Source organism: Xyrauchen texanus, chromosome 27, assembly GCF_025860055.1.
Source record: "Xyrauchen texanus isolate HMW12.3.18 chromosome 27, RBS_HiC_50CHRs, whole genome shotgun sequence".
Lineage (NCBI taxonomy): Eukaryota > Metazoa > Chordata > Actinopteri > Cypriniformes > Catostomidae > Xyrauchen > Xyrauchen texanus.
The window spans coordinates 19195478-19257707 of record NC_068302.1 but is presented as its reverse complement, the minus strand read 5'-3'; the positions used below and the strand labels follow the sequence as shown (position 1 = coordinate 19257707).

General features: G+C 39.9%; 2 protein-coding genes and 1 long non-coding RNA gene across 3 annotated transcripts; 1 reads left to right on the top strand and 2 right to left on the bottom strand.

The window, feature by feature from the left end:
- Positions 1-1531: 1531 nt before the first annotated feature.
- Positions 1532-15616, bottom strand: LOC127620605 (regulator of G-protein signaling 7-binding protein A). The gene is made up of 6 exons (XM_052093773.1): positions 14990-15616; positions 13975-14141; positions 10369-10499; positions 3676-3820; positions 3494-3564; positions 1532-2857 (listed from the first exon to the last, which is right to left on the bottom strand). Exons 1-6 carry the CDS (start codon positions 15131-15133, stop codon positions 2766-2768), a joined length of 750 nt encoding a protein of 249 aa, XP_051949733.1. The 5' UTR covers positions 15134-15616; the 3' UTR covers positions 1532-2765.
- A 4941-nt stretch (positions 15617-20557) lies between these two features.
- LOC127620606 (uncharacterized) lies at positions 20558-27141 on the bottom strand. The gene is made up of 4 exons (XR_007967766.1): positions 26402-27141; positions 23835-24066; positions 22507-22632; positions 20558-21614 (listed from the first exon to the last, which is right to left on the bottom strand). It is a non-coding gene; the product is annotated as an uncharacterized LOC127620606 (long non-coding RNA).
- Positions 27142-33214: 6073 nt separating this feature from the next.
- On the top strand, positions 33215-34426 carry LOC127620603 (5-hydroxytryptamine receptor 1A-alpha-like). The gene has a single exon (XM_052093770.1). It carries the CDS (start codon positions 33215-33217, stop codon positions 34424-34426), a length of 1212 nt encoding a protein of 403 aa, XP_051949730.1.
- The last annotated feature ends 27804 nt before the right edge of the window (positions 34427-62230 follow it).

The following is a 62230-nucleotide window of genomic DNA, read 5'->3' as shown; positions in this document are numbered from 1 at the left end:
ACCGAATATTTTTTTCTGTGTGCCTTTTGTGATCAAGCAGTAGATTTGTCAAACTATGCAAAATGTTGAAGAAACATCCAACTATTACTTATTCAAAAATGAAACCATACATACAGTTTATAAAGAATTTAGTCAAAACAGGCTTTAATTTTATTTTAAAAAGCTGGCCATCTTACCATGATTTGATGGTCATTATTAGTACTTTGTTTAATAGGTTTCAGACAAAAATCATGCCAAACTATGTGTCCTCTCTTTCCTTGACTCTGTGGTTAGCCTAGGAATCTACAAAAAAACAAAGCATTTCAAGGTAAACATGGCCACATTGCTGTGTATTCCTGTAAGCCTATTCTGGCCTTCTGTTGGGCTCTGAAAACTGTCATATTCAGCCAGCTCCATACTTCCTGCCAAACTCCTGTCAACCAGCCCAAATTCTGCCAACAGATTTTCCAACTTCAGCATTGCAGCCAAGTAATTACCTGAAAAGCATGTCCGTCCCTGTAAATGCATTTTTACATCCTCCATTACTGCTTCTCCATTGTTGTGAGAAAGTAAAAGGTAGTTGCCAGGTGTGAATTTCACAGCCGTCATATTAATGTGCAAACCATTCCAATTACCAATAAACAACTGAGATCCAAATGTGATACAGTATATTAATGGGAGATGCTGTTTTTGTCCTCTTGAAGGAGGAGGCAGTATTAATGACTTGCTAGATTGTTGTTTTGACAGTAATGTTGATAATAGATATCAGGTAGTTTATTTCTAAACAAAATAAACATCATGTCAGAATTTTCACTTTTAGATGAAGTAACATTTAACCTTTAAATGAATATTCCAGGTTTACTACAAGTTAAGCTCAATCAGCTACATTTGTGGCATAATATTGTTTACCACAAAAAGAATATTTCAACTTGTCCCTCCTTCAACTTGTAACCCACCCCCAAAGATCAAGGTTACAGTGATGCACTTACAATGGAAGTGAATGGGGGGGTTTACAGATTTCTCCAACTAAACAAACACACATTACTCTTGTCCTCAACTAACTAAATAAACATATCAGGATGAGAGTACATAGCAAAGATACAGTAGTTGGATCCAATCTTGTGCATGCAGACTAGGTATTTTTGATTGTGAAAGTAGTCTCATTCATAGGTTTATGTGGCTATATTTTTTTTCTATTTAACAATTTCTTTCAATCTTTTATCTTTCAATTGTACAGAAATTTAATTTGGACAGAGCTCAATTGCTGTTGTTGTTTTTTACAGATTAAGTGTTTACTCAAAGGCTTTTTATTCTGATTGTGCTGTAATTTGGATTATTAATGGATCATTAGGATGCATGTAAACATTGCTGGGGAAAGGAAAAGAAGAAGACTCCCTAGTGTGAATTTCTCTGATAAAGTAATATCTTAACTTTTCCAGTAACTTGATTTTCTATGACCCTTTGCTGATCTTAATATAATTTTTAATACAACAAAAAGACAAACCGCCAGTTCTGTTAAATCATTAAAAAAAGATTTATTACCAATGTGAATTGAAACTGTGCTTTTTCATAAATTACATTATATGCACCATGCCTGACACATTTAGATCCAGGGCCATAACCACAATAAACATTGAGGGGGACAAGTCCCCTCCAATCATCATAAACGTAAAAACATGTATGCATTTAAAGCCTTTATTCAGAAAATTATAAATTGTAATTAAATAATTACATTTGTGTCCTCAACACCCGTGAACCCCACCCCCAAAATGTTTTTGTCCTCACCAATGTTCAAGACATGTTTACAGCCTTGTTTATAACTGTTACTAATAAGCAAGACCCATGCTGAGCCCCTCCAATCTGGACATATATCACACCAGATGGATAGACATGCCACCCTTCACTGACAATCTCTTTCAAAGAATCAGTTTTGTAAAATAATTCAGTGCTAGGTTTACATTGTATATGTACATCTCTAAAATTTTATATTAATAGATATATTCTTTATATACAAAGGCTTCTTCAGGTATTGTATTCTAAAGGCTGAATCAAACAGAAAAAAGTTACAGGATTTTCGGTTTAATGGAAGACTAAATAATACTGTAATAAAAACATGGAAACAGTATCCACGCACGCACACACACACACACACACACACACACACACACACACACACACACACACACACACACACACACACACACACACACACACACACACACAAATCAGATCAAAGAAATCAACAGAAACCACATTCACTCATGTTGTGCTGTATTGCTTTGTGTTGATGATAAGTTAATGCAAATTAAGCATACCGGTACAAATGTTTAGCATCAAAATTGTTACATATGTCATAAAGTACCTATTGTAACCTCTGTTCTAATTTGCAGTCTTGTAATCCTCATTACAACCCCTGACAATAAAGCACAGCACATTAAATGTGTGATAATGCAATAGAAACTAGATGGTGTCATACTCCACAAAAGCAATGGAACAGGACAAACATAGTAGTTATTCATACTAGGAACCATTCTCTTTACAACGCATAATAAGAACAAACATACATTCACTTAAAAATGAAAAATCTCTTGTTTTGATCATATATATTTTTATTACTACTGATGTTACAAAGATATTACCATTTATTCTCATAGCAGTAAGAAATTGGACAGAACTCACCAAAAGAAAGCACTGATTTGGGAAATGGCAGTAGTACTGTTGATTGGTGAGTGTCACACATTGTGAGGAAATGCAGTTATTTGTGACTGGATTCTGGGAGAGAGCTTTTAGCTGGACACCAGACAACAAAGACCAAAGAAACGCCTCTTTCTCTGCCTGACCAAGGGGTATGGCGTCAAATTCAACAAACTGCTGTCATCTGTATTGATACAAAAAACATACACAGATAAGCCTGTAAACTGTATTATATAAATGTGCAGATATAAGCTAGCTATATGTAAACAAACATCAAATAACCGTTCATTGTTTTCATCTTTTATATACACTGGGGTTCAAAATGCTGAAACCACATGGAAATATTTAAGTTGTGTTCCATGGAAGAAAACAATTCCCTCTCTCTCTCTCTCTCTCTCTCTCTCTCTCTCTCTCTCTCTATATATATATATATAAACAACATATTGTGTGTTCCTCCAAATCATATATTAAAAAGAATTAAATCATCAGAGCAACAGCAAGTGTTTCACCACTCTAATACCAATAGTGATAAAGAAACCTCCATCTCTGTTTTATTATGTTTTCATCTATACATTTTTATTATTTCTTGCTGGATATAGAATACTCATTAGTTTACTGAAAGTGAGACAATCATGAATAAAAATGTTTCTCTGCAGCTAAGGGAAGCTTCTAAGAACTCTTCTTTTTTTTTTTTTTTTTGCAAGAAGAAAATGAAAGATGCTGTTCTGGGACATTCATTTGAGTTTAAAATGAATTCAACTCTAATATTAGCCAAAATGTATTAAGAGAGCAGAAACTGAAGATGCCGAGCTAATATTACCTTGGTTCTTTAGTGGTAAAGGCATCGTCTCCCTGAGTTTGCTAAGCAGATTTTTCATTTCTGTCATGTCCCTGGAAACATTGAGCAACCATTTCAGATTCAAACTGTTAGTTTGACAGGTAAATGGCAAAAACATATAGAAATGTTAGAAAGCTTCCACGTCAACAGCACAGACTATTCACCTCTCGATGTTCTCCATGTCTGTGGCCACCAGGAAGAAGGTCTGCGAACAGTCCGGTGGAGTGGAAGAAGTGTCTTCAAGGATGGGGATGTCAGAGCTGTCCTCTTTCTTACTGTCCCCCTTTGTTGGCCCTGAATATTGTTTTCCTGGAACAGACACAGTGAGCCAAATTAGACTGACAGACTCTAGACAGACTGACTTAAGGTTTGACCAATCAAGGGTATCAACCTGCTTCCAGAACATTCATATTTTCAGTTACCAGACAATTACCAGACAGATTTGACTAAATACCACGCATTTCTCTGAGAGCGACTTTATCACACTGGAAATCGACATGCTGCTTTCGAATGTCCTTGTACCCTGAAATCAACCCCATTCTGCCAAATTACAGACAAGTGTCATCCCCCATCAGACATTTTTGCATAAATTCAATCCTTTTACCTTTTCTTGTGGCACTACTAATGCCGTGTTTCACGAAACAGGTTCTAGTCCTGTGGAAAAAAGGAAGTAATTGTGTTCACATAAACAATGGTGTGTGCGATTTGGAGGTTGCATTTTATCTCTAAATCCACGGATAGGTTTAGGGTTATGGTTTGGGTTAGGAGATTAACAAAATATGCATTCCTGTTGACTGTATTACATCTTTTACAACTAAAATTCAAACTAGCTTTTGGCAGGCAGCCCACCACAATAACACTTTCAGCTTCGGGTTTGAATTTCGGTATGCACAGACAAATTAAGCAGCAGAAATTTGAAATGTGAAAATGTGAAAACAGGCCAATTCTTAGTTTTGCCACTAAGAAGACCTTGAGGTGCTTTCTGTCCATCAATCATTTTGCACATTCACAGGGCAGCCCTTATATGAAAACAAGAAATTTGAGAGCATGGTAGTTGAAGTGGATCATTCAACTTTAAAGAGGCCATATGTATGATGTATGATCCAAGTTGGCAGCGCGGTAGCATGCAGCGGCCACTCCGGATCCAAAATGGTGCTATTTTTGTTAAAAAAGCCCAACTTTTGCGACACATGGACATCGGAGCAACCGGCGTTCGTGTCTACCATCACCAGACACTACTGAAATATAAGACTCATGCAAAAACCAAGCTGCATGATGACCTTCAGGAGGCGCTATGCATACTCGGCTTGCTGCGGAGACCAGGCCTCCAGTCCTCGGTGTCGCCGGATGCCGGGGGCGAGGACATCGTGAGCGGTGTGTGAGGAAGCGGAAGCGCGGCAAGAGGACGGAGGTCCATGCTAGGCTAAAAACAAACCCTAGCCGGCCGGCTCTCCCGTCTATCCTGCTCTCAAATGTTTGCTCCCTGGACAATAAACTGGACTTTATCCGACTCCAGCAGGCTACGCAGCGTGAGTTTAGAGACTGCTGCATCTTTGTTTTCACGGAGACGTGGCTCAGCAACAGAGTTCCGGACGCTGCCATTTAGCTAGATGGGCTTGCCTCGTTTCATGCCGACAGAAATACAGCTCTCTGTGGTAAGACTCACGGTGGTGGCTTGTGTGTTTACATCAACACGGAATGGTGCAATAACTCTATGCTAGTCTCTAATTACTGTTCATCGCTGTTGGAGCTTGTGACTGTTAGATGCAGACCTTTTTATTTACCATGGGAATTCACCACTGTTTGCATAACCAGAGTTTACATTCCTCCCAGTGCTAACGCTAAGGAAGCGCTCTGTGAAATGTATGGGGCTATGAGCGAACTGCAGAATGCTCACACCGACGGTCTGTTTATTGTCGCCGGAGATTTCAACCATGCGAATCTCAAGACAGTGCTCCCTAAATTCCATCAGTATGTGGACTTTGCAATGAGAGGGGCAAACACGTTTGATCTTGTTTACACAAACATCCCAGGCCCCGGCCCCACCTTGGCTACTCAGACCACATCTCTGTTATGTTAATTCCAGCATACAGACCGCTCGTCAGACGCACAAAACCGCTTCAGAAGCAGGTTTAAAACCTGGCCAGCAGCAGCCATCTCTGCTCTTCAAGACTGTTTTGAGTGTACTGACTGGCACATGTTATGGGATGCTGCAACATATGGCGATTCTACCAACTTGGAGGAATACACAGCATCAGTGACCAGCTACATCAGCAAGTGCATTGATGATGTCACTTTCTCCAAGACCATCACCACACGCTCCAACCAGAAGACATGGATGACTGCGGAGGTGCGCACGCTGCTGAGGACACGAGACTCCACCTTCAGAGCAGGTGATAAGGCAGCCCTAAAAACAGCTAAGGCCAAACTGTCCCGGGCCATCAGAGAGGCAAAGCGCGCACACGCCCAGAGAATCCACAGTCACTTCCAGGACAGCGGTGACACGCAGTGCATGTGGCAGGGCATCCAGGCCATCACCAACTACAGGACAACATCAGTTGCCTGTGACAAAGATGCCTCCCTTCCAGATGCACTGAACGACTTCTATGCTCGGTTTGAAGTGCAGAACGACGTGGTGGTGAGGAAGACCACCCCTCCTCCCAACGACCAGGTGCTCTGTCTTACCACGGCGGATGTGAGGAAAACTCTACGTAGAGTCAACCCAAGGAAGACTGCTGGACCAGACAACATTCCTGGCAGAGTGCTCAGAGGATGTGCAGACCAGCTAGCAGATGTTCTTACCGACATCTTCAACATCTCTCTGAGCAGCACCGTCATTCCAACGTGCTTCAAGGCCACCACCATCATCCCCATGCCAAAGAAGTCTTCAGTGTCTTGCCTCAATGACTACTGTCCCATCGCACTCACACCAATCATCATGAAGTGCTTCGAGAGGCTCGTCATGAGACACATTAAGACCCAGCTGCCCCCTCACTAGACCCACTGCAGTTTGGGAGACCTCAGTCAGTCCGGATCGGGAACAGCATCTCCATCACCACCACACTGAGCACGGGGGCCCCCCAGGTCTGTGTGCTCAGTCCACTGCTGTTCACTCTGCTGAATCACGACTGTGCAGCAATGCACAGCTCGAACCACATCGTCAAGTTCGCAGATGACACGACCGTGGTGGGTCTCATTAGCAAGAGGAGGAGGTGCAGCGGCTAACGGACTGGTGTAGAGCCAACAACCTGTTCCTGAATGTGGACAAAACAAAAGAGATGGTTGTTGACTTTAGGAGAGCACAAGGTGAACACTCTCCACTGAACATCGACGGTTCGTCTGTGGAGATCGTCAAGAGCACCAAATTCCTTGGTGTTCACCTGGCGGAGAACCTCACCTGGTCCCTCAACACCAGCTCTATCACCAAGAAAGCCCAGCAGCGTCTCTACTTTCTTCGAAAGGCTGAGGAAAGCACATCTCCCACCCCCATCCTCACTACATTCTATACAGGGACTATTGAGAGCATCCTGAGCAGCTGCATCAGACCGCAAAGCCCTGCAGAGGATAGTGAGGACAGCTGAGAAGATCATCGGGGTCTCTCTTCCCTCCATCAAAGACATTTACAAAAAACACTGTATCTGCAAAGCAACCAGCAAGGTGGACGACCCCATACACCCCTCATACAAACTCTTTACCCTCCTGCCGTCTGGCAAGAGGTACCGAAGCATGCCACGGCCAGACTGTTTAACAGCTTCTTCCCCCAAGCCATCAGACTCCTCAATACTGGTTGACAGAGACTGGTTTGACAAACACACACGTGTCCTGAGTTGCACTGTAATTACTGTCACTTTATAACTGTCTGCTACCTCAATAACTGCTATGTGCATAGAACACTATCTCATAGTATGTTACTTTTACGTTTTTAGAAACTGTCATCTTTTTGCACTACTGTGTACTGGTCGGCGCTGCACTGTTTCTCACTGTGCCTATTGTCCTGTTCATTGTCAGAAATGTCTTGTACTGTCCCGTACTTTTTGCACATGTTCGCACGTGCACTTTATATAGGTATATATAGGTATTTTATATAGGTATTTAGTTGTGTAGTCTCATGCGGTCCTGTATTTGTCCTATGTTGTTTTTATGTAGCACCATGGTCCTGGAGGAACGTTGTCTCGTTTCGCTGTGTACTGTACTAACTGTATATGGTTGAAACAACAATGAAAACCACTTGACTTGACTTACGCTTTTAGGGATTTTACCTTTCCTTTAGTTCGTAATATTGTTCTTTCTGCATGTAAAAGGTCTGCAAGGTTACAAAGCACAAAGTCCATGCAAAATTGAATTATTCTTTCCAACAGACAACACTGCTCAACAACTACAAGAAACGGCTGGATTGTAGTGCAGCCGTTTCTTCCGTAAAGTATCAATGTCACTATGTAACACATTTGCATAATGCCTGTCTAAGGGCTACTTTGGCCTGCCCTCAAACAAATTATTTATAGCAGGGGCCGGGATGATTTGGGTTAGTGTTGTTGCCATGACGAGAAGACACGGCTTTCTTCACTGCAAAAGCAAACCTCTGTGTTTGGACTTCCAAAGGCAGACAAATTGTTGAAGTATTAGTGGTTAAAATGTATTTTACCACTATTCCTCAGCAGTACAACAACAACCAATGTCGTAATTTTCAAGACAATTACTCCTAAAAGATGGTACAGTTTGGTGCAGTCTTTGTTTGGCCTCCGCTAACCGGCTAGCAAATGTCATTGTGTTGAAATAGTTTTGATAATCAGCTACGGGCCCACTTTTACCTACAGCTCTGTAGAATTATGCAGATTGTTTGTAGTTCTTACTTTCATGAATAGTGATCAAGTGTGGAGATGGATTTCCATCCATCCATCGTCAACCGCTTATCCTGTGTACAGGGTCGCGGGGAGATGGATTTATTTTTACAAATTGTAATTTCACATCTGCAATCTACGGAAGTGCTCGGCTAACTTGCTATGTAACGTTATAGTTTTGGAAATGTTTACTATTCAGCTGTGGGCCGGCTTTTACCTAAAATGTCTAGGTTACTGTTGTAACCTCCGTTCCCTGATGGAGGGAACGAGATGTTGTGTCGAGTGAAGCGACACTAGGAAACTTTCTTGAAGGCCGCATCCAGGAACTACACAGGGGTGGAAGGGCATCTTTATATACGCATCCTGAAAAGGACGTTCAACGCCAGCTGTGTATTGCTCTTTTAGAGAAAATAAACTCTTTTAAGAAATATTCTCTTTTAGACGCACTGTCGAAGCACCCGGAGCAAAGGTACACTGCCGTGCAGAGAAGGAGAAAGCCGCTGATATGCACCATAGATCCAACAGCAGATGCTCTACAGAGGTGAGTGGAACAGTAGTGATCTCAGCTCACTGATCGCACAACCGCTCGGCTCTGAAAAAGAAATCTGAATGAACAGATGCACGATTCCCTCTCTTTATACCAATATGTCAGGGGGAGGGACATGCAAATTCTGTCTGCCAAGTTCTCATTGGCCTTTTCTCAAGTTCAGAGGTAACCGAGGCATTCAAGAAAGTCCTCTAGTGTCGCTTCACTTGGCAAACATCGATGTGAGCGACAGACGGGGAACTGTGTAACAAAATGGTCGCTCTCAAGAGTCTTATATAATTATATAATTACAAGCTGTAATTTAATGCTATCCACGGTAGTCCTAGTCTAACTTGCTCACCAACTCTCTAATACCCCTGGTAATGTCCAGCCGGGAGTAAGCCTCTGTTTTCTGTTCATATCTCGGGTGAAAAAAGTTCAGCTACACCTATTCTAGCAAAAGATGACTAACTATGTGTCTTTTACTTGAAGCTTTGTTAGGTTCACAATAATCAACATTGTACTTACATGAAAGCTACGAAATTAAAACTTGCCACTGTGAAACGTCCTGCTCAAGTCGTGCTTGTGAAGGTGTTTAGGGTTGATCAACTTGTTCTCCAAACTTTCATTATCAGACTTAAACTGGTACGGCAAAAACCGATGCCATTGTTACCATAGTTACAATAGTGTATTCAGCTGTTAAGGAAGCCTGAAACTCAGTTATGGTAAGGTGCATTACATTTCCGACACACTCTCTATGTGGTTGACTAGGCTAGCTGACCAATCAGAGCACACTGGGCTTTTTGGAAAGGGGCTTTAAAGAGACAGGAGCTAAATCTGATTTTCACTTTTTTCTCCCCAATTTGGAATGCCCAGTTCCCAGTGCACTCCAAGTCCTCGTGGTGGCGTAGTGACTCGCCTCAATCCGAGTGGTTGAAGACAAACCTCTCCGCGCATTTTATCACGTGGCTTGCTGAGCACGTTATCATGGAGACAGAGCCTATGTGGAGGCTTTACGCCATCCACTGCAGAATCCATGCACAACTCAACCCCACGTGCCCCACGGAGAGCAAACCACACTATTGTGACCACGAGGAGTTTACTCCATGTGACTCCACCCTCCCTAGCAACCAGGCCAATTTGGTTGCTTAGGAGACCTGGCTGGAGTCATTCAGCACGCTCTGGGATTTGAACTCACGAACTCCAGGGGTGGTAGTCAGCGTCTTTACTCGCTGAGCTACCCAGGCCCCTCTTGCAACATCTTTGATTACAATAGTCTCATTACAAAAGATACAATAGTTGTATCTTTGTAGAATGTGGTTTTGAAAAGAGGGACATATTTAATTCAGTTGGAAGTTCCAGAACATTTCTTACAGCACCTTTAGAAACAAGTAGCTTCAGTTCCAGCCAACATTGTCACGAGAAGGCTGCAGTTTTTGTCCCTGGTGTGGATGTTTCCTGCTGAGAGGCTAGGGGTGAGCTCATAGCATTACCTTTCCTGTGGAGCTGTAGGGATCCCAGCAGGCACACTGACTTTAGCATTTCCGTCAGGTACATTTCCAAACAGCACTGCAGCTGGATGAAGAGACGGCAGATTTCCGGATGTATTTCTCCATCCTCTGAGCTGTTGAAATGGGGAAGATAAGCATAAATAATGCATCTTACAACTGGATTCTGCAGAGTTCTGGCCCTGAGCTCTGTAAACCTGACTAATTTCTACACAAGTTACACATACTGAGTGTTATGTTCCAATGCCCCAGCAATCCATAACAATTGACCATGTTGTGAGCTTTGTCAGCAGTCATGAATTTTAGAATCATTGGATGTTAGAATGTTTCCTAACAGCATGGTTGTAGCAACAAAATAGGGTAATGTCTAAACACTTTGGCTTATATTGGAAAAGAAAATTCTCAGAAAATCATAGTTCTCAGAATCCTGTAATTACAGCTCAGTAAGTCCCAGGTGTAATGCTTCGGAATAGCGGACACTTTATTTTCCTATAACCTGAATTCCAGGAAAAAGAAAGATGCACCAAACTCATACAAGCTAATTCAGCTTGTAAAGAGTCCCTCAAACATACTCTTTGCTGTGCTTTTTTCTCATAACAGCTGTACTATTTTCTGTTTCTCAGCATTAAATTATATAATTTAAGTTTACATTTGTCAGGGCTGTCTAGTGTTATCACTATCTAAAAGGAATTTTCATTTTTAAAGCTGAAGTGTGTAAATCTTTTGATGTTCAAATGATTTCTCCTATCCCAGATATGCAGAGTTTATTATATCCACACTAATACCTTTTTGTTTGAAAACGTGCATCTTTTTCTCTATGTTTTGGCCTTTTGTCCATACTGAGACGTGTTTTTGACAGCGAACATGGAGCTTGTAGAAAACGCTCTCCCAAGAGGATGCATTTTAAAATGCTGCATTGTAGAGTGGACAGCGAAAACGAAGATATCTGAAAACAATGATGTGTTTGTTGTCATGTGATCCATTCAACCCAAAACAATCAATATGGTGGCCCATGTTGTAGCGGCATTGTTGTGCCTGATATCCACTATGGATATTGTTAAATTCCTTCCTTGCATTCCTTCAAAGGTGATGAGAAGTTTACTCGAAATATCTGTGTGGTGACGAAACACAAGGACATTTGCGTTTCAGACCGTACATTGAATGGAGATATTTCGCATGTGCAGTAAGTTTTTATATGTTTCAGTGTGAATGAGAAACTTTAAGAAAACCCTCGAAAAAGCCAGTGTAAGAGCATTTCGAAAATGAAAATGCTGTTTTCAAATGGATTTCTGTGGATGTAGCCTATAAGTAAGATATTTGTAGCTTTATTTCCTAGGAAAGTGTTAACACTATGTTTGCTTATGTTGATTTATGTGATTTTTTATAATATTTTACATATTTTTTATTTATTTATCTGTGCATTGCATTCATATTATTTCCTGCAGTTTAATGGAGAAGCAGGTGTTCTCTGAAAAACTCTGAAACCTGCATTTCTCAGTCAAGTTATATTGTAATGTAACTGGCAATACCCAGTTCTTCTGTAAAATAATTTTTTTAATTTTATTTTTATTTTTTGACAGACAAACATTTATTTAAAGGTGCACTAAGTAACATTTGTCTTTGTGTCATCTTGGACATACATTGACACATGGCGGCTTGGATGTAGCATAATTTAAAATCAATAGTTTTCAGTTTCAGATACCATTGTAGAAATTTAGCATTTACAGTCAGCCATGATTACTTTAATGAATGAGTGAAAGTGTCAAATAACAGGACGTTACTGAGATTAAGCGAGTAGTATTCGGCTGGTCACGTGATTCCAACATGGCAGACCCCATGTGTGGACCCTCTCCACGTAGAGTAAAACAACTTTTATAATGTCACTGATATGACTGGAGTCTTCATTTTAATGAGAGTGGTCATGATTTCCTACATATATTGCAGAATTAAAATTTATGTCTTTAGTAGTTAAACTTTTTTAATGAGGAAAAAGTTACAAAGAGTGCACCTTAAATCATGGCTGTGTGAAAACTGTGATAAACAAATGGACACATAAACAAACCAAAACTTTTGAAAGTCAGCAAAGTGCCAGGTATCACAATAAATGGCAAAAGATGGAAAATAATGATCATCTCTATGAGAATCCTTTTTTAAAATCAGCAGAGTTTGTGTATTATGGCAATTTGGAAAAAGTTTGTGTTGGATTTTGATATTGCACTGTAAGTTCTTTCATTGAAATAGTTAGCATATTCACATAATCAAACAATTGGCTACTTGAATGACACTACCATTACCTCTGGTATTTTATTCATTTCATTCAGCACATTGATGAGAGTCATATCTGTCCATCCATTCAGGTTATCTTTCTTTAATAAAAGTAAAGAACCTGCGATTATAAACAGCATAGGCAAACAGCATTATGAAAGCTTTTAATGACACAGAAAAAAGAGAGTATCACTTATGATGGATATGTGTTGGCTAATGAAGGGGGGGGGTAAAAGTCTAAGTTCACTTTATTGTGTTCTAAGACAAAATGGTTTCCATTTGCAAGAAAGTGACATCGTGTTACAGGCCTGTGATCAATGGTAAATATACAGTGGGAAGCAGCATTTCCATCTAAAGCAGCATTTTTCTTGCCCTACTGATTAGCTCATGATAAGCCGGTCATTCAAAAGAAAGTGAATCAGTCGGTTTGAAATTAATTAACTATTGAGAACTGTAGTCAAACATTAGATGATGTGAAGCTGAGATTTTGCGATATTAGAATAAGCCTTATATCATACAACAGTTTAAGTCCTCTAATCTGAATGGACAAGAGTGCTGTTATTTTGTATAACGGCACTGAGACACTTCAGCTGTGCAATCCTTGCCGGTTGATCTTCATTTGGCTTCTTTAGGAACTGTTTTCGTTTGTGGAGCAAATATATACAAAATATCTGCCTGCAATGTTAGTAAGTCGATTGTAATTTCTTGTTTATAGAACACTTGCAAGTGTGCTATTGTGCTAAATATCAGCACGGTTGTGATTACCTGCACTGGCTGAATCACACTCATGCTGATATTCAGTAAGAAATAATTCCTGCTTTTGTGATATTGCTTAAATTTATAACAAAACACAGTACAACATTGATACAATTACATGTTAAATGATTTATAATATCTCACATGCTTATGTGATGTAATAGTTTAAAAATCAATTAAAAAAATGACATAAGCATGTGGACGAAGATGATAATCACATGTTCAAAAAATCAAAACTATATTCACATTGCACCAATCCAACTGTATAGAATTTAGAGCTACCATAGATCTTTGTGTATTCCATGAAAGACTTGTTCCTGAACTTACTTTTATATAATGACCTCCAAAATCCAAAGGCAATTTACATTAACAAAAGTGTTAATGGCTTTCAAACATAATACTTATGCTGTATAGCTCTATAGTGGGGCAGGAATATGAGAAATGGTTAACTTGATAGTGACTAAACAAAATTTGATCTGTTTATTTGTGGAAACAGTATGTGTGGTATTACATCAGATATGTATATAGAAAAATAGAAATTGTTATCATGCATGCAAATGTGTATTTTACCCTGATATTGCAGAGAGGTTTTGATGTGCAGTCCTTGCTATCTCACACCCTTTCTTGCGTGTCTTTTGCATTTCAGCACGAAGAGAGGGACAATCCGCAGAAATCTCTCCAACAGAGATAACCAACTCCCTATAGAGGGCCACAAGTGTATTGAACTCCTGGACAACCTGAGAAAAGAGAGGAAAAACAAAAACAAACAAGATGTGAAAATATGCAAGCTTGATTCCCACAGCAAGACTCTTCTTTTATTCACAAACACACTGGCTGAGACAAACCTAAATTTAACCTTGAAAATAGATGGAGCAGATAAATAAAGCATGACAAGATGCCAATGAAAGTGCATGTCGGCAACTTGTCAAGAATCCTTTATTCTCAACATGTAATGCAAAGAATGCCTTACGCCTCCAAGAAATATCAGAAGATCATTCACATTGAAACTACACAGTGAAAAGTGGTAACCTGTAATTAATTTCTATCTTATTACATTTTGATTTGTTGCAGTAACTTAAAGTATTCAGGATGATTAACTGATGATAAGTTATATTTTTTTCTTGAATAAAACAAGTTAATTTAGAAGCACATTTTATTTTTAGGAAAACAAAGGTAAGAAAGAACAGTCTATTTGTTGGAGAATCGTGTCAGTCGACAGATGCTCATGCCATTTATATAAATATTTGCTATAAAGGAAGCCTTCGGATAATGGGGCAAAGATTCGTCTAACACAACAGACAGGTCTACAGTGTCTCTCTCGAAATGACATAACCATCAAAATGCAACGATGTTGTCACAAAAGGAAAATCATCCCGAAAATCACCGAAGGACAAGACACAAACCTCCGTTCTCCATGCCAAACCATTTTTTAATAAGCGTCCTTATATTGTCGCATTATGTAGCCTGTTGGATGTTGTCAGTTGCGGATATATGAGTGCGTGTAAAATAATGGTAGAAGAATGACAAAGATTCAGACAAGAATAATGATGTACGGTCATGACGCAGGCAAATAGGCTATACCCACCATTCTGCAGTCCGCTGCGGCGCGGAGCCCTTCACTGCTCTCCCTGCGCTCCGACTCTCTGCGAGCCGGGGGCTTATTGCCGATCTGGAAACTGGTCCCGGCAGTTTTGGGGCGGTTTTTGCGCCCATTCGGTGCCGAACTCATGCATACACATCAACTGAAGAAACTGGCCTGATATAAAATGCTGATCAATCAATAAACACCCACTCGCGTTTATAATTTCTTACTCAATTGATCGGTACCCTTATCTCTCTCCTGGATTCTCCGCATTGCCGTGAATGCGAGTCACCTTCATTCACTCCCGCAAAGAACCGAATCTTCCTGAAGTGTTCTTGCTGGGCTTCGTCTTCTGCAGAGAGAAATGAAGTGATAACAAAGACCCGCATGCAAACATGTCTTAGGCAGAGATGCCCCGTGCAGTCCTTCAACGGATAAATAATAGCAGATCTAAAAGCAACGTGGACAACGAAATTGCTCACGACAATGATCACTACTCGAAATACGATGTATTGCAAGTTGCAATGCTACACTATAGAAGGCGTTTATTGTAGCAGACGGGGATCTAACAGCGCTATTCTAACCTTGATAGGTGCAGTTGCTTGAGGCATGACGTGCTTGAACACACCGCACTCTCATAGGATGAGAATACTAATGCAACAGATTCACCAACTCCAGTGTGTTTATGGCATTATCAAATGTGGAACCGAAAGAAAGCAGGCTACCTACAGATACAAGGTAGCCTAAATAGTTGGTGTAAATAGTTTACACCAAACGCGCTCTTGCGCAAGACGCAGCGCAACGTAGAGCACTGTTTATTAAGTATGTAATTGAATGTAAGCCTAATGTTTACATTATGTAATTAACTTGTAAAACGACTTTGAGCGCACAATAAAAATTAAACTTATAATTTATTATTATTAACCTATACTACTACTAATAATAATAATATAATTAACATTAGCCTAATACAAGTTGAGGTTCTTTTGGACTCATAAAATGCGTCTGTGTCTATAGATAACAGTCCGGATACCAACGGATATCGCAAGCATTAGCGTTTCTGTAGCAGAAATGGATCGTTCATGAACGATTTGTTCATTTTGAACGAGTAGTCTCAGAGAGAACATCGTTCATTTTGTGTGGTCCGCGCATGCGCATTGCGCAACCCCCGTTCGTTTGTTACGTGAAAACCGTAATTGTAGTGCTATTGAAATATAATATTTTAATTTCATTCTGCTCAAATGAACGAAATGACTTGAATAACGAGACTCAAAGAGTCAAGTCAGTAAAATGATTTGATCTTCCCATATTTTCTTCATATTATTGTCTAACTGTTTTTCTGGTAAGTGGGCATATTGTCCACTTAAAATGACAAATCAGATTTTTTTTGCAAGTTTGCCTCCACATTTAAAAACAAATCTGACATTTTAATCCTTTTGTGGCTTTTAGTTCCTCTGAATTGTTGACATTCTAAAGAAATGAGGTATACAATGTGCTGTATTTGTTAAGTAAATACCATATTTATGCTTAACTTTGTAATTTAATATTTTAATTGTTAAAGAGATAGTTCACCCAAAAAAAGAAAATTCTCTCCTCATTTAGTCACTCATGCCATCCTAGATGTGTGACTTTTTTTCCTTCTGGTGAACACAAACAAAGATTTTTAGAATAATTTCTAAGTTCTGTTGGCCCTTTCGAAGTGAATGGTGACCAGACCAGAAACATATCAATATTTAATTCCTTTTTTACTATAAATCTCCACTTTTCACATTTCGAATATGATAATGGAGATTTATAGTAAAAAAGGACTTAAATATTGATCTGTTTCCAAATCACACTCATCATATCACTTCTGAAGATCTGCATTTAACCACTGGAGTTTTCTGGATTACTTTAATGTGGCCTTTAAGTGATACAAAAATACTAATTTATTCTACTTTACATCACAGGCTGGCAATACATGTTATCGTATTATTATAATTTATAATTACTTAATAAACACATTAGTTTGGAGCGCATATAGTTTTACCATATATCACATTTTGCATTTGTTTTATCACACACAGGTGGCATCTGTCACGACCACCACAATCTTTACACAAACAGAAATAACCTCACGCACATATCCCTACTCAAAGATTTTATTTTTATCAGCAGTTTTTGTAATTTTTTTCCTTGGCAAATGGTGCCAATAAGTGCAAAAATGGGTGCGTGCTGTTCTTTCATGTTTGTTGACATGATCAAGAATAAACTGAGCAAGTTTGTGAATTAATTTAGTTATGTTAATTTTAAGATGCATTTTGGGCGAGCCATTTGAAACGTGACTACAATAAAGGCAGCTGTAATGGACAGATTTTCACTGTTACGTTCAGACTTAAAGGCTGAAAAAAAAAAAGCAAATGCATGAAAGTGTATAATAGGGACAACGACATAAGCAGAACGCACGTTAGAAACTCAGTTACAGGTACTGCACTAAAATTACTCAGAATTCTGTTCTAAACATCATGTCACGCTATTAAATGTAAGTATAATTAAAGGGCACCTATTATGGCATTTAAAATGTTCCTAATATTGTTTTGGGAGTCCCCAACAACAGTTTTACATGCATGCAATTACAAAAAACACTTTTGTTGTCTTATAATATGCTTTTATGTTTACCTGATTTGCTCACCGACTCCCAAATGATTCGTTCAACGACTAATTTTTCCAAACCCCTCCTTTGCGTGACGCTAATCTGCGGAGATTGGTCAGATGACCCAGTCAGTTGTGATTGGTATAATCTGTGCAGAGATTGTCGGAAACAGAACGCCCATCACCATTAATGGATTATGGCTTGTTAAGTGTTGAAAATTAGATCATAGCCCAAAGTTCGGTGGTAAACACCCAATCAGTTATTGTTTGCGTTAGCTTAACGCATAAACATATTGATAAAGCACTGCATTACTACAAGTTATTGCTATATTCTTTATGACAACTCCAGTAACATCGACAAACATTTCACATATTTCAAAAAAATTGACATTGAAGACCTAGAAGCTGCGTTGAGCGTAACTTACACAACACACACAAATACTTATTAAGCATGCTAAAAAAACACATAAAAGCAACAATTATTAATAATACTTACAGGTTGTGATTCGGAGGAGGAAGCTGATCCAAATAAACTTGGTACTGAACCTTCCTTCAGTATCAACCGGCTCGCGAATCCACACTTGAAAGCATTCATGTTCATAAAGCAATCGTCATTAAAATGACGCGAACACAGCACAAGGTTCGGGCTATACTTGTGTGGTAAAGTTGTAAATACAAACTCTAACCACTGATTCTTCACATGCTCGTCCCTGGGCAATGAAAAAAAGGTCGCTTTTGATACGCACTTGAGAACACAGCGTCTTGTTGTCGACATGATGTTTTCAAGTTTTCCCTGGTGTCTGCGCGCAATGAGTGGCGCGCAATGAGTGGCCGCGCCAATTTGATAATTTTTCGTGTTGACGTCACAACGAAAAGGAAAATGACTCATTGGAAAAACGATTCATTAAATTGACTCCTACTTTTGAGAGACAATAACTATTTTTACAGTGAACTTTCATATATAAAACTTTGCAGGATGTTTTTGTTCACTTAAATCTATGTTACACACTACATGAAAGGTCATTTTCAAAATTCCATAATAGGTGCCCTTTAACAAAAATGATGCTCCAGTTTTTAGCATTTTCTTTCTTGTCTTAAAATTGTTTGTGCCTTATTATCATTTAGTATAACACAGGTGTAATGATTGAAGTATGTCCTCATGAAATCAGAGACTCTCTCCTCGAAATCCAAACACAAGTTTTCAAAAGAGATGACCAGATGTAACGGTGATGCCACACTTGTAGGTACATTTGTTATCAGAGCACCCAAAACGCATATTAATACAAGGTGTACACATGGTGTCAGTCAGGGTATGGTCATGTTGTTGATACACCCAGTGTATTCAGTCTTGTAGTGTGTGCCAGCACAATGGAAAACAAGACTGTGAGTCACAGGGCGCCAACTGCAAGTCGTGTAGTGTACACAGCTAGCGCAAATAGTCACTCCGTTTAAAAAAGAATGCAGTCTTAAAGGGATAGTTCACCCAAAAATTAAAACTCACCTACATATATGTATATGCTGTTCCAAATCAGTATTACTTTCTTTCTTCAATGGAACACAACAAAAAAAAAAAAAAAGACTCTGTAGGCAGCATTTTAGCCTCAGTTAGCATTTACCTTCACTGCATCTATTTTTCCATACAATGAAAGTGAATGGTGACTTCGGTTTAACATCTCCTTTTGTGTTCCACAGAAGAAATAATCTCAGACGGGGTTTGAACAACATGAGGGTTAGTAAATGATAATATAATTTTAAATCTTGGGTTAACTATAATAACAAATACAGTGTTGCTATCCTTCTAGATTTCCCCAGGTTGCTGGAATACAATTTGACTTTGATCCTTAAGCACCATCAGGGAGAAGTTTTTCCAGTGTCTATTACAATTCAAGGCCAACATTTGGACAGGAATAGGAAGTATTTGGATGCCATCAAGGAATACATTTAAAAGGTAATTAAGGTTCAATATATAATTATGTAATTAGGCACTTTTATTTAGAATAGACTTATAATGTTTTTAATTCAAGGGTAAGGATGGTTACTCAATCTTTACCTGTTACCACCAACTGTTCAGACTCTATCTACCATTCTAATCAACCATTTTGAGCCAGGGAAGAATATCAAAGGCCTAAAGACATGCAAGTCATGTCATTCAGCTCACCTTCTCAACGTCTCAGATGACCAATCTGTGTTTGCTAAGTTTCCAGTACAAATGGTCTCAAATAACTCTTATTAATAATTTATAAGTGTTAAGTATCTACTTAAGGTTTGCTATAAGGAAATGTACTATTAGTGGTTGAATCATAATGTTTAGGGTAATAAATCATAATTGTATAAAAGCAAGAAGCAATAGTAGACCTAATATCAGATGAACAGCGAATTGCAGTCTGTTGTTTTTAACAGTCTGCCAACCCACTATACAGAAACCAATGTGTTAGAGATTTTACTAATGTTGCTAATGTATCTGTGTGTTGTGTAGGTATTGAGACAACTAAAAGTGATATGATGGAGATTGTTGTTGCAGCAAAAGAGGGAAGGATAATATGCATGCCTAGAAAGAGAGTCAGTCAAAAATAAAAGTTCAATATTTTCCATTAAGAAAGAATTTGCTGCACAAAGTTAAAGGTCACTATTATTATAATTTCTCTGAAAATGTTTAATATAGCAATACTTCCATATAAATTAACTTCTAATACCATGTGGAGAGTAAAACACATTTATACAATTAAAAAAAGTTATTTCCTAATGCAAAAAGAAGAAGAAGAACTGTTATCTAATTACAGAACATTTTCAAAGACTTCTGGCACGTACACTTAGACATCAAACCAAGCATTGGTTTTTGAGACCTGACTTAGAACCATCATGGTCAATTGACCAAAAAACATCAAGCAATAAAATTATTAAACAAATCACAACCTTCCGCAATTTATAGATTTCAGCAACCTTTATTTTCAGATTCAGTCTAGATGTACAGAAGGGTTCCAAAAGTCTAACACCAAATCTGGGATTCAAACTCTAATATAAATCTGGAAAGCTGGAGGATTTTGAAACAAATAAATAATTCCACTATTTCCAGGTCACTAACGTGAGCAAATTTATGACATTGACCATGTTAACTAATTTGTGCAATATCACTCTTTTGTGATTTTCTTGCTTCCTTTGAAGCACACATTTTGATCATGGATCTTCAGGATTTGCACAAACTTGTGGAGTCCATGCCAGCTCAAGTGCATGCTATCTTTAAAGCTAAAGGGAGACAAACCAAATACAAGAAATTCTGGAATTCATTCTTAAAAAAAAAAGAAAAAGAAAAAAAGCTTATCAACTTTTCACTCAAATTGGAATACTAATAATATAATTTCGATTTAAGAAAAATGTAAATTAGAAGCATTTTTACTTATGGTTTCAGACTTTTGTACCCCATTTAATATTTTTACAAACCTGAACATTGCACTCAATGTTCATAAACTGTAAGCGAAGGCCTTTCTTAAAAGTATTCACACTGAATAAATGTGAATGCAAATTGTGAAAAAATAAATAAATAAAAACAGTCCACTGGTGTGAGTACAAAGAAAAAAAATGCTGGTGATTATGCATACAAAGCTTCCCCCACACAGTTAGCCAACATTCTGTTTCAAAGCAAACAGATATTAGGCAAATCAAAAACTCATTTATGATTATGATTAATTATGATAGTCCAGAAATTTCAGTTACAGCATAAGATGCCTTTCTTGTTGTCTACTCCGTTGTCCTAAAAGATCTAAAACACTGCAGACAGCTTCCCTTTTGCCTCCTTTTCAAAAGGAAGGGAAGAAGATATAGCAGAAGAGGCAGAAGATAATGAAGCCAATGACCCAGTTGACAGAGTATATATAGATGATCACCATGTCCATGTTAAATCGCCAGCCATGCGAATCATCCTCGAAGTTGAAGGCATCTAGCCGATAGCTCCCGTGAGGGAACTGGCGCCTGCCAATTGGACTTGCTTGCCTTTGAAAGCCTAAGAAAGACAGACAGATAGATAGATAGTGGGAGTGAGAAAGACAGAAGTGTTTATTTTATGAGTATTAATGCCACATAAACAATACTGGTAAACCTTCAATTCGTTAATATTAGTTCATGTATTAGGTATCATTAACAAACAATGAACACTATATTTTTACAGCATATATTCATATTTGTTAATGTTAGGCCTAGTTAATAAATGTAAAATTGTTTATTGTTAGTTCATACTGTATTAATTAATGTTAACAAATACAAAATTTGATTTTAAAAGTATTAGTAGGTGTTGAAACTAACATTAACCAAGATTAGTAAATGCTTTAAAAGTATTGATCCTTTTTTAGTTCATGTTCACTAATTTTGCTAACTAATTTTAACAAATGGAACCTTTTTTTAGTGTTACCAAAATATTTAAAATATATCTATTATCTAGTTATATCAAAGATACATGTATAGTTATATTACTGTTACCCTCGTTTTTAACCTTTGTGTAACGCTGGGAAGAAGCTAAGGTGCAGCTAAGGATTTTAATGAAAATAAACAAATACAAATAACTGGTAGACACAGGAACAAATAAAACATCCACGATGGGGAAACAAGAACATGAACAGGAGCAAACATCTACGAAGGGCACAGGTTAAACACGGGAGGTCAAACACATACAACAACTGACAACGAATGATCAAACAACAGGGCTTAAATACACAAAGGATAATGACTAAATGAAACACAGGTGAGGACAATGAAGGACAGCTGGCAGAGATGAGAGCAGGGAATAATGGGAAGTGTAGTCCGGGAACAGATGACAGGGGAGAAACACAGGCCAGACAGCAGTGAATCGTGACACTTTGTTCCTTATGCCATTTGTTTTTTCAAATGCTATGGTTTACCTCCAAATATTCGAAACAGTTTACGGCAACTCGGAAGGGGCCATTTTGCACAGCATGCTTTCTGGAAATTCTGCTTCCGAGACAGGTATTCCTTTGGGAAGAATGTACGAGCTGTCTGGTTCAGTTCTGCAGAGAGTGGGATGTGTGCATTTATTTATCCATTAATCATCTGTGTGTTCAGTGCAATTAATTAAAACAGGTCAACGTGCATTATTTTCAGAAATCCAAGACTCATTTTATGTAGATTTATATACGTACATATATCTTATACAGTGTGCTTCTTGGATTAATCTGTCCTGTCTGCCCTTTTGTTGTGTTAGCTATGTCATATTTACTTTGGAAATCAACATAAGGGCCTCTGTTCAGTCAGTGTCAAAAACCCTTAATGGCTTCATCCAAGCAGGAAGATTGTTATTTGGTCTCTGTCAAAAATTCCACCTTCACAAAATATTTCATTGCCAACCCACATTAATCTCCCAGTGGATTTTCAGTTGTCACTTCAACCTGGATTATAAACAAATATCTGCTGTCACTTCATTTCACATAGTGAATAGGTGAAATCAGAGCTAGTTGTCACACTTTTTACTGAAACAGCTCCAGTCACCATTCACTTTCACCATTTCACATTCACTTGAGTGAAAAAAAAGATGCAATGAAAGTGAGTGGTGACAGGTTGTCAGTCTCTAACATTCTGCCAAACACCTCTTTTTTCAGAGATGAAAGAGGTTTGGAATAACACGAGGGTGCATTATTGATGACAGAATTGTATCTATCCCTTTAAAGTCTTGACTACAACAACTTAACAGGTAAGTTGTCACAATGGAACCTGCCATGATACAGCCTATTATAGACTTTCTTTTTCTTTTTTTTAGTAAAATGCCTTTATCCTTTAAACTCCTAAACAGTTATGATACAAAACAATTAAAAAAATAAAAGGTAACACAAAATATCAATATGTGGTACTCACTTTTTTTTATCTTACATCAACAGCATAAAATATAATGATATATTTAAAATGAGTTTGTAAATGTAGTTAGTATTCTAATTTAAGAGTATTATCGTTTTAAATCAGGTGTTTGAAAATAACACACAGAACGACTGCCAGAGACATCTATGTTCTGTGTTGACTTCAAGCCTTATCTTTACTGAGAAATAGCCTTGTGACAACTACCTCTTGGGACAAATAGCCCTTGTTGCCTATATACTGTCTTGAATGGGCATAAAGTGAGGAAGCAGGATCATAACTATGTCAATTGGTCAATGCAAACAAACCAAGCAAACAAAAACTATTCCAGAATCTTTAAAGTTTTTTTTTCGCTTATTCAAACCTTTCTGGAAGAAAACACATGTTATGGTTGTCCTGCACAATGGACAGGGTGTGTTCGTGGGGCAGCTCTTGGCCAGTGTCCTCAAACAAGGCTCACAGAAGACGTGATTGCAGGGATGGCACATGTACGGACTGAAGTAGACATCCAGACAAACAGCACAGATATAGCCTTCACGGTCTAGGCTGGGCAGCTCTTCGTCCTCACTGCTGCTGGATGGGTTCCCTGTAGAGCTCTTCAACAGAGTGAGAGAGAAGAGGAGATGACTCAGTGCTATTAATCTTACTAATGTAGTGTGATTCCCCTTTACTCGGGAGCATCATTTTCAGTTTAATGTTAATGCTTCACATAAACAGTTTTAAATGTAGACCCTTCCTAGCTTGGGAAATCTTTGTCTTTTAGGATACAAAAATGTTCTACCAGATTTGCTTATTGGACTATCATGCACACAATAAGAATCCCTTGATTTTCCTCTTTTAGACTGTCCTCAGATTGTCCCATGAGGTAAGATCAGTGGAAGTGTGTCCCACACATGGCTCCTCTGGAGCACAGGGCACATATCCATAATTACAGCTCTCACACGCTCAGGGGCCTCCAGGGGCCTAGCCCCTCATTCCTTAGGTGTGTCATTATCACTTAAAGCGCATCTCATAAAAGGATTTTCCGTGTTCAGGAAATCCCAATACACCATTAAGAAAGTCTGTCTTCTTTCACTGCATAGAAAATGGTGAATAACCTAACTAGTATATAATTGTATAATATATATATATTTTGGCTTTGCTATATGCAACGCATAATTTCAGTTCATTTAAACCAACTGATCTCAGTTCAGGACACTCTGGGCTGCAAGTAAAGGATTAAACTTTAGACGAAAGTAGACATGTGATAAAACAACATGGTGCCATTCACAGCAGAGCTTGTCTTTGGGAGAAATGTTAACAAAACTGCATCTGGTAAAAAACCTAATTAAGTTTTTACATTGAAACCTGTTTGAATCAAAAGATTAGAGTCTCTAGTTTAATCCGAAATGCCATTTTTTTTTTTTTTCATTTTAGCAATTTATTGCAAACGCAACACTGCTAAACACAATGTACACTATAGTGGACAATAACACAAGGTTTTCATTAGGAATCCTATTTTTATTGAGCATTTTCACATTGAGAAAATTTGTATTGTTTTCAGAGGGTTTATATGGAGTTTGGATGAAAATAAGATGCATTTTTAACTATTCTGAGACCAGTTCAGAAAAACAGCATTTGTGCAGCATTTTTAGCAAAGTTATTCACTAAATAGGGAGCAAGGGAGCATCCTATACCTTTCATATGAAGCCAGGAGCATTCAATCCAAACTTTCTATTAAAAGTTCAGTTTCAGGCTGCAGATGATGTTTGAACAACTCAAAATGTTTGTCAGACATTGGGCAATGGTAATCAGTAGATTCAGAATTTATAAAGTATTATTTAAATAAGTACATTTTGTTATGTTACAGCATTATTCCAAAATGGATTAAATTACTTATTTTCATCAAAATTCTACAAACAATACCCCATAATGACATTGTGAAAGAAGTTAGTTTGAAATCTTTGTAAAGTTTAAATAAGGTTAATAATTATACTAATTTCTGATTGGTAAAATCCCTTGTTTATGTGACAGTACAAAGAGAGACCATTGAGATTTTAACACGAAAGTCACATAAAAATAAAATTAAGTAAAAATGTTTTTATTTGTATAGTTTTTTATTTGTGCTTTACCCAATACACATTGTTCCAAAGCAGCTTTACAGAAAATCAGCTGTGATGTCAATAACATCCGATAAACATCAATAACCAACACTCGTGCAAACATAAACAATTATATATTTTTTTCCTTTCTATACCTTGGTATTATTCAAAATTTCACAACTTAAGTCCCGCTGCCCAGATACAAGGACATTTTTTTTTAGGGAAACTATTTGCTCTAGATTTGTTTTTATTTGCATGTTTATTAGGTGCTACTAGTTACAAATAAAAAAGGGAAATGGAAAATGCACAGATGATTTTTAATTAAATTAAATTTACACATTTAATTGAATACAATATTAATAATTTAATCATTTTAATCTTTACAATTGTATGTAAAATATAATTCAATGTTTCAAAAAGCCAAACTGATATAGCATTTATAGTACCATATCAATAAGAATGCATACAAAAGAAATTGTATCTAAAAGATTTGCTTTATGTGACATCTAAATTAACTGGGTTTTATTAGTCAAAATAATTATATATTTAAGGTTTACATCAGATTGTAATGGAAACAATAAGGAATCTGTCTTTCTTTCTTAGTTTTAAAGCTTTATATAATTTATCTTAGCTCATGGCAAAGTTCTGTGTTTCTGTCAGAGTTGTTTTTCAGTACTGCAGAAATGCATCTCTCATGAGAGCTAATATTCTGACAAAAGCTTTGATCTTACACATCAGTTGCTGCAGATAACACCACCAGCTTGAGCTTCCCCTAAATGTTACTATTCCAACTCAGACAGCATGTGTGTATGTGTGTGCATGTAAATGTCTGGCTGTGTTTACATCTCACCTGCACATTCTTCTGCTGCTGGCTCTGTCTGCAGCACTCTCTCCTCTTCTGTCTCCTCCTTATGCGCTTCAGTCGTTTCCTCTCTCTTTTACTCTAGAATGCAATCCCCAGATGGAGTTGGTGTAAGCAGGGATGAAGCTACACTGAGCCCTACTGGAGCTCTGCAAGCAAGTTCTCCAGCCTCCTGTTCCTCCTCAGAGCTGCTGAGAGACATCAGAGGAGCTCTGTGGCTCAATGAGCTGCCTGCTTCCTGATCCTCATTGGGGATCTGTGAGCCTCTAATAACACCCACCCTAACAGGTTCTAGATCTGCCCTCCAAGACAGCATGTTGGTCCTGCATGGAGAGGTGGAAGCTTGCTGGCTGGCTGTCGACATGAGCATATGCTCTGCCCTGAGATCACAGTATCTTTCCAGGGAGTCTTGTCTCCTGTTGCGAGCCTCTCGATGTATGTCAGTGCAGTCCAGACTAAAGGCCTTCCTGTGGGCAAGCCGAACACCAAGTGTGGCCCTCTGCAGGGGCCTGATCTCTAGACAAAGGGCCTCAGCTGTACGCCCAAGGTCCTCTCCTCCATGTGAGCCCATCTCCAAGACTGGACAACTGGACAGTTGTCCATTCTTGAGTAATCCAACAAGCGACTGTCACTCTGTTGCAGACCTGGGAACATTTGACCTCATTGTCAAAGCCTAGAACACAGAGTTGAGCAGGAACATGCTGGCCCCCTGGAGTATTTTGCACTGTTGACAAAGGTAAAGCCCCCTAAATAGTGGCAGTTCAGCGACCCAATTGTCCTCAGGGGCCAGTAGAATTCACATATCCCACAATGCATGCATTGTGTTATAAGGGTGGAAAAATTAGGTGAAATAACTAGACCAACCTTTTTGAACAGATGTGGTCAGCTCTTTTTCATTCAGAACAATCAGCAGCATATGAGAGTATGAGTGTGATTTTATACAGTTTGACTGTATTTTTCTCCCTGAAGCTTCATTTGGTATCCCTCCCCCCAAATACTATTAATCTGTAGCAGCCTACTTAAACCCTAATTTTTAAACAGCAGTACAGTGATTAAGTACAGATACAATTTGAGGTGTAAACTATTATAATTTACACTATTATACAAATTATTATACATATTTTGAAAAATGACTATTTGTTAGTTAATGAAATAAAAATAACAAAATATCTACCACATCTTCGGGGTTTTCAAGAACAAGAAAAATAGTGAATTTCTGCTGGACAACATGCCCCTAAATCAAAAGACAGGATAAGTAGCACAGTTCTTGTGTGCAAATCGATCAAGAACAAAAATGTATGTTTAAATATAGATATTTGTGATTGTGTGCCCAAGATAAAGCACATTATACTACAAGCTGTTTAGATCATCTTTAGATCTACAGTTTTCATTCATTAATATTCCCTTTTGGTGCTGCATTTTCTATCTTTGATAAAAAAAGGCTGGTAATGCTCTTGATATTTTAATGGTAACACTTTATTATACCTTTCATGAATAAGTCATTAATAATGTTAACCTAAAAAATATGCTCCATGTGGTAACATATAAATTAACTGGGTTGATTTTGATTGGAAGTCAAAATATGATTTAACATCACTGAATTAACCTGAATACGTTAGGGTACACAAACAAAACTAATGTTAATGGTTAGATCATGGTAGAAATAGCTCATTAAGGTAACAATTGCAGGTTACAACTTTTTACCATGTATAATGCTTCACAGATCAGTTGCTGTTGACCTATGTGAATAAAGGTATTTCATTTTAAACTTAATGTACATTCATGTGAATGATCAGTTGATCATTAAATAATGCCATATTTATATAAGTAATATTTGCTAATGTTATCAATGTATGTGTGGTATGAAACACTTTCTTGTCTTGGTTATCATGTCTATTCACTTTGAGAATGCCAATGTAAAATACATTGATATTGTCCATATTCTGGCATTTTAAGCTGAAAAAGAGGTGGTAGAGGGAAACATCAGTGTTGCATGGTTTTATGAGTAGTGGTGGAAATGGCTGAGATTTACTGGGGGGATACTAATGGGGTGAAAGATCACTGAACAATATTAATGAATTAGATATGCATAAATCACCTTTCATTCAATAGAATTTGTGCTTGGAGAGAACTGCCTGTTCAATTCCGTCCAAATTAAAGATACATTGTACAGGAACCTATACATAGGCTGCAGTCACACAAACCTTTTAAATACATGTGTTAAAGGTTAAAGAAAACTGCAGAATGTTTAAGACCTCTCAGTTCAGTGTATTGTTATACACATGTAAAGTTGAAAGGAACAGGGAGGATGCAGTTGACACTGACTAAAGAAAGAGGAGACAGAGTTCTTTTCGAACTGTATTGACAGTAGCATAAATCATATGAAAATAGACTCATCAGTGCATTGCAAGGAGCACTAGAGATTGCAAACTACAGAAGATGAAAATGATGCAACCATGCATTTTCTTTATGGCTATGGAGAGCATTAGAACAAACACTTGACCGGTCAGTGTAATAAAAAAATTAAATGGTACAGTAAAAGTCCATAGTGGCTTGATAATCTGCATTAATGACAGCTAAAAGCTTAAATACATATCTCTATATTGACATACATAGTTTCTATTTACAATACACATTTAGGCTAACATAACAATGGATATATGGAAAGTAAGCTATAATAGTAAAATAAGTAAGGACTTTTAAAATAGTCTCAGTAGTGATGAACCGAAATGAAAACTTCTAAACACGTTTCCTAAAAAAAAAAAAAAAAAAATACAAAAAACCCAAATCTACTGGATATTTCTAATTTTCCCGCATAATGAATTAGTGGTAACTGTGTCAGTCATGCAAAACCATGGCCCCAGCATGATGAAACGCTCGTGTATGTACAAACGGCATTTATTTGTGCACTAAATTCCACATATTGCAGATTATTAGTATATTGTATTGTGACTCGTGAGTGAAGTATGTTGGTACATTCTTCTGGTTTGTGGATTTGTCAATTGAGCGTGTGAGGATTTGTTGCGTGCATTTGTTGACGTAGGCCTATGTATGCATTTGTAAATCTGTCACGTGCTTGTGGATCACCATGTACAATCACGCAGCTTTATCGATGTAATGTAATCGTTTCTGTTATCGGATCTGATAAAGTAACGGATTCTGTTAAGACTTTCGTCAATTTTACTGCAGAAAATTCTCAGTCTGAGCCTGAGGTGATGTGAGGACGCAGAGTCGCACACTGACAGAGACGCATTCCCATTGGCTGCGTGTATTACGTAACTTTTATCAATTCGCGAAAGTCAACACAACGCAAGTTACGCAACCGCAGACGCAATAGATCCCACAACATTTATGTGCGTAACTCGCAAAGCTTTCTAAGGCTATTCAGTGGATGAAAGATAAAGAATAAATATCCTCTTCGTTCACTTAAAATGTAATCAGTTTGAACCAGAATGCTCGAAATTTACTCCCCGGAGGCATTCACCCCGTGTCCCGTCCACCCCCTGGTTCCCGTTCAACACTAAGCTGTCATTATTTCCTCTCATCTTTCTGCCATGTTCTCACCAGATGGCAGCAAATTTCCGTTCTGTGTAACACGTGGAACTGTCCGTGGTGCTGAAAGTGCATTTTCCCCACGCACAATTACAAGATTAAAATAGTATACCATTTTAATATTTCGATAATAATTATCATGTATAAAAATAAATATAAGAACTATGTAAAAGGTAAAAGGCTTCTCTGATTTTATTTTCTCCCAAAACAATCAATAGCAACAAAAAGTACCGCAGTAGGAATACTTTCCTAAAAACCTTTTTATCACTATGCACTGCATAATTTCCTTGATCCATGAGATCTTTGCATGTGGTGTCTAAAGGTTGATTTTTAAGCAATTAATTTAATCTAATATATATATATATATTGCCAATTATTCAGTGCATCGGGAAAGTATTCACAGCTTTTCACTTTTTCCACATTTTGTTATGTTACAGCATTATTCCAAAATGGATCAAATTCCTTATTTTCCTCAAAATACTACAAACAATACCCCATAATGACATTGTGAAAGAAGTTTGTTTGAAATCTTTGTAAATTTACAAAAAATAAAAAATAAAAAATCTCATGTACATAAGTGTTCACAGTCTTTGCTCAATACTTTGTTGAAGCACTATTGGCACCAATTACAGCCTCAAGTCTTATTGTGTATGATGCTACAAACTTGGCACACCTATTTTTGGGCATTTTCTCCAATTCTTCATTGCAGGACCTCTCAAGCTCCATCAGGTTGGATGGAGAGCATCGGTTCACAGCCATTTTCAGATCTCTCCTGAGATGTTCAATCAGGTTCAAGTCTGGGCTCTTGCTGGCAGGGGTGAAAATTTCATCAAAATGTTGGGGGGGACAATAAACATAACAATTCTCAAGAGCAATTTTTGAAGGGGACACCAAGAGGTTTTTTGTTGTTGCCCCGTTTGCAATTGTATTATTTTATTTCTTAAACAATTATTTTAAGAATATATCATTATACTATTTACAATACACATATTTTAATGATTTTTTAGGGGGGGACAACCCTCAGATAGGGGGGGTCCTGACCCCCCCGCGATTTCCGCCTGTGCTTGCTGGGCCACTCAAGGACATTCACAGAGTTGTCCCGTAGCCAATCCTGTGTTATCTTGGCTGTGTGCTTAGGGTTGTTGTCCTGTTGGAAGAAGAACCTTCACCCCAGTCTGAGGTCCAGAATGCTCTGGAGCAGGATTTCATCAAGGATGTCTCTGTACACTGATGCATTCATCTTTCCCTCGATCCTGACTTGTCTCCTAGTTCCTGCTGCTGAAAAACATACCCACAGCATGATGCTGCCACCACCATGCTTCACTGTAGGGATGGTATTGGCCAGGTGATGAGCGGTGCCTGTTTCCTCCAGACATGACGCTTGCCATTCAGGCCAAACATTTCAGATTTTGTTTCTCATGGTCTGAGAGTCCTTCAGGTGCCTTTTGGAAAACTCCATGCGGGCTGTCATGTGCCTTTTACTGAGGAGTGGCTTCTGTCTGGCCACTCTACCATACAGGCCTGATTGGCAGAGTGCTGCAGAGATGGTTGTTCTTCTGGAAGGTTCTCCTCTCTCCAGAGATAAATGCTGTAGCTCTGTCAGAGTGACCATTGGGTTCTTGGCCACCTCCCTGACTAAGCCCCTTCTCCCCCGATCGCTCAGTCTGGCCGGGCGGCCAGGTCTAGGTAGAGTCCTGGTGGTTCCAAACTTCTTCCATTTATGGATGATGGAGGCCGCTGTGCTCATTGGGACCTTCAATGCAGCAGAAAATGGTCTGTAACCTTCCTCAGATCTGTGCCTCAATACAATCCTGTCATGGAGGTCTACAGACAATTCCTTGGACTTCATGACTTGGTTTGTGCTCTGACATGCGGGACCTTATATAGACAGGTGTGTGCCTTTCCAAATCATGTCCAATCAACTGAATTTACCACAGATGGACTCCAATCAAGTTATAGAAACATCTCAAGGATGATCAGTGGAAACAGGATGCACCTGAGCTCAATTTTGAGTGTCATGGCAAAGGCTGTGAATACTTATGTACATGTGATTTTTATTATTTTTAATACATTTGCAAAGATTTCAAACACACTTCTTTCACGTTGTCATTATGGGGTATTGTTTGTAGAATTTTGAGGAAAATAATGAATTTAATCAATTTTGGAATAAGGCTGTAACATAACAAAATTTGGAAAAAGTGAAGCACTGTGAATCCTTTACGGATGCACTGTATATCTAATGAAATATACATTTAATTTAAGACAATATACTTATTTATTTTAGTTTGTTCAAGGTCATTAAATCAAATGTTTTTTAATAACTGTCCAATAAGTGAAAGGATGGTATTTGGGGTAGAAAGCCCCCCGTTGCAGTGGCTAAAGACCCCTATAAAACACTTCTTTTTTTGTGTGGGGGGAATAGATTTGTTCTGAAAATGTTACAAAGTTACCTTGACTGATCCAATCACACTGGAGATTAATTTGTTTATAGAAAAGGCCTACTTGGGATGTTATAAATTCCAAATGTGTCTGAAATTAACAGGATATCGTTAATTAAGTAATTATTTTGAGTAAGCATAATTTGTTACTCAAAAAAGCATTTTGCTGTCTTAACATTATTTGCATTAGTTTACACATTTTGCACTATAACTATTGCCCCAATTTCAACACGATATCACTATAACCCCTGCTAGGGGCCTTTTAACACAAGTGTAACACTTTTTTTAAAAACTGAATTTTAATCAAAACAACTCTATTTTTTCGATCGTGATTCATTTTGTGACAACATAAAAGCAATTTATTTTCTTCAGGTGTGCCTATAATAATAATGTATTATTATACATTTTTTAATTAACATACTTTTTCAATTCATTACACTTTGTTCGCTAGGATTAGCCTTGTGAAAAAAACCCTCTTTTATTTTAGTTGGCCTACGTATTTCCACAACTTTCACGACAGCAACTGTTGAATATTTCTGACATCTCAAAACATACTGTAGGTACAACTTAAAACATCTACATCCAAATCGCTGTGTCAAAGTAAGCTCTCCAACGTCTCCGCCATCTCTGACGCACTTCGCACGACTCGTATATATAAATTCACTTCATCACCGGGCGCCAATGATAGCAGCTCGATTGCGCGGCACTTCCTGAGACCGGAGACCGTCATGTGTCTTCAGAGTAGCGAGGTGACGCTGGACGGAAACGCTGGCGTAACGGGCTGTTTCTGAACGCCGTGACCGCTCTCACCATGGATATTACAAACGACACAACAGCAATCCAAACCCGGAGTGAGAACAGGACGGAAGTTAGTGAAGTTGCTCTGAGTTACCAAATAGTCGCCTCGCTTTTCCTGGGCGCGTTAATCCTGTTTGCGATTTTAGGGAACGCGTGTGTAATCGCTGCCATCGCCTTGGAGAGATCGCTTCAGAATGTGGCTAATTATCTCATCGGCTCCTTGGCCGTTACAGATCTCATGGTGTCGGTGCTGGTGCTACCCATGGCGGCCCTTTATCAGGTTTTGAACAAATGGACATTGGGGCAGGAGATGTGCGACATATTCATCTCTTTAGACGTGTTGTGCTGCACATCTTCCATCCTGCACCTGTGCGCAATAGCTTTGGATAGGTATTGGGCCATCACTGATCCCATTGACTATGTTAATAAAAGGACCCCCAGAAGAGCGGCTATCTTGATCAGCCTCACTTGGCTAATAGGGTTTTCCATTTCGATTCCACCCATGTTGGGTTGGAGGAAACCAGAGGACCGCGCAAATCCCGACGCCTGCACAATCAGCCAAGACCACGGTTACACCATCTACTCAACTTTTGGAGCTTTCTACATCCCGCTCATTCTCATGCTGGTACTGTACGGGAGGATATTCAGAGCGGCGAGGTTTCGAATAAGAAAAACTGTGAGGAAAACAGAGAAAGCAAAAATATCGGATACATGCCTGAACGTGTCTCCTGCGTTGTTTCCGAGGAAGACGAACGGCGAGGTGAGCAAAACTTGGCGGCGAAGCGGCGTGGAGCCACAGTCCAGCTCGTGCATAAACGGAGAGCTGAAGAATGCGGAGCACGGGGAATCGCTCGAGATTACAGAAGTTCAAAACGTATCCAAACAGCACCTCGCCCTGCCAAACAACCCACAGTCGTGCTTCGAGAACAGAAGCGAAAGAAATACGGAAGCGAAGCGCAAAGTGGCTCTGGCCAGAGAGCGCAAAACGGTGAAGACACTGGGAATCATTATGGGCACTTTCATTTTCTGCTGGCTGCCCTTTTTCATCGTGGCGCTTGTTTTGCCTTTCTGTAAAGACTGTTTTATGCCAGTGTGGCTGGGGGCGGTCATTAATTGGCTCGGATATTCCAACTCACTTTTAAATCCTATCATATATGCTTACTTTAATAAAGACTTCCAAAATGCGTTTAAGAAATTTTTGAGATGCAAATGTATCAGACAGTGAACTCTGAGGGACTGTTTCATCTCATCAAAAGGTGTTTCTTGAACAAAGCTCTTTATTGGAGGCTAATTTGCAGATACTGATTGTGAAATAACTGGTCGGATGCATTCAGTCTGAAGGAATAGGGACGGTACCGCACAAGAAGAGGTAGAGTTTTGTCCTTGTGTATTTGTTTATCTGTTAAGTTGATCTGCTTCCACCACAAGACAATGTGTATCATGCCATTGGATGGATTCAAATGATTAGACGATAACTCACAGAACACAACTATAATTAGGAGCTGCGTTGTTGCATTCAACAATAAATATCTGTCTATATTACAAAAGGGTAAGACATCGTTATCTGAGCACGGAACAGTGTGCGCGCACACACACACACACACACACACACACACACACACACACACACACACACACACACACACACACACAATGTTGGTCTACCTATCATTATGAGGACTTTCCATAGACATAATGATTTTTATACTGCACAAACTATAGATTCTATCCCCTAAACATAACACAACCCCTAAACCCAACCCTCACAAAAAACATAATTTTCTATGTTTTTTAAACTATTTAAATTATGGGGACACTAGAAATGTCCTCATAAACCACATTTATAGCATAATACCCTTGTAATTACCAGTTCGTAACCTAAAAAAAATTCCTCGTAAACCAAATAAACATGCCCAAACACACACACACGCGCGCACACACACACACACACACACACACACACACACACACACACACACACACACACACACACACACACACACACACAGAGATCAGATTATTTATTTACAAAATGATTTGTGATTATTTCTTTAATTTTGTATTATTTTGAACAGAGTTTTTATTCAATTAGATGGACTGAATGGAAATAGCTTGAAATAAAAACATAAATATAGATCACAAAAACTGACTGCATTTGAATTATTGGAGGGGGTGTATCGGGGATAAGAGTAGTGAACTAAAATCTAAATCATACCTAAATGTGATTATTGTCAGGTCAGTTGTAAACATGACACAACATTCAAAAGATTATAGAAAATGATACCAATTATCAAACCTTCTAAAATGGTTTCTTTATATATCATGGCAAATAAAGAAGCTTTTGCAAAGTGTCAGAGCTTGTCTCAGTTGCATATGGACCTAAATGTGTCTCATTCACATAGATCAACAATTAAATTACAACAAGGAGAAGTACCTAAGCATTTCCATCAGATTTCAAAATAAAGCAATACAATTAATGTGTTGCACTGAGAGGACAGATAACATGTGTTAAATGGCAATGACAGTTAGTATCAGTAGTTTGCCTCTGGCATAGGCAAATACCCATGAGCCCTTTGTTGCTCTGATACTGCAGTCATGCTACGCTCCATCAAACAAGCAACTTAAAACTCTTAAACCTGAAGTAAATCCAAAAGCAAAGCTCTTCAAATGATTAAAAATTAAAAGCTTTATGTAGTTTCTCAAAAATATTTTAAGAGCCTAATAACCTCAGTTAAGTCTGTGGAAAAATAACACGTCAAAACAGACCTCATCTCCAATTTCTATCTTTGTAGGAATCGGCATATTTCACCCAATACATCTTTTACATAATTCGTGATTTTAAAGAAATATTCCAGGTTAAGCTCAGTCGACATTTGTGGCATATTATTGACAACCACAAAAATGTATTTTGACTTGCACCTCTTGCATGCAAAAATCTGGTTTATATTGAGGCACTTTCAATGAATGTGAATGGGGCCAATCTGTACTTACTGTATGTTAAAATACTCACTATTGCAAAAGCATAGCTACAAGACTTAAACAATATGTGTGTTAACATGATTTTAGTGTGATAAAATTGCCTACTAACCTTTTCTGTGTAAGCTTATAGCCAATTTTACAACTTCGTTGCATGATGATTTAATGTCAACAAACACTAAAACCCTAAAATCACTGTAAAAATGACGACTTAAATAACTTTACAGCTCAAATAATACATGTGTTTTAATAAATAAAAAAAATTCTGCCTTTAAACCCTCAAAATATTTGTCCCCATCCACTTCCATAGTAAGTGCCTCAGTGTAACTTCGATTTTTGCTTTTTTTAAAGATTTTCTTTTTTTTGGTGGCAATCAACATTATGCCACAAATGCTGTAGATTGAGTTTAACTTGTTTTGAACTCGGGGTATTCATTTAATCTTTAAATCTAGTCTTTGGCTTTTAAACTTCCCTTACTTCCAGTGGCATTTCACATGTATCAATTCAGTGGTCACATGGACAGTGTGATGGGAGAAGCAATGGTGCAGAAATATTACTTGAACAACATCCTGAGGCTGTACCCACACAACCTTGGCAATATATGAAAAATGGAATAGGTAATAGTGGACATATTACTAATTATTTGCCAACTTTATATTTGTAAATGTGCTTTGCACTGACAGACCTACCATTTACCAAAGAATATCCAGAATCTGACAGCATTATATAACTTGAAAATGGATATTATAAATGGTCTTACAGACACTGTAATTTTCTCTGTGGGACATATTTCTGGACTCACACTGCAACTTTAAACTTGGCTTGTTTGGAAAGGTCCCTTACATTCCATTAGTGTGTATTGCTCTCATTTTTGCCTTGGAGTAAACTGAAATGGCCTTGAGGGACATTCACAAGATCATTGTCTAAATTTTAAGAAAAAAGAACAGTTTGAGCACACTCTCACCTTCAGATAAATATATCAGTCTGGAGACATCTGTTCTTTAAATGTTCTTGTTAGTTACTCAGCTGATCTTTGCAACACGAAGAGATTAAACTGAATGTTTATTTATTTTGGAAAAAAAGTGATATATTGCAAAGACCTATGGATCATAATTACGCTGATGGATCTTTCCCTTGCCAGGGAAAACTGACTTAAAGGTTTAGTTGTATCAACTAGCTTTTTTGAATTGACACAACTAAAATTTCATGGCAACTTAACTTGTTAAATTTTGATTAAATTCACTTGTAAGTTGGATTGACAATGGCATTTGCCATTTCAACTCACTTAACAAAGTTGACTGAAAAAGCTAAGATTTGCCAGCTCCCAGCATGCATTGCAGCATGAATTATTAATTAGTTTAATGTTGTAGGCTTATCTTTTTGCTATTTGTGGACTTTGTTTGTGCTATTTTTGTCATCACTGTTAGTTAATAGTTGTGTGGTGATGTTAATAGCTTATATTTTATTTAATGGTGTTTGTTGAGTGTCACCATTACTGAGCTTTATATTGAAAACTCTGTGTGTCCCGCTCAAACAATTCGATGCCCAGCCTTTGCTGGTGTTCATAAACTTCTGAAATCGGAATAGAAGCATTAAAAATCTAGGCGCTGCAATGCATCCTGGGTAGCCTTGTAAGTGGAAAATGTATTATTTAGCTGTCTTGACAAAGTGGCTTATGCTGAAAGAAATGTATATTTTTTGTTAATGTAACTTGACTGAGTCAAAGCAAAAAGACAACTTAAGTTAAGTGAACAATTTAAATTTTATTATTTTCAGTGGAGGAAAGGCCTCAAGGCATTATTGTGTATTGTGACAATTTGTTCAGAAGCATTTAATTGCTTTATATTTTGTATAATTTTACCCTTGGGATGGCTTGTATTAACCCTTGTGTACATATTTGTACCATTAAGGAGACAAAAGATAAGTGCCCCCCCTCCCCCAGAAGAATACAATCATACAAATTTACCTTTAAAGGTACACAATACAGTAGGTTCTTAGGGTACATTTGTGTACCCAAAATAAGATATACATTTTAAATAGTGGAATAGAAAAGGTTCCCTTTGAGGGTACTACACCAGTGATGGCCCTTGTAACTTAAACAGAGAGTGGACCATTAATTCCATCAAGCTTGTACAAAGCTGTTCGTAATTTAAAAAATAAATGCGCAGTTATTGCTTTTATTTAGCATTCTAACTTTGTGAAAACAATATGTTTTTTCTTTGCTGCAAAAATATATTATATATAATCTAATTATGAATAAATCCAGTCTTTCTCATAAAAAATAGACATAAAACAATTATCAGAATAATTTCGATTTGATTGATCTACAACTTATTAGTACACTGTAAACCCTAATGATCAAAATAATTAATTGTTTTGAGGTGGCAAAAATTAAATCATACACATTAGTTTAAATAAATTAACCTTGATGAGTATTTAGAACTTATTCTTTCTTTTGGGTTCATGAAACTGATATCTTTTAAGTAACTGAAATTGTACAATATTTTGAGTTTTATGAACAATTACTATGCTAAACTTAGCATAGTGTTTCCAACAAATGCATTCAGCATGCTACCATTCAAGGTGCTAGCTAGTTCTAGCTAGTACTAATTAGTTGATGTATTAGAGTTGAGTTTACATGGTAATTTTAAGTTCAGCCAAAGAGTTTAATTTGAAGTGCCATTAAAATGTATGATTTAGCTTACTCAATATTTCAAGTTATTATTAGCAGTGGTGTTATAGAGTTGAGCATACTGTGAATTTATGACGGACACCCCCCCAACACAATATATATATTGGCTGTTGTAATCATAGTCCCACATGATGATATGTATCAGGGAAAGTTTCTTGCTGGCATGGTGTAAAGAACCATGTTATTGTAACTTGATGTTAAATATGTAATTAAATGAATAGTTGTCATTAATGTTCCTTTCATTAGGCTTCTATGAAAAAGGTTAATACTTTATAACTACTCTAATTAATAATAAACTAATACATACATAATTCGCTGTTAAAAAAAAACTGTTAAGCATTGTATAGCTTATGAGTGTAGTAATGTTCACGTTAACACGCTATGAGCTTTTCTGTGTATAGTTAAATTGTTTTCCTACTTAGAAATATAAATTGAAATGATTTGATATCACGAGAAATGTAGGATAATTATGGGACACTGATGTCCAGCATCTGCAAAGATCACATGCAGTATTTTCACAAAGTTGAATTGCACGTGTTAAATTTAAATATATATACATATATTTACGTTTAGCAGGGAAATACACTTACAGTGTAAAATGTGGTTACTCCAGGGATGCTTGTGCATCAGACGCTGGAAATATCCTGCACCTTACTGAAACTTAGCAACTATCGCAGTGCGGCACAGTGGCTCAGTTGTTAGCACTGTCACCTCACAGTAAGAAGTCCTGGGTTTGAGTCCTGGCTCAACTGGGCCTTTCCATGTTCTCCCTGTGTTTGCTCCAGTTTCCCCTACAAGTCACAAAACATGCAGGTTAAGTGAATTGGAGACTCTAAATTGACCCGTAGGTGTGAGTGGGAGTCCCTCAGCCACTGGGTGCTGTGTCAGGAAGAGATCATGGATGGTCTGCTGTGGCAACCCCTAATGGGAGCAGCTGAAAGAAGAGGAAGAAGCAAATATCCAATAATTTCTGAAATGAAGGTTCTGATTGGTGGATCAGCTTAGTTGGACTGTCTGTCTTGTTCATGCCATCAGTTGTTCTCTCGTGTACTGCAGCTCCATGCCCATTTAGAGAAAATCTCCGTACACTTTTCAAAGTAAAAAAAAAATAAATAAAATTGTACTCATAACACAATTCACTGCGGCATTTTGTTAGTAGATTGAAAAAGGTTCGGGATAAAAGTTAACCCAGTTCTTCTGGCAGCCATATGTATCATTGCTTATTTTAGATTATTTACAGACTCCTTTTAAGGCTGCCTAAGCGAGAGGCCCTAACCTAATCATGAGGTGAGATCCTTATGCATTTGTCACTAGAGCTTTTACTTAAGTGGTGGTTTTGCAGTCAAACCAAGGAGCTTTAAGAGTACCATATAAAAAATGAAAGTCCTCCATTGAGACCACCACATCATTTATTAAAAAATGAAATGCGATGCATGTAATTTCATTGAATGGACAGATTGGACAGAACCCAAGATGCATTTAGCACAGACATATTTATAGTTCATTACTGCTTTAGCTGTTTTGACAGGCTACGCACATACAACAATTACACAGTTTTTGTGGGCATTATGGTGGTCTGTTTGATTTCGGCCCTCTAGATACAGAACAAAAGAGGTGGGAAATGTACACAAGCAGAGAAATGTGGCCTGACACACTATAAAATTTAATTAGTTGACCTTACTTAGATTTTTTTTAAGCAATTGGTTTGCTTATTTGGCTCAAGTAAAGTGAACTGAATTATTTAAGTACAATTTACTAGTAACAAGTAAACATAACTCATCTGTGATTAAAGTATTGTTTGTTTTTAACTATTTAAAGTTATAGTTTATTGAGTTATAGCACATATTATACAGTATAAGGAAAATTATGACTGAACTCTAGGTTAGCCATATGGTACATTGGATTAAAATCAGTACTTCTTAGTGCACTTAAATCTGTAAAATATAATTAAGTTGAGAAGAATGACTTACATTTAACAGGCACCAAGTGCACCAGAGGTACTGTAACAATAGCCACCCCAATACATTCACACAAATCACAACATCAAAGAACAAAACAAAAACAATAGTCATAAGAATTAAAATTATTTAAATTTATTAACAACAAATATTATTTTTCTTCATATGTTCCCTTGCCTTGACCAAACATACATATTTTATTCAAGCACAAGGGCTTAATGGTATCCCACACAGCTGCAATTTTGAGTTAGTAGTAATCAAAACCAATATTTTAATAACACATATATTTCAGTTATGATTCCAAAATGTGACATGTATATTGTATATTTAGGAACATTTAAATGTGTTTATTAATGACAACTTTTGGTTTTGGTGTAACAGTAACAATTATAACTAGTACTAATAGTAAGAAATTAAAGCTTAAGTTGAGTCAACAATTTTTTTTTATTTGAGATAACTGTAAGTATATATATATATATATATATATATATATATATATATATATATATATATATATATATATATATATACATATACCCACTGAATCTATCCATTGTCCTTATTTGAACTTCGCTTTCATAATTCAAATAAACCACAAATGTTTACAATGCATCTGCCTATTGTCTTTAGTAAAATTTCAGCTAAATTGCTCTTTCTCACTCTGTTGGCTAAAATGTACAGAGCAGACTTACAAACAATGCAAAGAGAAAAAGCTAAATATCAATAGCAAAGAGCAGCAATTTAAAGGGGTCATGACATGAGAAACCAAATTTACCTTGATCTTTTGGTATATAAGAGGTCTTTGTATCATTAAAACGTCCTGCAAGTTTAATATTTTAAGACGTCCTCCCCATTCTAAACGAATCATTTATTTAATCAAGCTCAAAATACAGCTCGTTCTGGATTCATGGTTAGAAGTGACGTGACGGTTAGAAGTGACGTACCAGCGTTTGCATATGACCGCCTCCAGCACAAGATAACTACGCTTTAAGCGCAAGACAACTACGCTCATTTCGTATCGCCGTGCGCCTCACAAGTGTTCAGTCGATGGACAGCGAGCTCTGACAGAGACTACTTGTGCACAGGAAAATTACGATGCCACACAGATGTGCTGTTCCTGGCTGTGGTCAAACAAAACCTCTGAATAAGCTGCCGAAAGATCCAGACGTCAGGGAAAAATGGATGCAGTTTATTTTTTGCGGACGTCCCAGTCACGGCAGTGTTAACTTAAGCGTTTGTTCTGTACATTTTAAGGATGACTGTTTTGAGAACAAATCTCAATATGATGCTGGCTTTGCCAGAAAACTGTTGCTCAAAGATAAGTCCGTGCCGACTATTCTGGGAACAACGACGACGCAAACTGTAAGTAATCTATTTTAAACTTTAAACTACTTTTTAAAGTGCAATTTCATTCATTATGAATAATCACAGTGTTTTTACTTAGTTTACTTGCATATTGTTCTGGCTGGGGGCGTCAATAATTGATACATAGGCACTGACGTTAGCCAATCATAACAGTGGGCGTTAACACTGAAGTCTTAAATGGAAAACGCCCCCAAAACAGACTGTTTGAATCAGAGGATGAGAAACAGGGTGGGAAAAGGTCATAAATCACTAGATTTTAAAAGTTTTTCTTAAAAAAAAATATATTAATACTATAATTGCACCTAAGGGAACATAATAATACAATAAAAAAACCCATGTCATGACCCCTTTAACATTTTGTTTGCATCTTTATAGAGACGAGCACCATAATTTCATTGTATGATTGGTGTGAGTCACCTCTTCATCTCCCAAAGTCATACGTTCCTGATTCCCTCTGACTTCCGTTGGGGCTGCGAGGTATTTTTTACCTGATATCGTGCTCTGTCGATCCTGTTTTTCCTCAGCCTTATCTCACTTTTATGTTTGTACTGGCACTGCTGACATGTAATTGAAGTTTTAACAATGTTTGAATACATACTGTCTTTAATAAAATGTTCTTCTTTAATGAGATTTTCTTGACTGCTCTCTCTCTCTCTCTCTCTCTCTGTCCATGCTGACTGTTTGGCTGATGTGGATTAAGCCATACAATTTCCCGCTCTGTTGCCAGCTCCATTAAATGAGTGATTCCATTAGCTTTCTTTCACACATTTGACCCAGCCATTTAAGATCCAGCGGAAGGTCTTGTCTGTTGACTGCTAACGCTGCTACTGGCCTGCAGCACATTCCAGCCAATTTCCCAAAGTGCTGGTGGTTTGCACACAGAGAGTGCATACAGGGGCGGGTTTATGATTTCTGAGGCCCCAAGCAAACAACCAAGCTGGGGCCCTATTTTGAATGTTTTTGCTTAATAAATTACATAAAATGTATTTTAAATCATAATTTTAAATTCATCCTATCAACCATTTTCGCCAAGTATATTCAAAACGTTTAATGAAATAAAAATCTAGTTAAAGATAAGTAATGCAGTTTTTCCACAATACAGCAATATTTACCTACATAAATGTATAAAAAAAAAATGTTTTTTAAATGGTGTGCAAAACCTACTACTTCACCTAGTAAAATTTTGGAATTCAGTTGCTATTTATTAATTTTAACCCAACATTAATTTATTGTTGTCCAGTTTGCCATTTTAATATAATAAAGTATTTGATTATTTTGAGGATTTGTTGTATACAATAGAAGGCCTAATATATTCCTGTTGTTATGAGGGCAGACGAAGGCAGACGAGGCTCAGGAGGCAGAGCCGTAGAAGGCTCTGGAGACGGAGCCGTGGTAGGCTCTGGAGGCAGAGCCGAGGGAGGCTCAGGAGGCAGAGCATAGGGAGGCTCAGGAGGCAGAGCATAGGGAGGCTCAGGAGCCGTGGAAGGCTCTGGAGGCGGAGCCGTGGGAGGCTCAGGAGGTGGAGCCGTGGAAGGCGGAGCCGAGGGAGGCTCAGGAGGCAGAGCAGTGGGAGGCTCAGGAGGTGGAGCCGTGGAAGGCTCTGGAGGCAGAGCCCAGGGAGGCTCGAGAGGTGGAGCCCTGGAAGGCTCGAGAGGCGGAGCCCTGGAAGGCTTGAGAGGCGTAGCCCTGTAAGGCTCGAGAGGCGGAGCCCAATAAGGCTCGAGAGGCGGAACCCTGGGAGGCTCGGGATGCGCTGGCTCTGGGACTATCGAGGCTACAGGTGCTGGCTCTGGGACGGTCGAGGCTACAGGCGCTGGCTCTGGGACTATCGAGGCTACAGGTGCTGGCTCTGGGACGGTCGAGGCTACAGGCGCTGGCTCTGGGACGGTCGAGGCTACAGGCGCTGGCTCTGGGACGGTCGAGGCTACAGGCGCTGGCTCACTGGAGGTCGAGGCTACAGGCGCTGGCTCACTGGCGGTCGAGGCTACAAGCACTGGCTCACTGACGGTCGAGGCTACAGGCGCTGATTTGTTGATCGTGGCATGCGTGAGCTCTGGTTCGCTGAACATTGGAGGCAGAGCCATGGGAGGTTCTGTGGACGGAGCCGTGGAAGGCGGAGGCTGGAGAGCAGAAGCCTTTCCTCTTCTCCTCCTCTTCCGGGCAGACGAGGCTGACAACGTTAGCTCGCTGACCGTGGCAGGCGTGGGCTCTGGCTCGCTGACCGTGGCAGGCGGAGACTGGGGAGCAGAAGCCTTTCCTCTTCTCCTCCTCCTCTGGGTGGACGAAGCTGGCAACGCTGGCTCTTTGGCCGAGGCAGGCGTGGGCGTTGGCTCGCTGGCCATGGCAGGCATGAAGGGACGAGCCATGGAAGGCTGGGGGGGTGACCACTGTGGGAGGAGAGGTAGGGCCCTCTTCAACTACGCCCACAGTGAATGGCGATTCGCAGACTAGTAGAGTCTCCTCCACAAATTCAAGGAGCGTCCAGCGGCGAGTCGCCGGTGGCAACCACTCCTTGAGCGAACTGTTCAGATTTGCCCTGAAGAACACCACCGGGGAGTATTCCGGGAAGTCCGCTACCTTCGCCAGCTCCAGGAAGTCATGGATGTGATCCTCCACTGGACAGTCCTCTTGTTTGAGGCAGAGAAGTTTATAATTTGTCTGTTGAACCGCTAGATCTATCTTGGGTCGGTCGTTCTGTTATGCGGGCAGACGAAGGCAGACGAGGGGTGAGGATCTAAATGCGTTTTTTATTGAAAATGATGAAGACAAACAAGACTGGAACAAATAAAACTTCCATGATGGGAAAACAAAACAAATACACGAAAAAAATCCAAAGAGTACACAGGCTGGAGAAACATCCACGGAGGGCAAAGGTAACATCACATAAGAACAAACACATCCAAACATCTACATTCAACGACCGACCGGGACTGAACAAACAATGGGGCTTAAGTACACAGGGAGAGTGATGATCAAATGAGACACAGGTGAAAACAATGAATGACAGGCAATGATGAGGGCAGGGAATTATGGGAAGTGTAGTTTACAACAGTTGACAAGTGAAACATGGGGCAGACAACAGGGGATCGTGACACCTGTCTTATTTACTTAATTTACAACCGGGGCTTTTATTCTGATGCTGAGGCTGTATTTTATGTAAGCATCATAGGCAACATTCATAACTTACAATAAATATACAAAGCATTGCGGCCCCTCAGCACACTAGAGTAGAAGGAAAAAAAGCAGAACAATCTGGAATAATTGTAACAGACCCTGTTTGCAACCTGAACTTGTTCAGAACATTAAATCTTTGTGACACCTGCGCTAAAAAAACAATCTAGACACAGTTCAATGACTGATACAGAACGCAGGTGTCTTGGCATGCATTTTTGAAACCTGAAGCTCTTATTAATTTGACACAGTGTATAAAAATGTGACAGTCCTCCATGAGACACTGAAGAAACAGCAAGACACGGTGCAGCAGGTATGGACGTTCGTCCAGCTTGTTTACACGGGAAAACAATGGCAAAACAGAGCGGACAGACAAAAACATGTTTGGTGTGAAGAGCCCTTAACTCATCCATTTGTGAATATCTGTGTGTGAGAGAACATATGCAAAACAATTTCGCACAGCAACAACATGTCACCCCTCAAGCATTTTTTGTGGAGCTTTCCTACCGGGGCGGGGGGCCCCCCCAACTTCTGGTTTGCGTGGTGGTTAAAACCGCTACTGAGTGCATGTGAACATTAAAGGAATATTCTGGGTTCAATACAAGATAAGCTCAATGCACAGCATTTGTTGCATAATGTATTTTACCAAAAAAATTAAATATCTATTTGTCCCCCCTTTTCTTAAACAAAAATAAAAAAAGAGCAAAAATCAAGGTTATGGTGAGACACTTTCAACGGAAGTGAATGGGGGAAAAGTAGAAATATGAAGCATATTATTTTATACATTAATTCTTCTGGTAAAATAATGTATTATTTGAGTTGTAAAGTTGTTTAAATAATAATTTTTACAGTCAGTTTAGGGTATGTTGATGTTACATCGTTATGGCAATGTTGTAAAATTGGCTATAACTTTACACAGAAAAGGTTAGTAAGTGTTTTTATCACACTTAAATCAATTTAACATGTTGGGGCTTTGTTCAGGAGTTTGATTATTAGCAATAATTAATAATGAACAAAGATAATTATTAATTATCAAGATCAATAGACTATTAATAAGGATTAATTTTCCGGGGCACCCCTGGAACTAGGGACTAATAACCAGACAGTGTTGCAGTCTCAATATCAGATTGTTCCCTTAGGAAAGTCAATGAAGGCTTGAATCCGAGCACTGACATCCCCTGCCAACCCTTGACACAGGTGCATGCAAAACAATACCAAAACACTTCCCTTTAAAGTATAGCAAAGTTTATTGATGCAGTAATATCAGTTAACAATCAATACAAAGCAGTCGATAAACTTCCGACTTCCAAATACAAACTAATCGGTAACATTATTAGATATGGTAACTAATAAGCCTATAATACATGAGTGAAGGGTAGAGATGTCTGTGTGTGTGAATGGGTGTATATGTGTGTTTGTGTCTGTGCGTGTAAGGAGAGAAAGAGTGCACAAAATGGTGGACATGGCTCTCGTGTGCATCATGCGAGGTTTCCGGCCAGAGAACATGGCCACAAATATGGGCGGAGAGACTGGTTAATGGAATAATGGTTAATTAAAAGCTATATCAGCTGGTATGATAATTTAGTGACAAAGCTGGGCTCCATTGCCAAGTTATCTGTTCGCCAAATGTGTGTGTGAGTATGATTGTGAGGGGTCGTGTGTGTGCGGTTTGTATGAGTGAGGGAACAGAATAATGGCACCGAAGCCAGTTTATCGATCGTGGGAGAGCCAGAAACCGTTAGTGAATGGTTCTTAATCTATCCACCACGTTTTTTCTTCTTTAATGGATAAGCCCAGTGTGCCGGGCTCACGCGTGCTGGCAGAAATGCACAAACATCCCAAAGTGGTGGCCGACAAAACAGCAACTCTCATTCGTGGTAACAGTAAGTTACATTAATACCTTGAGTATTATTAGCAGCAATGAGTGGATTCGCCGGTCCGTAAACTGTACAAGCAATAGCCTTGATACACAAGAATAACAAACTATAATAATCTATCCCTGTTTGCATGCTCGGTGGAATACAGAGAATCTCGGTTCATCCAGCGAGATGGAGATTGTATGGCCAAAGTTCAGGTACATATGTTACTTCCTTGGGAAGCGAGGCAACACCTGGGAGCAATTAGACGTGGTGCATACTGTCACTTGAAGCAAGCTTAGGAGGAATCTCCAGGGTTTTATACTCTCGATGACTTCATGGTTAAGGAAAACGTTCTGTCTGTGTTTCATCCAATAGGAGTTGAGAGTTCGATCCTTCAGAATTTCACAGGACAATAGACTTTGGCCGATATTATAATATACTGTATTATTTCCATGATTTACCTACATAAGCCGGCGAGTCTATTGTGTGACCAGCGGGTACACACACCTACTGTTTCATCACCGTATATATATCTCATTCAGAAGTTACAAGTGTTTTGTGTTGTTTTATGCTCTGATTTGGTCAAAATATTACAAATTGTCTGTGATGGTCCCGTCTGTATGAATGTAAGAGCTGCTTTTAACCCATGAATGCACATAAAGCAACTAAAGCATATTAGTGAAAAAGACAAATATGTTTACACTGTAGTCTGCTGGTGTGAATAAAGCCTGTTCTTTTTTATCATATGATGTGTAGTTTATTGTTTAACTTAAGTATATGCACATTTAATATTTAGGACTGTATACTCACATTTAAAGTGCTTTTTAAATTATTACAATGTGTTACAAATATGAGGTACCTTTATACAGTCTGGGTTTAAATAAAAATATTGTCCTATAGCCATGTGCATTTTCAGTTTAACTGTATCCGAATCTATGATGTTATAAATATAAATTGACACAAGTAGGATAAGTGACATGTCTTAATTAATTAGCAAAGACCTACAAGTGTTTCATTCTTGCTCTCCCCCATCATCGCTGATTGTCCTTGACTAAAAGTGTAACGGTTACCCTGTCTTGTTTCACTGTTGCCCTCTTGTTTTCCATCTTGTCACTTTTGCACTTCTTAGTTTTCACTTTAGTCCCTTATGTAACTCCATAGTCCTCTGTTAGCGTTCGTGTTCCCTGTCATTGTTTTCACCTGCCCTCATTAGTTTGCCATTTGCTTCTGTTAATCACCTTATTATCTTGTTTGAGTTCTGTTCGTTCATTGGCCCCTTTCCCCCTTGTTTATGTATTTATACCCTGTGTCTTTGTTCAGTCTCCGTCGATCGTCGTTTGATGTCAACCTGGTGTGTGTTTCCTCCTCGAGTCCCCTGTTGCTTACCTCGTGTTTAATTCAGCTATTTTATGTTTCATTTCCCCATCGTGGGTTGTTCCTTTGTGTTTTCCTGTTTGGTTCACGTAATAAAGTTCAAACTGCGTTTGGATCCGCATCTCCTCGTCTGCCTCGTTACTCAAGCATAACAGAACGATCGACCCACCCATGGATCCAGCAGTCCAACGTGCGAACTACCATCTGCTCTGCTTAAAGCAAGAGGACCGCCCCATTGAAGACCACATCCACGATTTCCTGAACCTGGTGAGTGTCTCAGACTTCCCGGACTCAGCCTTGGTGGCCTTCTTTAGGGGCAATCTGAACGCGGCGCTGAGGGAGCGGTTGCCACAGGCAACGCACGGCTGGACGCTCTGCGACTTCCTGGAGGCGACCCTACTAGTTTGCGGCTCACAGCTCACCGTGGGCGTCGTGGAGGAGGACCCTACCCCTCCACCCACTGTGGAGACCCTTCAGCTGTCCGGGGCCCCCCCTGTCACACCTACCCCGGTCTGCAAGCCAGAGCCCACGCCTGCCCGGTCTGCGAGCCAGAACCCACGCCTGCCCGGTCTGCAAGCCAGGGCCCACGCCTGTCACAGTGAGCGAGCCAGCGGCCACGCATGTCACAGTGAGCGAGCCAGAAGCCACGCATGTCACAGTGAGCGAGCCAGCGGCCACGCATGTCACAGTGAGCGAGCCAGCGGCCACGTATGTCACAGTGAGCGAGCCAGCGGCCACGTATGTCACAGTGAGCGAACCAGCGCCTACGGCCTCTACCATCAGCAAGCCTGAGTCGTCGTCAACCACGGCCAGCGAGCCTGAACCCACGCTGACCAGGAACAGCATCCCAGCCTCGCCAGTCGCATCAGCCCGGAGGAAGAGGAGAAAGGGAGTGGTCTCTGTGCTCCAGCCTCCGCCTGCCGCAGCCCCATGCCCTAAACCCCCTTGACTCTGCCCTCAGCGCCCGGCGAACCTAAGCCGGCACATACCACGGTAACCCAGCCAGAGCCTGTAGCCTTTCCAGAGCTCCGCCATCCGAGTTTCCCGAGCTTTCCAGAGCTCCACCATCCGAGTTTTCCGAGCTTTCCAGAGCTCCGCCATCCGAGTTTCCCGAGCTTTCCAGAGCTCCGCCATCCGAGTTTCCCGAGCTTTCCAGAGCTCCACCATCCGAGTTTCCTCTGCCCTCAGTGCCCGGCGAACCTAAGCCGGCACATACCACGGTAACCCAGCCAGAGCCTGTAGCCTCAGACGTCAGTGAGCCAGTGCCGTTAGCCTCAAACGTCAATGAGCTAGTGCCGATAGCCTCAAACGTCAATGAGCCAGTGCCTGTAGCCTCGACCGTCCCTGAGCCAGCGCCTGTAGCCTCGACCGTCCCTGAGCCAGCGCCTGTAGCCTCGACCGTCCCTGAGCCAGCGCCTGTAGCCTCGACCGACCCTGAGCCAGCGCCTGTAGCCTCGACCGTCCCTGAGCCAGCGCCTGCGGCTCGACCGTCAAGAGCCAGTGCCTAAAGCCATGACCGTCCAAGAGCCAGTGCCAGTAGCCATGACCGTCCAAGAGCCAGTGCCAGTAGCCGTGACCATCCAAGAGCCAGTACCAGAAGCCTCGATCGTCCAAGAGCCAGAGCCTGAAGCCATGACCGTCCAAGAGCCAGTGCCAGTAGCCATGACCGTCAAAGAGCCAGTGCCAGTAACCGTGACCGTCCAAGAGCCAGCGCCAGTGGTCGTGCCCATCCTAGAGCCAGCACCTCCCGAGCCTTCCAGGGCTCCTCCTCTCGAGCCTACCAGGGCTCCGCCTCCCAAGTCTCTCAAGTCTCTCGAGTCTTCCAGGGCTCCTCCTCCCGAGCTTTCCAGAGCTCCGCCATCCGAGTTTCCCGAGCTTTCCAGAGCTCCGCCATCCGAGTTTCCCGAACTTTCCAGAGCTCCGCCATCCGAGTTTCCCGAGCTTTCCAGAGCTCCACCATCCGAGTTTCCCGAGCTTTCCAGAGCTCCGCCATCCGAGTTTCCCGAGCTTTCCAGAGCTCCGCCATCCGAGTTTCGAGCTTTCCAGAGCTCCGCCATCCGAGTTTCCGAGCTTTCCAGAGCCCGCCTTCCGAGTTTCCCGAGCTTTCCAGAGCTCCGGCATCCGAGTTTCCCGAGCTTTCCAGAGCTCCGCCTTCCGAGTTTCCCGAGCTTTCCAGAGCTCCGCCATCCGAGTTTCCCGAGCCTTCCAGAGCTCCGCCGTCCGAATTTCCTGAGCTTTCCAGAGCTCCGCCCTCCGAGCTTCCCAGAGCTCCACCTCTCAAGCCTCTCGAGCCTTCTAGGGCTCCGCCTCCCAAGCCTCTCGAGCCTACCAGGGCTCTGCCCCTCAAGCCCCTCGAGCCTTCCAGGGCTCCGCCTCTCAAGTCTCTCGAGTCTTCCAGGGCTCCACCTCTCAAGCCTCCCAAGCTTTCCAGAGCTCCGCCCTCCAATCTTACCAGGGCTCTGCCCCTCAAGCCCCTCGAGCCTTCCAGGGCTCCGCCTCTCAAGTCTCTCGAGTCTTCCAGGGCTCCGTCTCTCAAGCCTCCCAAGCTTTCCAGAGCTCCGCCCTCTGAGCTTCCCAGAGCTCCGCCTCTCAAGCCTCTCGAGCCTGCCAGGGCTCCGCCTCTCGAGCCAGACAGGGCTCCGCCCCTCAAGCCTCTCGAGCCTGCCAGGGCTCCGCCCCTCAAGCCTCTCGAGCCTCCCAGGGCTCCGCCTCTCAAGTCTCTCGAGTCTTCCAGGGCTCCGTCTCTCAAGCCTCTCGAGCCTCCCAGGGCTCCGCCTCTCGAACCTCTCGAGCCTTCCAGGGCTCCGCCTTCCAGGCCTCTCGAGCCACCCAGGGCTCCGCCTCTCGAGCCTTCCAGGGCTCTGTCCCCAGAGCCTCTTGAGTCTCCTACGGCTCCGCCCCAGAGCCTCCTACGGCTCCGCCTCCCGATCCACTCAAGCCTTCGACGGCTCTGCCCCCAGAGCCTCTCGAGCCTCCTGCAGCTCCGCCTCTCGAGCCTTCTGCAGCTCCGCCCCCGGGGCCTCCTGCGGCTCCGCCTCCAGAGCCTCCTATGGCTCTGCCTCTCGATCCACTCAAGCCTTCGACGGCTCCGCCCTCAGAGCCTCCCGAGCCTCCTATGGCTCCGCCTCCCGAGCTTCCTCCGGCCCGCCTCTCGAGCCACTCAAGCCTTCGATGGCTTCACCCTCAGAGCCTCCTACGTCTCTGCCCCCAGAGCCTCCAGAGTCTTCCTGGTCTTCGCTCCTAAAGCCTCCCACGGTGCTGCCTACCCCGGCTCCGCCTCCTGAGCCTCTTTCAGCTCCACCTCCTGAGCCTCCCTCAGCCCCGCCTTCTGGGCCTTCTGAGCCATCACCTCCCTCAGCTCCGCCTCAGAGGTCCTCCTTGGCTCCGCCTCACGCAGCGCCGCCGGCTTCCCCTGTGGCCACTCCATCTCCTAGGCCACCAAAACCGGCCTCTGTTCCATGGTCACCTCCCAGGTCCCCTGAACCGGCCCTTGGCCCACGACCACCTCCCAGGCCACCAAAGCCGGCCTCTATCCTGTGGCCTCCTCCCAGGCCTCCTGACCCGGTCCCTGTCTTGTGGCCACCTCCCAGGGCTTCTGACCCTGCTCCCGTCCTGTGGCCTCTTCCCAGGCCCCCTGATCCAGTCCCTGTCCTGTGGCTTCCCCCCAGACCTCCTGACCCAGCCCCAGTCCCGTGGCCTCTTCCCAGGCCCCCTGATCCAGTCCCTGTCCTGTGGCCTCCACCCAGGCCTCCTGACCCTGTTCCCGTCCTGAGTCCCCCCTCCTGGCCTCCTGACCCAGTCCCCGTCCAGTGGCCTCCTCCCAGGCTCCCCAAACCTGTCCTTGCCCGATGGCCCGCTCCCAGACCATCAAAACCTGTCCCTGCCCGGTCGATGCCTCCCTGGGCCCCTAACCCTCATCTCCACTTGTGCCCCCGTGGACTGTCTCACCTTCGTTCGTGCCCTCGTGGACTGACTCATTTCCCCCCCGGACTTCCTGTCTGCCCCTGGCACCTCCCGGACCTGCCTGTCTTGCCCTCTGTGCCCCCCGGACTTCCTGCCTGCCCAGTGTGCCCCCCTGGTCTGCCTGTCTGCCCATGTGCCCACTTGTACTGTCTGTTTGCCCCTGGTGCCCTCATGTTGTCCTTGTGGATTTTTGTCTTTTGTTGTTTGTTGTCAAGGATCGTCTGGTATCCGATCCTTGAGGGGGGGGCTATGTAACGGTTACCCTGTCTTGTTTCACTGTTGCCCTCTTGTTTTCCATCTTGTCACTTTTGCACTTCTTAGTTTTCACTTTAGTCCCTTATGTAACTCCATAGTCCTTTGTTAGCGTTCGTGTTCCCTGTCATTGTTTTCACCTGCCCTCATTAGTTTGCCATTTGCTTCTGTTAATCACCTTATTATCTTGTTTGAGTTCTGTTCGTTCATTGGCCCCTTTCCCCCTTGTTTATGTATTTATACCCTGTGTCTTTGTTCAGTCTCCGTCGATCATCGTTTGATGTCAACCTGGTGTGTGTTTCCTCCTCGAGTCCCCTGTTGCTTACCTCGTGTTTAATTCGCTATTTTATGTTTCATTTCCCCATCGTGGGTTGTTCCTTTGTGTTTTCCTGTTTGGTTCACGTAATAAAGTTCAAACTGCGTTTGGATCCGCATCTCCTCGTCTGCCTCGTTACTCAAGCATAACAAAAAGAAGCCGTGCACTTAAAAGATAAAACTTTATTGAAAGAAAAATTACATTTAGGCTCTGGCAAGTAAACAGCAGCATCACCTATATCAAGATTTATAAATAAACTGTTGCCAACTTTTGTCGCATAATACAGTGCAGCGGAATAAGGAAAGATGGAATTTTGGTCACAAACATGGCTGTGTGGCCATACAGTGAAGTCACAAGAAACATTCACTTCCATTGTAAGTCCCTCATTTTAACCCAGATTTTAGCCTTTTGTTTTTTAAAAGGAGGGTTAAGTCAAAATGAGTCTATGGTAATCAATATTATGTCGCAAATGCTGTCGATTAAGCTTATCTTGTATTGAACCCAGAATATTCCTAATAAGACCGACAAAGTAGGACACGGCAGAGAATGATGAACAATCATAGCCCAGTTCACATAAGTTTTATCTCACACTTCCTCCTAATGCTTTGTAATTGTATTGCATTTCAGTTAATATTAAACAGTAATTAATGATACATTGAGGTACAGTCTTTGAATACCCCAACATAGCAAAGCAAGCATCATTAATTTTCAAAACAATGAAATGCCTTGAAATGCATTTTTCTAATTTAATACAGTAATGTTTTAAGTTACAAATTATATTAGCAGCATAACATAATAATTTGAGTGATTTTGTTTATTGATTAATGACCTCAAAATAGTGCAGACTGTGAAGTATTTCTTATTTATTTTACTTCAAAACATTTCTTACTGTTTATTTCCATATTTATATTAGATTTTGAATCCCAGCTTTTTAATATGGATTCATCCCATTATATGAATTATCAGCTTAATAGGCCATTTTTATTCACAGTGTCTAATGAAATACAACAAGGATATTACAACTTCCTGTATCACATTGACTCTAAATAATTACTGAGGCTGCAGATTGTCTTGTAATTATATGCTAATCTATTTAAATTGTCCACATGCAGGGTACAATTTCATTCAGACCAGTAGCACAAAGAGCTATTCTCTGGCCATCCCTGTCAGATCAACATTCAAAATGCATTAAATGAGTATTGCACTTTATTAGACCCCATCTATGCACCGGACCTCTCGTGGTGCACAGAAATATCTGTAGCTTAAGCTGTGTCCTTTTTTTTGCTCCATCATGGGAAATAGCTATTTGAATACTTGTAGGCAGTGGTAGCTGTGCTGGTCACCATGGAGATATTCTAAAGCCGAACCTCAGTTCTATGGGAGCAATTACCTGATGACATCAAAGCCCTTCAGTAGCACAATAGAAGCATGCACGACAGACAGGCTTCAAACAAATTAGTTTGACGATTCCACTCATTTGCATGAAATTTCTACTCCATGTCCACTGCACAGAGAGCAACAGCAGGATGCAAATCAAATGTTAAGAGTAAACAATGTTTGATGTACTTGGAAGTATATTTGTATTTCTGGTGAACGAGGTGAAATTAGCAAACATTTGCTGTAACTGTTAAGGCATTCCAGAAAGGCCAACAATGAACAGTAGTTAACACTGAAAAAGTTTTTGTAAGGGGAAACAGAGCATATCATAGTGAGATAGATAGAAGTATAGACATAATTATACAGTGATGCAAAGTGATGCAAGTGTATTGCTTCTATATATTAAATCAAGGTACTACTTGGTAATGAAGCACAAGGTATAACTAATCCACATTTCTCACAAATAGTAGTAGCTTAGTTGGATGTGAATTACTAAAAGGTTATAACAAGTTCTTAGCTCAGGAATAGTAGACAGTAACAAAGTATTTTTACTATGCTTGAAAATTCTGTCAACAATTACTTGCTTTCATGTTGTTCCAAACCTGTATGTTATTTAGAACACAAAAGGAGACGGTGGAATGTTAGCCTCAGTTACCATTCACTTTTATAGCGTTTCTTTTTTCTATATAATTAAAATGAATGCCTACTATGGATTACATGTTGATTGAGGTTGGAACAACATGAGGTTGAGTTAATGTTGGGGCGGAGTCTTTCCAATTTTAAAGTATTTTGATTTTGGGAAACTTTAAATTGTACTTTATTATATTCCAAATCACTATATTACTTTTGTTTGCTTAAGACGTTGAACCCCAAATCATACGTCTTTAATGTCTGCATCCACTCAAATAACAATTACCACTTAAAACAAACAATCACTGGCTAGCTGACTACTGATATTAACTCATCTGAGCTCTAAGCTTTATAAATTCTGACCTAATGCAATAAATATGTAGAATGAGGAGGAGGATGGAACTTTTGAGGGGCTTTTACGTATTTGTTATTTAAATGGGATAGTTCACCAAAAATCATTTATATATCCTCATTTTGTTGCATAATAAGACTTTCTTTCTTCCGTTGAACACAAAACAAGACATTTGGCAGAATATTACTCTCAGTCACCGTTCACTTTTATTGAATGAAAAACACTATGCAAAATTTAAATGTGTAGCCTACTTTTGGTGTACTATTTCATCAGGGCATCTGTACATTAAAGGAATAGTTCACCCCCAAAAAATTTATTTTCTCATAAATGACAACATTTTGTAAGTCGCTTTGGAAAAAGCGTTTGCTAAATGTAAATGTAAATGTGTATTACTTTCTTCTGTAGAAGCACTGTAGGTCCATACAAAGCAAGTGAATGGTGATCAGATATTTCAAACTACAAAACTCACATAAAGACAGCATAAAAGTAATCCTTATGACTCTAGTTGCTTAATATATGTTTTCTGATGTGATTAAATCACATTGAGTGAGAAACAGATCAATATTTCAATCCTTTTTACTATAAATCTCAGCTTACATTTTCAGAATGTGAAAGTGAAATTGGATATTTATAGTAAAAAGGGACTTAAATATTGATCTCTTATGCATCCAGTCCTATCATATTGCTTTTGAAGATATGGATTTAACCACTGGAGTCATATGGATTACTTTTAAGCTGCCTTTGTGTGATTTTTGGAGTTTCAAAAGTCTGGTCATCATTCACTTGCATTGTATGGACCTACAGAGCTGAGATATTCTTCTAAAAATCTTAATTTATGTTCAGCAGAAGAAAGAAAGTCTTACACATCTGAGATGGCATGAGTGTGAGTACGTGATGAGAGAATTTACATTTTTAAACTATCCCTTTAACTCAAGTATAGGATTTATGTACTTCATCAGAGACTATTTAGCCAGAGACAGAGCACTTATGTTAAAGTGAATGGGAGGAACTGGAACACCCAATATGGTGGATGTTGAAAAGGAAGTCCCTTTAAAGAGCCAAACACCATTAAGATACAGACATTGCCTGTCAGTCAACTCTGGAACGCACATGGGCATCAGCTGGACCAGCCTGAAAATAAAATTTTTAAGCATAATCAGAAATTAAAAAGCACAATTTATGATACCTGTTACGTTAGTGTGGGAAGCAGGAGAAGGTAGACGGAGGTGTGGATCCAAGTGCGGCATTTATTTGAATTAGCACAAAAGAAACAAAACACTGAAACAAAGAAAAATCCACGATGGGAGAAAGGCAAGCTAAGTACTGGAGGACAACAGGGTAACCTCGGACGGACAGACAGAGAACAGGGTAACCTCGAGCGAGCAGACAGACTGGCAGGGAACACGAACAGAGAGAGTCAAACGAGACATACGCAGAGACATGGAACGTCAACGAACGACCACCGGAAGGGAAAACAGCGGCGTTTAAATAAAGAGAGACGGTAATGATAAAATGACAGACAGGTGCGGACAATAACACACTGACAGGGCCGGAAACGACGGGAAGAAGGGAAGTGTAGTTTTCACAAAGACAGTGAAACACGGGCGGACAACAAGGAAGACGTGACAGGAAGCGTGAGCGGTAAAACAGAAAACACGGAGCGGACAACAAGGGAGTGTGACATGGACGTGACTAGTGACGGGTGAAACGGAAAACACGGGGCAGACGACACAAAACACGGTGCAGACGACACAAAATATGGTGCAGATGACATGAAACACGGTGCAGGTGAGCGAGACCGTGACAGTACCATTGTTGTCAGATTTTACTGCTGATTTAAAATATGTTCTTTTCTCATACTCTTGACCAACCATTTTGGAGATTTCTGTCTTTCCCCATTCAAATAGATAGGAGCTGTACTTTAATTACACATATATCCATAGAAAACAATGGCGGCCGAGTGGTCTGGCTTGCCTTGAAACAGACTTTGACTTCATCCACCACTAAGTTTACTCACTGAGATATGTGTAACTGTAAATGTGTATAACATTTCGGTAGGGCAATGTTCTGTACAGTAGCAAAATATTGTGTTCTTATTAAAAGACACCTGCAGCATGTGCAGAAGACATTTATAAAACATGAAAGAAAAAAAACTGTGAAAGATCTCTGGGTGAAACACACTGTTTTAAATAAGAAACTGTATGTCTTACCTTGAGTTGTCATCACATTGGAGAGCCCTTCGTCCCTTGAGTCTTTAAAAGAGTGTGTATTTCCTGCTTCACTAGCATCACCTAATGGAATTGTGAAATAATGATTGTTTTCAAACAGGTTTCCTCTGAATTTCAGAAAATCAATGACTGGTATTATAGATGTCTCTGCATTTTCATCAGGAATAATAAAAAGTATTTAACAAAAAAAACAAACAAAAAAAACACTTCAGCGTAAACAAACAGAGCTGAACACAAATGTTCAAAATTGTGAGCCATACGAGACTATCTATCATCAAATATTGTGGGACAGAATCACCTATAACAAGACAGGCATCGTATAAACATTAAAACAATTCTCAGCATATTTCAGACAGTTCTAAGCTAGCCACAGTGTTTGCAATAACTCAATGACTAACATATCTGTTGTCATCTAATGCATTTCTCTACTTCAGTGAGTGGAATGTGGTCTTGGATTGGCTCCCTTAACCTTTGCATGCCCCAATTGTACCTGTAATATCTCCTATGCACACTAATTTTGTGCATATACTCGTTACTATACTTGTTAGCTATCTGTGATCCGCCACATACGTCCCCTGCTGTGTCCTACTCTCAAGGTACTGAATCAATCTGTAAACCAAAGACACCTTAATCCTCCAATATCCATCCTTGCATTTATTCAAAGAGTGATAATTAATTTTGCTTCACAATAAAAGTGGCAATGCAAATTCTTTTCCTATAATCCTGTTGTTGTTTGAGGATGTTTTGTTCTGCATGCTAGATTCACATAGGTCTCATAGTGCATTAGGAGTGAACTCGGTAATGTGAGTTCCAAAAACTCAGAAAAAGTTTCACGCTTTTAAATTTGCAGAAAAAAATGATGGTAAATAACCTGTAATGGTTACACATGGTATGTCTACATTAGTAATGCGGCATAAAACGCGCAAATTAATATATCGCGTGCCTTTCCTACATACCTTTGATCTGTAAAATATAAATATATTATAATCCTGGAAGCAATGCATACAGGATTACCATGATTACAGGCAACATGGAGACATCAAACTAGCAACATACATGAACAGGGACAAGACTGAACAAATAAGTGCTTAGATAAAATCCAAATTATTAATGAGAATCTGGCTTCACTGCTGATGTACCTTAAAACAACAAAGAATTAGGTCAGTGGTAATTAGTGAGAGACTAATGACTCAAATGCTATTGTTCAAAGTCATGATCCCTCATAGCATTAACTTCTTATTAGGGCTGTCAATCGATGAACATTTTTAATCAAATTAATTACCTGATGGCCCGATTAATTAATTGCAATTAATCACATTTAATTGCATATACAAATATTTGCTGAGAAACCCCCTCATATAACAATAATTCAATATACAGTATAATGATGAAATAATTATACATAGTTATCTTTAAATATTAAAAATTATATATATATATGTATATGGGCCATTCTACAGAATTGGTGCAAAGTCAGAGTTGGAAACATCTTGAATTTTTTTTGTTTTTTCCCACAAATTTTGCATGTATGCAAATTGTATAATATCCAAGGTATGCTTTTCTAGTAATTGTGCAGTTAATTCTCATATTGTATTTTCAGAAAATGCTGGAATATTTTCCTTCTCCCCAAATTTGTCACTACCGAAACACAATATTAAATAATTTATTAAGAAGGCTTATAATGACCTATTAAGATTTTGTTTACATCTACCTTATAAATATCTATTTTTTCTATTTTTAAAAAATATTTTTACAGGTTGAATCAATACATATTATAATTTTAATAATATTTGAAGTGTAATTTATGAGATTTGTTGTATTTTGAACCCAATCTTTCTTTGTAGAAGGCATAAAGTTTATTGTACTGATTTCAAAGTTAAGGATTCATTAGTTTGAATATGCATTGAACCAAACACTATCATAACATCTTAGTTGATAATTCAATATACTTTATTTTTGACAAAACATCCCATGTTACGGTAGTGACTGCACATTTTTGGTAGTGACAGTAATGTTTTGGTAGTGACCACAATACTTAGTTTGCCATGGCTGAATCAGACTGTCCACGTTTTATGTTAATATAAATAAATAACTATGATGCAGTCAGTACATATAGCAGACACACATCTGACAGTAAATATCTTATAAGAACACCTAGAGCTATTCTATACTTTGGGTCTTGAGGTGCAAGTGAGAAAAGGTATGCTCAGAGATTTTTCTTCCTAAAAAAAACCAACAACTTACAATGTAGACTGTTTCAGAACCACTTTGTTTTATTTTCAAATTTTCAACATTTTGTTTGAGTCATTCAGATAAATCTCCAGAACCACTGAACTGTGTGTGTGTGTGTGTGTGTGTGTGTGCTTACATAAAACATTAATTTCAGAATAATTTTCCTTTGTTCTAAGGAGTATTCAACAGTTTTACAAATTACAACTTTTTACATACTGCTCTGAACAGGTTGATCTAGACATGCGATCGTGTGTGCGTGTGTGTGTGTGTGTGTGTGTGTGTGTGTGTGTGTGTGTGTGTGTGTGTGTGTGAGAGAGAGAGAGAGAGAGAGAGAGAGAGAGAGAGAGAGAGAGAGAGAGAAAAAAGAGTTTAACTTTTTCAACAGTTTAACTTTTCACACACTGCTTTGAATACTGCTGGGTTGATCTGGACATGCCTACTCGTGACTTCTTCCGGGGGACAGATTAAGGTGATGACCTTGTCTATCGTGTACCAGATCTTGTCCTCCATTCGTGGCCAATAAAATCTGTTTCGCCCAATGTTGTGCATGGCTTTGACTTCCACGGCACCTGAAGACTGATGTAAATGTCATGGCAGTTAATCTTACAAAAGATGATTCAAGTGAACACCTGATAATGGAATATTAAAATGGAATAGAAATGCAATGCAATGATTTAAAAAAAAAAATCCACTTATTTAAATAAGTGTAAGAAGAATGAACATGTCTCACCTTCATCCACATTTTCAATGATTCCAGGATATGGATCATTTTCATATGCAACAATACACCACTTTCCAAGAAGTTCTTCGGTGATATCCTCGACTGGACAGAGAGTCCCTTTACACCCAGAGTTTGAGGTAGAATGGCTTCTATCTTCAGGGGTTGGTGGCTCAGGAGAAACTACATTTCTCCCAGGCTGTACTTGTGGTGCAATGTTGGTGGACATTGGGTGGAAACAGGAGCAAATGGCTTCTCTGTTGCAAAAGCAACTGAGCACTCTAGAATAGACTGTGCCTGGAGTAGTGCAGATTATCTGATGAATGCTTAATGTGCCTTTGATGGTGGTCAGCTCTTTTGGCAGGAGTGCACTTACTCTAGAAATCTGTTCTTCTTCCACATATAAGAGGTTGACTTTGGTGAGAGGAAGGAGTGTGTCATAGAGTGCTTTCAGCTGTTGGTATGTCAGTACCTCTGGCTACCTGTGAATCTGCCATTCTCTTAATGGTAGCTCCAACACCATCAGCAGGCCCTTTACCATGACCAGCTTCCAGGAAACTCCAGTTTACAGCAGAAAACCCCATCTGGAAAGGAATAGTGCTCATCAAGTAAAAGTTCTTCTTGCCTCTATATTGCATAGTTGGCCCATCGCTGATGAAGAAGAGTTTTTGAACCCTTGGGTGGTTCACCTTCAGGAACTGAAGAACTGGTTCAAGTTGAGCCCAAATGGCAGCAGGATCATGTTTCATTGAGGGCGACAAGGCACAGAATGTCTGTGTGTTATCTGTGGTGTACAAAACAGCATTGTGCAGTGTTGTCTGTCTATGAGACGCTCCGAAATGGACTTGCTGTACCTCCTTTGCATATTTGCACTGCCAATTTTCTGCATAGTCAATGTGAAGAATCACCTCATCATCTTTCAGAGATCTATGCAAACACTGTAGCTGTGTGTATTGATGTTGGATGTTGAAGAGGTGCTTGCACACTTTGTCTTTCATTTCCTTTTCAAAATCTTCCAATAGGTGCATTGTCCTACACTCACATCTCTGCTTAACAGTTTTTGTCACAGTGATCTTCTCTCTTTTCCCATCCTTTTCTTTTTCATAGTCTTCCTTTTTTGTTAGCCACTGGTACCACCATGTGACCCCTGTTTCTGATGTCATTTGGGTATGTGTGAGCGACTTCTTCCTGCATGAAATACATTCTCTGTACATACAAGCCTTGACCTTTGTGTCACAGCACAACTCCTCTGCCACTTTGCTCAAACTCTGGGAGTAAATGATGCCAAGCTGCTTGAGCCTATCTGCTTTCATTTGGGCGTTGTCATGCACTTTGCAGACACATGTCTCCCTATTATTGATATTTGGAGCAACAATCCAAAACGGCTTTATTCTACAGAAAAGTGAATAGGATAGCTTCAGGTCGGGCATCTCCAGCATCAGTTTCTGATACAAATTCATCATTGTGTCAGAGAGAAACCTCTTTTGTTTCTTTGTTTTAAATCTTGTGATGGTTTCCTTCTTCCCTGCTGATACTCGACTATTGTCATCTCGGCTTAGAAAATGT

What these genes read in the sequence shown, in the direction of transcription:
- LOC127620605 (XM_052093773.1), bottom strand. Translation starts at nt 15,133, where the DNA reads ATGAGTTCGGCACCGAATGGGCGCAAAAACCGCCCCAAAACTGCCGGG. An exon ending in CCTACAGCTCCACAGGAAAG is followed by an intron (nt 3,821 to 10,368) that starts GTAATGCTATGA and finishes TGTCTGTTCCAG; the next exon opens with GAAAACAATATTCAGGGCCA. An exon ending in TTTACCACTAAAGAACCAAG is followed by an intron (nt 2,858 to 3,493) that starts GTAATATTAGCT and finishes GTATCAATACAG; the next exon opens with ATGACAGCAGTTTGTTGAAT.
- LOC127620603 (XM_052093770.1), top strand. Translation starts at nt 33,215, where the DNA reads ATGGATATTACAAACGACACAACAGCAATCCAAACCCGGAGTGAGAAC.